Source organism: Aquarana catesbeiana, linkage group LG07 (genome assembly GCF_042186555.1).
Source record: "Aquarana catesbeiana isolate 2022-GZ linkage group LG07, ASM4218655v1, whole genome shotgun sequence".
Taxonomy (NCBI): Eukaryota; Metazoa; Chordata; class Amphibia; order Anura; family Ranidae; genus Aquarana; species Aquarana catesbeiana.
Window position 1 is genome coordinate 231,836,487 of NC_133330.1, and position 72,089 is coordinate 231,908,575.

The 72,089-nt window shown below is 43.9% G+C and overlaps 1 pseudogene; it reads left to right on the top strand.

Moving 5' to 3' along the window:
• Positions 1-25,734: 25,734 nt before the first annotated feature.
• On the top strand, positions 25,735-26,174 carry LOC141102533 (large ribosomal subunit protein uL29 pseudogene; annotated as a pseudogene).
• The last annotated feature ends 45,915 nt before the right edge of the window (positions 26,175-72,089 follow it).

A 72,089-nucleotide genomic window follows, 5' to 3' on the forward strand; every position in this document is an offset into this window, starting at 1 on the left:
CAGTTGGGAGAGCTAGAGGAGACTAAAACAAAACCTGTCAGGGCAGTAGATAAGGTCAAGGCCAGACAGGAAGAATACAAACAGAAAAGAACAGAGAAGAAAGGGAATGGGGTAGAGAAGACAAGAGGTGAAGAGAAAACCAGGCTAGTTATTTCTAGGAAAGAAATGTGGGTGGACCTATTAAAGGCAGGAGTACCTGAAGATGAAATAGATGGGATTTCTACTGCAGAAATGCTGAAGAGGTAGAAACATTTAGTAGGCAAAACTGTCAGGGATAGAAACACTACTCCTAGTGAGGATAACATCAGCCTGGACTGAAAAACAGAACAGACCCCTCCTGTTACCCTCAAACCAATTCCCCAAACTGAACATGAACCCAAACCCAAATCCCTTTATCCTGGCGAGTAATTAGAGAGAATCAGAAAAGGGGATTGGGAGGTTCTTTATCCTTTATGAAGGGAAGGTGAGTCTCCTATAATAGCAATGAGGGCAGTGACAGCAGGAGACCGACGCACATATGCACCTGTCACTGTATGGTGGGGGAAGTCATCTTCTCCTACACATGCAATGGCTATAGTTGATAGGGGTGCCGAAGTTAAACTTTTGCAAGATAATGCTTCAAATCACAAAGGAGAATTGATTTATGTAGAAGGTTTGGGAGGGCAAACTACACCAGCAGTTAGGATACGGATGAAATTGGCTATTGGCAAGGGATCAGGAATTATGACAAATGGTATCAGAGTTACCAGAAAATATTCTTAGGATGGATGTACTTTAAGGTCAGTCAATTCAGACTGAAAGAGGTACATTCACATTCGGGTATCCTGATAAAGCGTATATGGTTAGGGCGGTGAAGGCTGTGGTCAGAGGTCATGCGAAATGGACCCCTGTCTACATTCCTCCACCAGAGAAGCCAGACTTCCTGGAGGCCACAAAGAAATTGGGGAGACTATTCAAGAACTGTTGAGTAGGGATCCTTAGACCTGCTGTAAGTCCTTTCTCGTCTCCGGTGTTCCCAGTAAAAAAAAAACTGATGGGACATATAGAATGACTGTGGATTACAGAGGTCTAAACAAAGTGGCACCTCCATTGAAGTCAGCTGTACCAGATATGATCTCAATTGTTTAGAAAATTGCTAAAAATACAGCAGAATATCATGCTGTGATAGATGCGCATATCAGCAGAGAGATCCGCCTCCCTACTAGAGCTTTGAGACGCAGAAATACTCGCATTCCTGTTGCCCATAGGAATCGGGCCTTGGCACATAGAAGTGCGCATGCGCGAACTGGCATGCAAACAGAAGCCGTTGTGCACCTGTGTGTGCATCGACACACGTGAGCAACGCTGGCACCAATGAGTCTATTTAGGCACAGCCAGTACTCAGCCCCAGTGCTGCTTCGTCTTCAGCTCTGTGCATCCTGTTTCCTGAGAACCTGTATCTTGATCCCTGTTACCTAACCGGCTTGTCTTGACCATCCCTTGATCTCCACCTGCACCGACCCCGGCTTGTCCTGTGACCATCCTCTTGTCTTCTCCTTGGCTCCTGCTTGCTGATCCGGCTTTTGACCTCGGCTTGCCTCCTGACTACGAACCTGCCTGCACCCTGCATCCGATTGTCCTGCCGTGTATGACCCAGCCTGCCTGACCTTGCTTCTTCTTACTGCCATCCGCACCAGCTGCCTGCCTGTCGGTCTTCCTGCTGAAGTCTGCCTCTGTCTTCTCCAGCCCTTCCAGGACTGTCGTCCAGCTACAAGCTAAAGACTCTTGGCACTCGTGCGACTCTACCTTGGCACCTTCTGTTCCCACTATCAGAGGTCCCAAGTCAGAGGTGTAAGGGAGGCCTTGCTTGTCCATTCAGGCTCTTCTACCAGGTATGTGATAGTACGAAGCAGCCATGTCCGAGCCTGAACGGGCAACCTCCCCGGTGGATCAGCTGTGCCACCACCTCTCTGCACTCACTCAAACAGTCAAGACTCTGCAGGAAGGTTACAGTCAGCTTGAGAAACGGATCCATGGACTCTCTTCTCCCATACCATCCTCCGCCTCATCTGCTTCAATGGAACTTCTCACTGCACCTGCTGTAATAATGCAGCCATCTGAACCCCGAGTACCCACTCCGGAAAGGTGGGTTCAGGACTTTCCATAACGGCTGTGTACTTTACTTTCCGTTACAACCCCAGACTTTTTCTCTCGAGGCTACTAAAGTAGGGTATGTAATCTCCCTCCTGCAAGGTGAACCTCAGTCCTGGGCTCATCGCCTGCTGGAACAGGGCAACCCCTGTCTGTCAAGTCTATCTTCATTTTTTGTAACTATGGCTCGGCTTTATGAGGATTCCCTGCGAACGGCCACGGCTGAGGCTGCCCTACATGCGCTCCAGCAGGGCCACAGGGCCGCTGAGGACTATGTAACAGACTTTAGACGCTGGAGCATAGATGTTGAATGGAATAATGCTGCTCTCCATTTCCAATTTCGGCTAGGGTTATCTGAATCCCTAAAGGATGAGCTTGCCCGTGTCGGAGTACCTGATTCCTTAGAGACTTTGATCAGTTTAACCATCCAGATTGACAGACGTCTGAGAGAACGCAGGGCCGAAAGGTCAGCAGTCCAGTCTTCAGAGATGTTGCCACAAGCACCTAGTCCACGAAATTCAGCACAACTCAGCATACCTCGCCCCTCTCTCTCTTCAGAAGAACGCCAGCACTGCCAAATAAATCACCTGTGTCTGTACTGTGGGAAGGGTGGCCACTAGGGTTGTCCCGATACCGATACTAGTATCGGTATCGGCACCGATACCGAGCATTTGCCCGAGTACTTGTACTCGGGCAAATGCTCCCGATGTTTCCACCGATACCTAGAAGTCAGCTGTGATCAGCGCGTGGGGGAGTTACAAGATTCTCCCCCAGCGGCTTTCACCAGCTTTAGTGACATACAGCGGTGATCGGTCACCGCTGACTGTCGCTGCATCCTCCTCCATGCCCCCTCCGTTCTTCTGTGCCTCTCCGCTGTCCCCCTCTGTTCCTCTCTCCTTATCTGTCCCCCTCCGCTGTCCCCTCCGTTCCTCTCTCCTTATCTGTCCCCCTCCGCTGTCCCCTCCGTTCCTCTCTCCTTATCTGTGCCTCTCCGTTCTCCCCCTCCGTTCCTCTCTCCTTTTCTGTCCCCCTCCGCTGTCCCCTCCGTTCTGCTGTGTCTCTCCGCTGTCCCCTCCGTTCCTCTCTCCTTATCTGTCCCTCTCAGCTGTCCCCTCCGTTCCTCTCTCCTTATCTGTCCCTCTCAGCTGTCCCCTCAGTTCCTCTCTCCTTATCTGTCCCTCTCAGCTGTCCCCTCCGTTCCTCTCTCCTTATCTGTCCCTCTCAGCTGTCCCCTCAGTTCCTCTCTCCTTATCTGTTCCCTCCGTTCTCCCCCTCCGTTCCTCCGTCCCCCTCCTCCTTCCTTTGTGTATGGACAGAGTCAGCTGACTCTGTCCATTCACATAACTGAAACATTGTAATCTCCCGTGATTACAATGTGTCAGTTTATGAATGGAGAGGAGCCGCTGTCTTCTCTCCATTCATTCTCAGTGCAGCTGAGGCTGCAGAGAAAGGGACTGGGGAATCTCTATCCTCTGTCTCCTTCTCTGTCTCAAGGGGGAGATATCAGAGGTCTGTTAAGACCCCTGATATCTCACCAAAGCCCTCCAAAAGGGCTGATTAAAAAAAAAAAAAAAAAAACAATAAAGAATAAAAAAAATTATTGTAAAAAATAAAAATTGTAAAAAAAAAAAAAATAACACACACATACAACGTTCACCCCCCCCCCAAAAAAAGCAAGCACTGTTAAAAAAAAAAAAAAAAAACTGTCACGTGACATTAAAAAAAAAGTATCGGTAATCGGTATCGGCGAGTACTTGAAAGAAAGTATCGGTACTTGTACTCGGTCCTAAAAAAGTGGTATCGGGACAACCCTAGTGGCCACTATGTAAGATCCTGTCCAGCCAAAGTTTGCAGATGCCCAACCTTCTCTTCTGCCAGTTTGTCCTTGTTACCCCGCAGATCTGCTCATCTGGCTATCCAGCTTTCACTGCAACGTCCGGAGAGAGTCATTCACGTACCCGCTATTGTGGATTCAGGGGCCTGCAGTGTGCTTTATTGACTTGACTTTTGCTCTTTAACATAAGGTCCCTTTGCAACCTAAATCCCTTGGACTTACAGTTCATCTGGCGGATGGGTCATGCATTAAATCTGGTCCTGTGACCCAAGAGACTGTGCCGTTACCTGCCACCATTTCTGGTACTCACAAAGAACTGCTGCGTCTGGATGCCATAGCCTCACCTCACCTTTGTTCCCTATCATTTTGGGCATGCCTTGGAACCAGGCGCATAATCCCAGTATTCATTGGGATTCAGGGAAGACTGAGTTCCTCTCCTGCTACTGTCTGCAACACTGCTTTGCCAAACCACCTTCTCCTCTACTGTGTATGGACTTGGATGCTGAAATCTGTTCTGCTATCCCTGCACCTTACCAAGACTTTGCTGATGTATTTAGTAAGAAGGGTGCAGAAACTCTCCCGCCACACAGGCCTTATGATTGCCCCATCGAGCTCCTCCCAGGGGCTGAAATTCCATTCGGGCGAATCTTCGCTTTAACTGAACCTGAACTTGCCGTCCTGAAAGACTACATCGATGACAGTCTAAGAAAGGGCTTTATCCGTCCCTCCACGTCCCCAGCCAGGGTGGGGATTTTCTTTGTTGAGAAGAAAGACCATTCCCTTCGCCCATGTGTGGATTACCGGGATCTCAACAAAATAACGATTAAGAATAGCTACCCTTTACCTCTGGTGGCAGAGTTGTTTTAGAGACTCCGTTCTGCCGTCATGTTCACGAAACTGAACTTACGTGGGGCATATAACTTAGTACGCATTTGTGAAGGTGATGAATGGAAGACGGCTTTCCATACTCGATTTGGACATTTTGAATGTTTAGTAATGCCTTTCGGACTTTGCAACGCCCCAGCAACGTTCCAGCATTTTATTAACGATGTCTATTTAGATTTATTTGTTATAGTATAACTAGATGACATTTTGATTTTTTCTTCTTCCTTAGAGGCTCATCGGGGACATGTCAGAAATGTTCTGGTCCAACTCAGGCAGCACGGGCTATACGCTAAACTCGAAAAGTGTGAGTTCGAGTGCCAAAGTATCCAGTTCCTGGGCCTCATTCTATCCCCAGACGGCATCAAAATGGACCCCCAGAAGGTCTCTGCCATTCTGGACTGGCCAGCTCCTACAGACAAAAAAGGGGTGCAACGCTTTATCGGATTTGCAAATTTCTATAGGAAATGTATCAAGGGGTTTTCCGCAATAATTTCCCCCATCAACCAATTGACAAGACAAGCCCAACGATTCCAGTGGTCTCCTGAGGCACAATCTGCGTTCGAGGCCTTGAAGGGACTGTTTACAGCCGCACCTATACTCCGGCATCCGGACCCTGCCCTACCCTTTGTCTTGGAGGTGGACGCCTCGGAGACGGCAGTAGGAGCAATTCTGTCTCAACGTCAAGGGACCAAGGCCTTACTACATCCTGTAGCATTCTTCTCCCGCAAGTTGTCCCCGGCTGAGAAAAATTACAACGTGGGAGACCGTGAGCTTCTTGCGATTAAGGCTGCTCTTGAAGAGTGGAGATATTTGCTGGAAGGGGCAGCCCACCCAATCTTAATATATACAGACCATCGGAATTTGGAGTACTTACGAGCCACAAGACATCTGAAACCACGGCAGGCCAGGTGGGAGCTATTTTTCATGAGATTTGTTTTTCACATAACCTACAGGCCAGGATCAAAGAATGTAAAACCGGATGCTCTATCTCGCATGTTTGGAGTGTCGGAACATCCTGCTCCCCCTGACACCATCCTGTCCTCTGGGAATTTCCTCTTGTTGCAAGAAGATTTCATGTCTCAAATTAAGCAAGCCTCTGTTGGTATCTCGTCTTCTTCTGGAATGAGGTTACAAGCAAAGGATGGCTTGTTATGGCACAATAATAAGATCTTTGTACCAGACGATTTGCGAGTTACTGCCTTGGGTCTCTGCCATGACCATGCCCTTGCAGGCCACTTTGGGTTCCATAAGATGACTGAACTTTTACAATGGACCTTTTGGTGGCCCTGCCTAAGAGAGGACTGCAAAAAATACATTGAAACTTGCACTACCTGTGTCAGAAATAAAACCAGCAGGACTAAAGCCTGGGGTCTGCTGCGACCCTTGCCAATCCCGGATAGACCTTGGCAAATGATTTCAATGGATTTTATCGTTGAACTTCCCCCTTCAGAAGGTTACTCTACCATCTTTGTGGTCATAGACCATTTGTCAAAAATGGCAGACTTTCTGCCCATGAAGGGTACCCCTTCAGCCTCAGAGACAGCACGGATCTTTATTAAAGAAATTGTAAGACTGCATGGACTACCTGTCAATATCGTGTCAGACCGCGGGGTCCAGTTCACGTCCAGATGTTGGAGAGCCTTGTGTGAGTCCTTGAAGATTGAACTGTCCTTCTCCTCAGCGTATCACCCACAGACCAATGGTCAAACTGAGAGGACTAATCAAACACTGGAACAGTATTTACAATGTTTTACTTCCTTCTCACAGGATGATTGGGTGGCGCTATTACCATTAGCGGAGTTTGCATACAACAATTCGGAACACTCCGCTATCAAGCAATCCCCATTCCTGACAAACTACGGCTTCCACCCTTCATTTCTGACTACCACAGCTCCTGAATGTCCTGTTCCTGCAGTTCAAAACACAATGAACTTTTTCAATTCCAACAATCAGCTGTTGCAAAGGACAATGGCCAAGGCTCAGGAAGACTATAAGAAGTCTTTTGACAAAAAGAGACAGGGAGATCTGATCCTTGAACCCAGCGAACAGGTATGGCTAGCCACCCACAACTAATATTAAATTAATTTGCCCCTCTAAAAAATTAGGTCCTAAATTTTTGGGGCCATTCCAGGTGAAGAAGAGTATCAACGATGTGGCCTATGAGTTGGCACTTCCAGACTCTTTTAGAATCCACCCAGTCTTCCATATCTCTCGTCTGAAACCTGCATGTCCGGATCCATTTCCTGAACTAAATAGTGGTACTCGTAAATATGTAATGGTGAATGGCGAAGAAGAATATGAGGTAAAAGCGATCGTGGACTGTAGGAAGAGACGGAATCAGGTCCAGTACCTGGTCAAATGGAGGGGGTACGGACCTGAGGAGAATTCCTGGGTGCCAGAGGTCAATATTCATGCCGAGAGACTTGTCCAAACCTTCTGTCAAAACCATCCCGAGAAACTTGCTCAGTTGGGCATACGGAGGCTGCCCGTTGGAGGGGGGCAATGTCAGGATGCGCATACCAGCAGAGAGATCCGCCTCCCTACTAGAGCTTTAAGACGCAGAAATACTCACATTCCTGTTGCCCCTAGGAATCGGGCCTTGGCACATAGAAGTGCGCATGCGCAAACTGACGCGCAAACAGAAGCCGTCGCGCACCCGTGTGTGCATCGGCGCTCGCTCGCACACGTGAGCAATGCTGGCGCCAATGAGTCTATTTAGGCACAGCCAGTACTCAGCCCCAATGCTGCTTCATCTTCAGCTCTGTGGATCCTGTTTCCTGAGAACCTGTATTTTGATCCCTGTTACCTAACCGGCTTGTCTTGACCATCCCTTGATCTCCACCTGCACCGACCACGGCTTGTCCTGTGACCATCCTCTTGTCTTCTCCTTGGCTCCTGTTTGCTGATCCGGCTTTTGACCTCGGCTTGCCTCCTGACTATGAACCTGCCTGCACCCTGCATCCGATTGTCCTGCCGTGTATGACCCAGCCTGCCTGACCTTGCTTCTTACTGCCATCCACCCCAGCTGCCTGCCAGTCGGTCTTCCTGCTGAAGTCTGCTTCTGTCTTCTCCAGCCCTTCCAGGACTGTCGTCCAGCTACCAGCTAAAGGCTCTTGGCACTTGTGCGACTCTGTACCTTGGCACCTTCTGTTCCCACTATCAGAGGTCCCAAGTCAGAGGTGTAAGGGAGACCTTGCTCGTCCATTCAGGCTCTTCTACCAGGTACGTGATAACCTGGCTAATGCTTTCTTTTCAATTTTGATAGACCCAGAGTGTCAAGACCAGTTTGCTATGGTGTGGGACGGCCGCCAGTACACTTTCACTGTCCTTCCACAAGGCTATCTTCATTCTCCAACGATTTGTCATGGACTGATTGCCCGAGATTTAAGTACCCTGAATTTGAAAGTCGCTGTATTTCACTACATTGATGACATCATGATCTCTGGGACATAAGAAGATGTAACTGAAGCACTGCACCAGCTGATAGAGCACTTGGAGAACAGAGGGTGGGCTATCAACAGAGACAAAGTCCAAGCACCTGCTACGGAAGTGAAATTCCTGGGAATGATGTGGACTGGGCTGCAGAGGAAAATTCCAGAGACAGTTGTGCAAACTATCCAGGCGCTGTCGCCCCCTACTACCAAAAAGGAGGCACAGAAGTTCATTGGAGTTGTGGGGTTCTGGAGGTCGTTTATCCCACATCTTGGACTGATTCTGAGGCCTATATATAATGTCACCAGAAAAAAGACTGAGTTCTCATGGGGTTCAGAGCAGCGGACTGCATTCCTGGCTGCTAAAGAAGCTATTTTGCAGCATCAGGGATTAGGACCCGTGAGACAAGGAGTACCATTTCATCTGGATGTAGTGGAGCAGAATGGTACCATATCTTGGAGTCTATGGCAGCCAAACGAAAAGAAAGGACTGAGAGCAATACCCATTGGATTTTGGTCCAAACAATTGACAGGGGCACAGAAGAGATACACGCCCTAGAGAAGTACCTGTTTGGGGCCTACACAGCACTTCAACATGTAGAGACCATTACAGGAAAGGACACAGTCACCATCCATACTGCATTGCCAATAGCAGGATGGGTGAGAGATAATGGACTGACCACTAGGGCAGCTGTAGCCCAGAACCAGACACTGATGAAATGGAAGTGGTACCTTCAAGAAAGAGGGGGTATTGCAGCTGGGGATGTTAGAGACATTTCAAAACAGTTGGCAGGGCTTGTTACTTTTACCAGCCCCCGGCCAGAAGAAGAAAATCCTGTGCAGCAGTCATCCCCCATTCAAGAGGCTCCACACTTTGAGTCTCTGTCAGAAGACATGAAGGAGTCAGCGTGGATCACTGATGGTTCAGCCATAGTCGCCTCGTCTGGGCGTAAATGGACAGCAGCAGCCTACAACCCAAGTACAGACACAGTCCTACAGGAGACCGGAATTGGAGGGTCCAGTCAGTATGCAGAGTTGCTGTAGTGATGGCTCTTCAGGAGGATCCTTCTTCCCATGTCACTATCTACACTGACAGCTGGGCGGTTTTTGACAACTTGGATGCCCACATGGAAGTCCAATGAATGGATAATTCATGGAAAGGTGGTGTGGGGAGGCAAGGAAGCCTGGGACTACATCTGGAAGGAAGCTCACTCCCACACCATAAAAGTGGGGCATGTTGATGCACATGTGCCCCTAGTCCCAGACTTTGAGAACTATAACAGTGTTGCAGATGAAATTGCCAAAGTGAAGGCAGTTGTGCCAATTGATCCTGTCTTGATGAACTTGGCCAACTGGGCCCACAAGCAATCTGGACATTTGGGGCAGAAAGCAACATATGAATGGGCAAAGCAGAGAAGATTGCCTATATCCATGGACATGATAAAGACTGTAATAGGGAACTGTACAGTGTGTGGAGAAGTGCGACAATGGCCATTGCAAAAAAGTACTCCACCAATTTAGAGGGGTGAGAGGCCTGCAGATATCTGGCAGATTGACTTCATCATTCCCCTGCCCCGGGGAAACAATTGACTGAGATATTATTGCACTGCAGTGGGCACCTATTCAGGACTTATGCTTGTTCATCCTTGCAAACGTGCAGATCAAGCTGCAATGCTTCAACTGCTCCAGAAACTTGTCGTTGCTTATGGTTGTCCCAAACGAGTCCAAAGTGATAACGGCTCACACTTCACCGGATCAACAGTACAGCAGTGGGCCAAAGATTCGGGAGTGTACTGTTTGTGCCACATCCCATACCATCCACAGGCAGCTGGTTTGATTGAAAGATACAATTGAAGGACCAGATATGCAAACTTACACCCATACACTAAGGGGGTGGGATCGGGTCCTCACACAGGCAGTCATGTTGTTAAATTCTAGGCCAATAGCCAAAAGCACACCATATGAGAGGATGTTAGGGGCTGGGGCACAGATTCCACAGCTGTAGTGCAGAGTTCAGTATTTATGTAAGGTTCCTGAAAGAACAGGGCTTAACAGATACCAAAAGACAAAGCAAAAAATACTCTTGCGCACAGGTGTGTTGGCCAAAAAGTCCCAAGGGTTCAAGAAGGACTATGGATTTCGGCTTTGCTGCTCTCAAAGGATGGGATTGTCCTAGTGTTAAAAGAAAAGAAGAAAAAAGAGAGCGCACCAGCCTAGTGCATTATCCTTGACAGATTTATTTGATTAAAAACAAGATAAAAACTACTCACAAAAGTTGAAGAAAAAATCGCATAGTGATCGCACAGAGGCAATTATTCCAGTGGTAGCAGTTTTCCAGGTCCCAGGAAGGAGGCATACAGACTACTGCTGGCTAACGCGTTTCGAAGGTTACCCTTCTTCATCAGAGCCTTCAGTCCGTATGCCTCCTTCCTGGGACCTGGAAAACTGCTACCACTGGAATAATTGCCTCTGTGTGATCACTATGCGATTTTTTTCTTCAACTTAACAGATACCATGTTACTGCTTCCCATGACATAGAAACCAAGAGTGACGTATCTGAAGCTGAAGCCTATCTAAGAATGAGAGGGAATCTGGCAGGAAGGTTTGAAGTTATATTTGCATTGGCAGATGAGCTTGAAGATAGTGGCTGGGACTCTGCCTGGTTAGTGGACAACTTCTCAGCAAGAGTGGAAAGTGAGGCTACATAACATCAAACCTTCCAAAATAAACAGCAGTGATCTTCTGGGAAATATCAGTATATTTCCTCTCCTCCCTATTGATGTTCTTTGGGAGGGTCAGAAGTGGGTACAGGCAGGGGGCAAAGTGTTAGTCAGATATCCAGGCAAGAAGCCATTTAGAGGAGAGATTTAGCTGAAGGGCTTGGATCTACTGTTTATGTATTATTAGAAGGAATAGATAATCTGCTTTGTTTTCCACTCCACCTGCTGTCTCCAATTTGATCCATAGGACATGATGGAAAGAATGACGGAAGATTGCAAGAACTGTGGAAAGCAAGGCCTTGTATTTATTGTATTACAAGCCTGGACTTGTTTCTAAAGAACTTTAGAATGGACTTTCTAATGAACTTTTTAGTTAAAGACCGAAACGCCTTCTCAATGACAGAAATAACAGAAATTACAGAAATATGGGAGGTGTTGCATTCAAGGAAAATTAATGTTTAAAATGAGTTTTCACAGAAATGAAGTGATTTTCTGTATGGAGTCTGAAAGGAAAAAAAATCTAGGGTGGAATGTGTTGCGTTTGTTATAATATGAATTTTTTTATATATTGTATGATTTACAATATGATTTTTGTATATATTCAGACATAAGATACATGGGACATAACATTACACAATAGTAGTTGGTCATAGAGATACTGTCAGGTTCTGGCTTGAGTAGACAATGGGTATGTTGTATTGTTGTATTCAATTGACAGTTTTCAACAGGCTATTGTCTCTATAGCTAAAGTACACAAGTAAGAGATTTACCTGTTTGAGGTTCTTTCAGCTCTCAAACTGAAAGAATGACTGTTAGATTACTGTTAGGTTTTGGTTTGATTAGACAATGGGTACGTAGATACCATTGTTGTATTCAATTGACAGTTTTCAACAGTCCATTGTTTCTACAGCTACAGTAAACAGGTATGTTTTCTGTTGTTTGGTAACTATGGTAAACAGCCTGATACATAAAAGGGGTGAGTAGAGACTGGAACACACACACACACCATCATGCTGTAAGATCCAAAGCTACTCATGATACAAGAAAGGTGCTTGATGCTCCTTGAGAATCGTTGCCATTGCATATATTTCTGGTTATTTGCTGGTTATCTATACTATATGTACATATTCTTTTCATGTCACTCTGGGGGTCTATATCTGTCATAAGTTTGAGCTATCTATACTTCACATTCGCATTCCTGTGCCTTCTTTATTGTGCTGTATATTGTAGGCATTATTTGGTACTGTATAAATCGGTTTAGTCCATTGTGCATTTATGAATGAGTGGTGATGTAGTAGCATTTATAAATGAGTGTGCATATAGGGATTGCTTTATGTTTATTTATCTATATTATATTTAAATATGTTTCTCTCCCTTTTTGTAATTTTTCATTTGGACAGCTTTTTAGTGCACCGCAGTGTGTATGTGTTAAGTTAACTTATGCATAAGTTCAGCATTTTTTACAATAATTTTTGTTCCACCAGAGAACCTTTTTGCACAGTTTCCAATAAGGTTTTTAATATATTTTAATCCACTTATGTATTTATTGGATATGTACTAACTATATACATGCATATATATATATTCATCTGTGTGGGCATGTTGTAATCTTTCTTAGGTATTGTACGAACAATTGCGATTGTCCAGAATTTTATGTTTAGATGCAAGTTTTTAACTCAATTGATTTCCTATCAGTATTTTGCATTTTCTGGGCTTGTGAAGGTAAAATGTGCAATGGGGGTGGTGTTTTTCTCCCTTTTTTTCTTTCTTCACTTATTGCCAGGTGTTTCACATGGTTTTTAATCACCTACCTACTATATGTACATGTTATGACTACTTTCAATTTAGCTATCAGTAAGCATCAGTTGATGTGAAACGCGTTAGCGGTTGTCCTGTATCATCCACTTTTTTATGTGACCTGTTTGTCAATTTTTGTTACAATAAAGGTGCTTTTTTTCTTCACGGAAGTGCGGCCGTCCAGGCTTTTTTCCTTGTTGAGAATCGTTGCCAATGGAGATCATGAGCATACAGTAACAGAAGATAAGTAACCTTTAAGTGTATTTGTACTGGTATAGACCATAGGCTGTTCATTTGCTAGGCTTTTGCTTGTTATAGATATCTGTCAGTTTTGTATTGTATTCCTAATATTGTAATAGCTTTGTATGTACAGCATCTTTGTATAGTAAAAGCACATTTACACACTGCAGAAATCTCAGCTTCCTTGCTTATACCACAGAGTAACCTTGCTAGATAGACGCATGCAATAGAGCAGGTCAGGAAAGGGGGGGCCCTCCTGAACCATACTAGGCCACATGCCCCCAACATGGGGAGGTGCTTTGGTACTGAGGGGGTTCTACCCGGGGTTGTAGAGGTCTGCGAGCGGGGGGGCTTATCAGAATCTGGAAGCCCCCTTTAAAAACAGGGCACAAAATGCACTATGCAGTGTGCAGCGCATTGCAGAGCATTCAGCGAGGCAAACGCCCTGCAAATTCAGGTATTGGACAAATGGGGCGAACAGCCAATATTCAGCCCGAACTCATGATCGGGCCAAACCGTTCACCCAACACTACTCCTGAGTGGACTGGGAACCCAAACACAGCAAGATAGAAAAAGGGATGGGGAGAGAGGCACCAAGCCACCAATAGTGTAGCAACTTATTAGTAGAAAAAGTTAAAATACAAATCTTAAGCAGTCACAGACATCACTGGTGTTAAGCATTGAAACAAGCACCATGTAAAAGTCATCAGTTCCGAATCCAGAGTTGCTGACAGTGGCACTGTGAAGCTGGGGCAGGATTCCAAGCAAGCCGCCTGGAGCCGTCGCTGGAGACTCGATTTGTCAAGGAGCTGTCAGGAAGCTGTCAACCATACAGGGTTCTGTGACCAATCAGAACATGTTTCGGAGGCCAAACCTCACCTCCCTCATCAGCTAGGTGCTCCTGTCAGCGGCTCTGGTATGGACTGAATTCGGAACCAAAGACTTTTACATGGAGCTTGCTTCAATGCTTAGCACCAGCAATGTCTGTGAGTGCATAAGGTTTGTATTTTACATTTTTCTACTAATAAAACTTGCTACACTATTGGCGGCTTGATGCCTCACCCCCCCCCCCCATCCCTTTTTTCTCTTGCATGTTTGGGTTCCCAGTCCACTCAGGATTAGTGTTGGGCAAACAGTTCGGCCCGATCATGAGTTTTCTCTCTTAAAACCAATTTGCACAAGAAGCACATCATTAATTAAACAAGACCTTAATTTCTGCTATTTTGCAACACCTAATCAGCTTGACCAACTTCTAGACTCCCAAATATTTCACTGTAGAATAGAGAGACTTTCTCTATGTTCCACAACAAAGCATTCCAAGAACACAGAGAACAACAATTTGGTCTAATTTGTTGGCTTTCAGCAAAGTCATTCTAGTAAGAGAACCAATTTCTATCTAAGGAACATATTAGAATATAAGCACTCAGTAATGCCATTTAGTCATTATTAAAATGTATATATGATAATTATTTTTCTTCATCACTTTGAAAGAAGGAAGGGGGTAAATTGGTAAAAAAATGAATTTTCCTGGCATTTTTTCCCAAAGTTGCCTCATATATGTTCATCAAAATATAACTGGCGAAGCCTTCTGACTGCAAGAAGGTAACATAGCAATATGGTAAGATGACTCCATAGTCAATCACAGGTTGTAGCAAATATTTGTAGATCGATCTATTTATAGCAGCTAGCAAATAAGAACATTTGTCATTGGACACAAGAGAAACTTCAAAGACATGTTTTGTATAATTCTGAGGGGTAAGAAGAAGAGGGGGGGGTTTATTGGTTGGTTATTGATGATAACTGCTAGTGAAAACAAAGGGACCACTAGCTCATTTATTCTCTTATGACACTATCGCTATAGCAGCCACCGTTTTTTATTATATACATAACTTTTACTTTACTACTACATAACCATCACTGAGTGCTCTCAGTATTTAAATATGGGGTGAAAATTAATCAATATTATAACCCAAGACAGTTAAATATATTGTTTCAATAACAACATGTTTTTGAACAATTTTGCTCTCCAGAAAGTTATGCAGATTTGCATGAATATTTAATCATCTGTTCATTTACAAAAGTGATTTTAATACACACAGTATGCACATTTGCTGCTCGTAGATTATTCATGATAAAACACAGAAGCTGAGAGACATCAAGTCTATGGTAAGAAATTACTGAAAGCCGTGAGTGATGTAATCAGTGATAAAAAACAAAAACAATTTGTAAGAGCTTTTCATGAAAATGAGCAATGCTGAGGTCAAGCTACAGTCTGCTTAAAGGGACACTGTCACCTTGCCCATACAATACAAAAGGCCACTGATCCCCTTATACTCCAGCACTTCCCCACTGCTCCCTTCTCTTTCTATGCCAGCAAGTCTACCTGTTATGCCCCGTACACACGGTCGGATTTTCCGATGGACATTGTCCGATCGGAGCGTGTTGTCGGAAATTCCGACCGTGTGTGGGCGCCATCGGACATTTTCCATCGGATTTTCCGACACACAAAGTTGGACAGCAGGAGATAAAATTTTCCGACAACAAAATCCGATCGCGTCAATTCCGACCGTGTGTGGCCTGTTCCGACGCACAAAGTGCCACGCATGCTCAGAAGAAATTCCGAAACGGGACAGCTCGTTCTGGTAAACTTAGCGTTCGCAATGGATACAGCACTTTCGTCACGCTGCAATGTAAAAAATGGTTTAATACAGCGCACTCTCTTCTTCTTTATAATGTGACAAGAATTAAGTAGTTTTGCTGCTCATATTCACACACACTTCTCACAAAGTTTTATTTGTGTTTTTTTAGTGGGATTCCCTCAATATATTGTTATTAGTTGTCACATCTGACAGTTTTATATTTTTTATGTTTTTTTTTTTTGTTTTTAAGCCTTTTTTTTTCTTTAATGTTTGGATTTTTTCCAAGGCTGATCTTTGTTCAATGTTATTTTTATTTTTACTCCAGAATATTTTTGTGTGTATTTTGTGTGGCAAGTTACCCCAACACCATTGATATCTTTTATTATTTAATCTCCATGAGATTTTTTGTTGTTGGTGTCCCTTGTTCATTTCACATTGTATATTAGAAATGCACCTGAATCCTCACAAACAAACCATCATTTTTGAAGTAAAACACATAGGAGAGTATAATTCAAAACAAAAATCCTTTATTAAGGGCTCAGAACCAAACAAAGAGGAAGGCAACACTGGATCAACAGGAGAAATTAGTGAAGCCTGGGACCCCCACGGCAGACATCAATTCTTAAACCTCAAAATTGGTGGCCTGAGGAGTCCATATGTAAGGGAGGGCAGTCTGGTCCGGGATTCACAGAGATCCGGATAGCAGCAGATGACATCAGTGTCCCCAGGCTGTGGTACCACAAGAGGCTGCATCTTTTGGCCGACCAGACTGGATCCAGGGTCCTCACTGTCTGGTCTTCCTTTCACACTTCCTTCCGGGCTGTGGCTGTGCAGTTGGAGATGTGGCAGGAGGAGGAGTAGGACCTGGAGGAGGAGTAGGACCTGCAGGAGGAGGAGGAGGACCATCGCGAAGGTGTGTTTGAGGTGTAATTTGGCCCCTCATACCTTTCGCCAGAGCCTCTGATATGAGGGCCTCACACATGGCTTTTTGGCCCTCCTCCATCCTCTGCATTTTATAGGCTATGAATGCAGCAATGTTCACCTCCTGGCTGAGACTTCCCTGTGTATGAAAAAGGGACATGGTTTTAGTTTTTGCATCATCAATCACAATCATAAATTAATACTCCCAACTAACATTTAGTTAACATCATTGATTGGACAAGCAGAAATATTTAGAGGAATGCTATACCTGGCTCAATCTGGGCTCCTCCACATGTTGCTGCCTGGAAGGCCCAGGTTGGGCGTCAGAAGCCTCAGCCGGGGGGGAAGGAAGCGTGGAAGGAAGACTGGAGAGTGATGACCTGGGTTCAGTCTGGCCTGCCAGAAAGTGCAGCCTGTCGTAGTACAACATCCTGGGGACATAGATGTCATCTGCTGCTCCGGATCTATGTGAATCCAGGACTTTCTTGCGCTCCCTCAGATATGTGCTCCTCAGGCCACCAATGAAAATCTTTAAAAAAGTGATGTCTGCCGTGGGGATCACCTGCTTCACAATTTCACACAATTGCTCCAGTGCTGCCTTCCTCTTTGCTTGGTTCTTGTAATGGGGGTGTTTAATCTCCCACAGACAGGGCAGCTCCCTTAGCATCTCTATGAAGACTGAAATGAAGTCCTGATCTTTCAGTACCATATCCATGTTCACTGCAAGACACAACACAAGACAAAGCCTACTGTCACACCAAACTCTCCTAATCTTGTTACAATATAGGCCTCAATCTATAGAAGCAGTATAGGCCCAAGTTTGTCTCTTACCTTCGTTCTTACGATCGCCGCGTTCAATGCTCCTTCCTCCGCTCACAGATCAAACGTAATACGCACGCGTGTTACGCTTTATATACACTGCGCATGCGTGTAACTCCGCCCGCCCCTGACGTTCTTTCTAGTGTATTCCCCGCCCCTTTTCGTTCGGCGCAGTGGGGGAAGAGCATGATGGCGGACATACAGCAGGTGCGGGCTAATTGTAGCAACGAGGAGGAGGAGGAGGAGGAAAGGGCGGATCCAGGCACGTCCCGATCCAGAAGGAGACGTTTTAAGGCCACAAATATGTCGTTTGGGGAGATGTTGGAGATGGTCGACATCATGAGGAAGTCCGACTATGACGGAAAATATGGGCCTTACCCCAACCCCAATATCCGAAAGGCCAAAATCATGGCGAAAGTGGTCAGGAGTCTAGAGCGGAATTTCGGGGTACGAAGGTCTAAAGATCAGCTCAGGAAGCGGTGGTCGGACCTGAAGTTGAGAGAGCCAGAGCAGTACCGAAAGATCCGGAGAGTGCTGCAAAAAAGTAAGTAGTTGTGCTGTGTTCCTATTCTTTCTGTCTTTATTACGTTCGTTCTGCTCCATATGCTTTGATTAGTTGTAACGTTTCCAAAGGTCAACTTTAATGTTCATGGGCACATTATTCGTTCGTATCAAACATTTTTCTTTCGGCCTCTAGAACACCATTGTTTAGGCCATATGCATTTTCACACATTTTTGGGGGCCTACTTGGATGCCAAATATTTGTTTGTGTAGATGGGTTTGTTACTAGAATGAAATGCAAACTAGATTGTGTGTAAGGAGAGGACACTGAGCAGCTGTTTTCACATCTGGACACTGGAGCACTAGTGTGGGACACAAGAACACCATTTTTATTAGGGGGCCACACAGGTGCTCCAGTGTATACTATAGGGGGGTCTCCATCTGTGAAGCTTGTACCAAACAGGTAAAGTATTGCAGCTTGACAAAGGGCAATAAAAAATATACATCTTGGAACTCGGCTAAAATAGACAATTGTACCCCACTTCCAAGCAATGTTTCCTATTTCTATAGTTCTGCCATCAAATATCTGTGTGCTAAGTATACCATTTTTGTTTTACATAGGGGAGAAAAGACTCGGACACCCCTCATCCCAGGAGACCAGAGACCCCCCTCTCTGGAAGAAGGGGAAATACCAACCCAAGAAGCTGAGCAGGAGGAAGAAGAAGACGTGGTGGAGATTGGCACCACAACAGGTGAGTGTCTGCGACCACAGACTCAGGTAAAAGAGATGGCTGGTGGCAGATTTTTGAGACCTTTTTTTTTTGTTCTTTATCTCTTTTTAGGTGATCGTGATGTGAGGGATCCAGAACGCTTTACATCTGAAAGTGCCCAGATACTCATCGGGGAGATCATGGGGTGTAATCTCCAATTGCAAAACATACATCAACAAATCAGTGATGTTATTAAAAAAAATAATAACATCATTGATGTTTTGGGGCGAATTTAAACCCCACAAAATCACCTGTTTTATCGTACCAAACTTTTTTCAATGTTTAGAAAAGCCAAATTTGGAGGATGCACACAGTGTGCCAACATGTGCTATCTGCCATCACGGGAGATCAATGGACGCGTTTTGAGGGGGCAACCCCTTCCTCAATTATAAAGTAGCGTTGAGGAAGGGCTTGCTCCCCCCAAACACGTCCCTTGATCCCCCATGATGGCAGATAGCACATGTGGACATTTGTAAATTGGTGTGCATCTTCCAAATTTGGCTTTTCCAGGGGTGATTTCCCCCCATCTGAACGCTATATCAAACCCAGTTCCTAAATACTGATGTCTGATATAGCCTTCAGGTTTTACCTAATGTGAACTTTGTAAGTTCAAGTTTTTTGGCTTTCTTATTGGTTTTACACAGGCCTGTTTTATCTGAAATGGATATTTTGATTTTTCATAATGCTACTGCAAACATTGTTATACAACAAACATGTTGGTTTGTTTTAAAAACCTTTGGTAAATGCGCATGTGATTGTGCAGGTATAAAAAAGTGCCTTACTCAAGAATGTGTGGATTATTGTCTCAACACTACAACACTTTTGGGGTGATGTAATTGTTGTTTTATGCACAAATGGGGGTTATTTCCTAAGGGCAAATCCTCTTTGCACTACAAGTGCAGGTTCAGTGCAGTTGCAAGTGCACTTGTAGTGAAATGTGTTTTTGCATTTAGGAAGTACCAGCCAACACTGTTTTTTATAAGGTTACCCAATCACGACATTTTCTGCACTCAACACATTTCTGTCAGGGTCAGCTAAAACAAACACAAGCAGTAAATGTCCACCAAGAATTTCTTTTGGTTGTTTTTTATTTGAAAAAGGTGTCACATATTGTCTGGCATATTGATAGCCCCCCTACCCGCAAAGAACTCCAGGTATCGTAACCGGACATCACGGGCATTCAGGGAGGGCAAGCCAGGACGGCCGCTTTCAAGTGCCATCATTGTTGATGTATTTGGGATTCCGGCCTCAGGCCCAACTGAGCCAGCATAGTTGGCTGAATGTTTTCGTAGAAAATTATGGAGAACACAGCAGGCAAGTATTATATGGTTCAGTTTATACTCCGCCATATGGATGGGTGTCATAAATAATCGGAACCGGCTGGCCAGGATTCCAAATGTGTTCTCCACCACTCTTCGGGCTCTGGCCAGCCGGTAATTAAAAACCCTCTGTTCCGGGGTGAGGGTCCTCATCGGGAATGGCCGCATCAGGTGGTCCCCCAGCGCAAATGCTTCATCAGCAACGAACACAAATGGGAGACCTTCAACATTGTCCTCTGGAGGTGGCAAGTCCAAGCTGCCATTCTGGAGACGCCTGTAGAACTCCGTCTGGGCGATCACTCCACCATCGGACATCCGGCCATTCTTCCCCACGTCCACATACAAGAAGTCGTAATTAGCCGACACCACCGCCAACATCACTATACTATTAAACCCCTTGTAATTATAATAGTACGACCCCGAGTTGGGTGGTGGGACGATGTGGACGTGTTTCCCATCAATTGCCCCTCCGCAGTTAGGAAAGTCCCACCGCTGGGCAAAGTGGGAGGCCACAGTCTGCCATTCCTGTGGCGTGGAAGGAAACTGTTGAGGAAAAAACAATAAACATTACTATTTTTTCACAGAAACCTGGCAAGCAGATTAGACACAAACATTATGGGTCAACCTCCAGATAGCATTTATTAAGGGGAATTTAACAACAACAAAGTATAAGGTACACCTATCATATTCCCCCCCCCCTCTCATGGGCCATTTCTAACATTATAGGGGGGGGAACTCTTGGACAGGTAACCCTCTTCACTTCATTGAGAGATGAATGCCTAAATACAGGGTATTACTTGGAACAGCCCCTCCTTAGTTACACTATTGGCAGCCCACTGGACAGGTAAGAAGTGTCATAATACAAAGATATAAATACACACTGTACACATTTGAGCACATTTGGACATTCTGCTATTACCTATCAAGATCATAATAGGATACAAGAACTTTAAACAGTACCATTGGAAAGTATACAGGCAGGCCCTTGCACTACATGCTTTGGGGAATTCATCCATAAATCTAAGCACTAAAGAGATGGGTATAGTGTGTATGGGTTTGGCAAAGTCAGCAGATAGATGATTGAGGATAGAGAATTGGGATCAGCTGACTTAGCAGTTGGGGGAGGGAGGGTTACAAAAAATTTGGGGACACCACAAAAAAAAGCCTCTGGCCCTCTGCCTGAATTTAAATCAAAAATAACATTTCAAAACATTTTAGGGGGTGTTTGGGGTAAAGCACTACTATGGAGCTGATAAAATACATTGTTAAGTAACTACATGAGGTGAATATAGGGCAGGAGACACCATGCTGGGGAGGTTATTGAAGGGCAAATATGTATGAAGGACCTAAAATAATAATTACATAAAAATCCAGCATGCATGAGGACAAAGGGGACATTCACAGCATAATACAATCATGGTAATTAGGGAATGAGGAAAGAAATACAATATATTATCAAACATTCAATACAATAAAATGTGATATTAAAGGATAAAAATCTTACCTTCATATACTCCTTCTGCAGGACCTGGATGATGGCAGAACAGGTCTCTGGGATAATGATCCCCAGAGCCTGGGGGGAGATGCCTGTCGAGAACTTGAGGTCCTGCAGGCTTCTCCCTGTGGCCAAATACCGCAAGGTAGCGACCAACCTCTGCTCCGGAGTGATGGCTTGCCTCATGCAGGTATCCTGCCTGCTGATATAGGGGGTCAGCAAAGCCAACAAACGGTGAAATACGGGGTCCGTCATCCTGAGAAAGTTCCTGAAATCATCAGGATTATTCTCACGGATCTCACGGAGCAAAGGCATATGACAGAACTGGTCACGCTGAAGCAACCAATTCTTGGTCCATGAACTCCTCCCCACCCTGTTCATGGACTGGACTTGTGTCAAGGTCAGGACCCCAACACCAAGCCCCTGCACAGCACGAACTCTACGAGGAGTACGCATACGCAACATGGCTAGAAAACGGTCGGCTGCTCAGAACGAAGTAACAGAACGCACTGAAGAACAGCAAGGCCTGTGAAGAGCGACCTGAAAAACAGCAACGAGCGGACAAGATCGCACAGAAAACTCCAATACGAACTGACTGCACGCACTGAAGAGCAGATACAAACCCACAAGCACAAACTGAACGGCAGAAAACGATCTGAAAGCCACGAGTCTGAAAAAGCGCCAATCGTCTCTCACCAAACTTTTACTAACACGAGATTAGCAAAAGGAGCCCAAAGGGTGCCTCGCTTGGTTCTGAACTGGCCTTTTCTAGTCTCGTCGTACGTGCTTGACGTCACCGCGTTCTTGGCGATCGGAAATTCCGACAACTTTGTGCGACCGTGTGTAGGCAAAACAAGTTTGAGCCAACATCCGTCGGAAAAAATCCGAGGATTTTGTTGTCGGAATGTCCGAACAAAGTCCGACCGTGTGTACGGGGCATTAGACTCTCTGTTATGGGGGAGCACGTGGCCTTCTCCTCTCTGATAGTGCTCAAGCCTAGCAGGCAATCCTTAGGCCCAAGCACTGTCATATGATCAAGGGAGTGATGTCATACTTTCCTCCAACACCGTTTATTTCAATGTCAGCTGCAAGAGAAAAGAGCGGTGATGAAGGGCATGCAAGCTGACTATAAGGCAGTATATGCAGTATATATGTGCGCTGTCAATAAATTTGTTTCGTTTCGTTCCGTTCCATTTTGTACAAAAATTAATTCGTATTTCGGAATTCCCGTCCGAAATTCAATTTAGATTCGTACGAAATACAAATTTTCGTTGTATTCATAAACTTTTCGCAAAATAACGAAAGTTCATTCTAAAGAATTTATCATTATGAGGGGCTCCCACCATCCCTGTGCTGACTTCCTGGGTGTTTAACCTTTAGGTTTGTTAATTTTTTGTAAAAATAACAAATGTTCGTTATGATGAATTTATCATTATGAGGGGTTCCCACCATCCCTGTGCTGTGCTGACTTCCTCTGATTGGTGAACAAAATACCAGTCACGTTATTGTTGTAACGGAATTTGGATCCGAAATTCCGAAATTCGTTACCGAAATTTCGTATTTCATATAAAATTCGTAAGCATAGAAATTCCCATAGGGTTCCCACCATCCCTGTGCTGAGTTCCCAGGTCTGTACACCTGCTGTGTCCATTATGAGGGGTTCCCACCATCCCTGTGTTGAGTTCCCAGGTCTGTACACCTGCTGTGTCCATTATGAGGGGTTCCCACCATCCCTGTGCTGTGCTGACTTCCTGGGGTTTTAACTTTTAGGTTTGTTAACTTTTCATAACAATTACGAATTTTCGTTATGATGAATTTATCATTATGGGGGGCTCCCACCATCCCTGTGCTGTGCTCACTTCCTGGGTTTTAAAACTTTTAGGTTTGTTAACTTTTCGTAACAATTACGAATGTTTGTTATAAATTTGGATCCGAAATTTGTAAACGAAACTTCGTATTTCGTACAGAATTCGTATGCATGAAAATTCGTATTTCGGATTCGTATGAAACTGATCGCACATGTCTAAAAATATGTAGAAGAATACATATTGGCCTAAACTGATGACAATTTTTTTCTTTTTTGGGGGATATTTATTATTTTTATAGCAAAAAGTAAAAAATATAGTTTTTTTTTTCAAAATTGTCACAATTTTTTTGTTTATAGTGCAAAAAAAAAAAAACGTAGAGGAGATCAAATACCACCAAAAGAAAGCTCTATTTGTGGGGAAAAAAGGACAACAATTTTGTATGGGTACAGCGTCGCATGACCGCGCAATTGTCAGTTAAAATGACACAGTGCCGTATCGCTAAAAATTACCTGGTCATTAAGGGGGAAAATCTTCTGGTCTGTAAGTGGTTAACTGCGTGTCTAACAAGTGTAATGTGTGCTGCTTTTAGTTTCTGATCTGGCTATTTTTTCACCCTGCAAGAAACAGCCAGATCGCTGTTCCTATGTTCCTATTCCTGACATAAAATCACACACATAGGTTGGACTTGATGGACTTGTGTCTTTTTTCAACCTCACCTATAATGTAACTATGTAACTATGCACACAGAGTTCTGTGTTTTTGTAAACACAGAACTCTATCTGCGATTGGACACAGCTCATGAGCTGATTTCAGCCAAAACTATTGGTTGAAATATGCTGCCAAACTTGTGCTGTGTCCAAACCTGCAATCCAGAAGACAGGCAGTCATGTACAGGTGCGTTGCCTGGCCTGCCTGTACCACTCACCTGCAGTCAAACTACTGTGGGCGGGTGGCAAGCAGTTTTTTTTTCCTTAAAGCGGAGCTAAACTCTGATACTTACCTATCCTTCAATGGTCTGAGGTTCCACCCCTGCGCCGGTATCTTGCCGGCTGTTCCTGAGTCCCAGGCAGTCTTCACTGGCTGACACAAAATGATGTCACTCCTGTGTATGCGCAGGAGTATAATTAATCCCAGCATACATGTTCTGTGTCAGAATGTAAACTGAGCTGCTCTTGTGCAGCTAAGAGTACATTCCAAATAAGACAGCAAGCAACCAGGTAAGTATCTTTTATTGCAGAAGCCTGCCTGCTTGTAGTTTTTTAAAGAGGGACTATAGTTAAGCTTTAAGAGCCAGGTTCACTCAAAGCTGGTATTTTAGCATTCCAAGTGTGCTGACTTAATGTATTACATGTTGACTTCTTACATGTTTCTGGGAGTTATTGACAAGATATCCCCACCTGAATACCCAGTTTCCCATCTTTGGTCATTAAAAGGCACAGTAATAAGGATGCCATGCTCCCCATTTTATTAGAGTAACCAAGCCACTGGGGATTACAGCTGGAAGAGTGATACCTTTGTCATGGTCTCATGAGAAGTGGAGGAGACACAAACTACTGCTGGGAAATCATTCTATACCATAACCCATGGGATATAGAAATCTACATGATGATCTAACTCATTAATTGACCTTTGAGGGCCTGGGAAAATAATTATCTTCCAATGGTGACCTTTTATAGTTTACAAACCCAGTAAATATGCGTTTTGTTTGCCAAACATATTTTTTCATAATGCCAGTTTTATAAAGCAATGTATATTCTGAACACACGCTCACTGCTCTGCAAAATTATTGAGCCATATAAATAACACCAATAGAACATTAATGTGAACCTGTTTGTGCAAAAATGGCAATATCCCTTTTAGTTGTCTTTTAAATCTTTCCCACTCCCCCTGAGTGGCAAGTGAGCTCAGGCAAGTTACCTTTAATGGGAATCATTGGCTCTGAAGATACACTGTCACTTTTGTCCTGCATGGGAAAGATGACAGTGTTTCTATAAGATTTTTTTTTTCTTAAGGGTTAAATTTACTCAAAACTAGTATTTCAGTTTCCTGTGTGCACTGAAACATTGAGGTCAATTTACTAAAGGCAAATAGATTATTCACTTTGCAAGGGAAGTTGCATTTTGCTAGGAAATTTTCACCAGAAATTAGCTGCACTGACTTCCATCATATAATGAATGGCAAGCAAAAATACATTTCCAGGCATCAACATGACTGCATACATGTGGTAATAGTCCCACCTACTTCTGTTCACAGGACCAGTGCAATGCTTTAAAGTGTTGACAGCCACACACCAGCCAATTCCCTTTTTTGACCTTACGGTATTCACAGCCAGTGTGAGGAGAAGAAACCCTTACCTGCCACCGATTACAAATCCAGACAAATTCTTGGCTATTCGGAGATTCGGATGTATCCCAAATTCTGAATTAAATACTTTCCTGTTGCAGCTGGCGACGACAATGGCGAAAATTAAGGCTCAAGACCTGTGTGGTAAGAAGAAGGAAGAGCTATTGAAACAGTTGGATGACCTCAAGGTTGAACTGTCACAACTCAGAGTTGCTAAGGTGACGGGAGGAGCTGCTTCTAAGCTGTCCAAAATTCGTGTTGTTCGCAAGTCCATCGCCAGAGTTCTAACTGTGATCAACCAGACACAAAAAGAAAACTTGAGAAAATTTTACAAAGGTAAGAAGTACAAGCCTTTGGATTTGAGGCCAAAGAAGACCAGGGCTCTAAGGCGCAGGCTGAACAAACATGAGGAGTCTTTGAGGACTAAAAAGCAGCAACGAAAAGAACGACTGTACTCAGTGCGCAAATTTGCTTTCAAGGCATAAGTCTCATGTGTTAATAAAATGTCTTCAGTTGTAAAAATAGTAATGAATACTAACGAGTTTAGTTGAAATCCATTAAAATTAATTTAGTTTATCCTTTTTCCAACTTTTCAGAACAATTAGAATTCGGATCGGTCGAAAAAGTTTGACCGATTCGAATTCTGTGTGAAAAAATAGCTGTTTGTTAAGCAGCAGGCCGAGAAGCCGGCCACCCGTGTCCTTTATCAGCCATGAGTCTTCATCTGTCAGTGAGCTTCCCCACTGACAGATAAATACAAAGATAAAGAATGCCGGCATTGCCCGGCAATAGAAAAATGTTTAAAAAATGGCGTAGGGTCCCCCCAGTCCATACCAGGGCCTTCGGGTCTGGTATGGATTTTAAGGGGAATCCCACACCAACAGTTTTTTAAAAATGGTGTGGGTCCCCCCAAAAATCCATACCAGACCCTTATCTGAGCATGCAGCCTGGCAGGTCAGGAAAGGGGGGGGCGAGTAAGCGCCCCCCCCTCCTGAACCATACCAGACCCCATGCCCTTAACATGGGGGGGTGGGTGCTTTGAAGAAGGAGGTCTGTGGTTGTCGGGGTCTGTGGGTGGGGGGCTCATCAGAATCCGGAAGTCCCCTTTAACAAGCCCCCTTTGATCCTGACCCCCCTCCCCTATGTGAATTGGTATTGGGTAAAAACTAAAAGTAAGAGACACAGGAAACAGTTTTTGACAAGTCCTATACTAAAAGAAAAGAAAAAAAATAGTGTTCCTCGATGTCCATCTTGACCCCCACAAACCCGAAAAAAAAAATGCTAAAAACGCTTCGCCTCCTAAGAGGCTACCCACTGACTGCCCTCTCTTCGATATGACAGCTCTTATGTAGGCAAGGGGCAGGGCCACACAGTTACATCACCCGGTGGTATCACCCTCTTCTGACATCATGTGACGTCAGCAGGGAGCTGATAGCCTCTTAGGAGGCAAAGCATCTTTTGCCATTTTTCTATTTTTCGGGTCAGCGGGCGTCATGATGGACATTTTTTTTCTTTTAATAAATGACTTGTCAAAAAATGTTTCTCCTGTTTCTTACTTTTTGACACTTTTTTTTGGTGAATGGGTATGGGTACGATGTGCCCATACTCATTCACATAGGGGGGAGTTGGGATCTGGGGGCCCCCTTGTCAAAGGGGGCTTCCAGATTCCGATAAGCCCCCCGTCCACTGACCCCGACAACCACAGGCCAGGGTTGTCGGGAAGAGGCCCTTGTCCCCATCAACATGGGGACAAGGTGCTTTGGGGTGGGGGGGGCTCAAAGCCGGCGCCTGGTATGGGACCTTACGCCATTTTATTAAACATTTTTCTATTGCCGGGCAATTGCCGGCATTCTTTATCTTTACATTCATCTGTCAGTGGGGAAGCCCTCTGACAGATGATGACTCATGGTTGTTAAGGACGTGGGCGGCTGGCTTCCCAGCCCACTGCTTTTTTTTTTTTTTTTATAAAGTCTTTTTATTTGAAAAAAAATTTCCATTACAACAAACATATAATAAGGGAACAAGGGATGTTATCATAAGTAAAAAACACATTAATACCTATCCCTATATTATTATCATTCTAATGTGCGTCAGTTCAACTCGCCCTTATGCTATAGGCTTCGAGAATAGTTTTCTTCCTTTTTCCCCCCATTCACTCTCCCACCCCCTATCCACTCCCCATCATACACTTTGCCAAACATTTTATTATTCATTCAACCATCCCCCCCTCCCCAGATCATCCACAACCCACCCCTCCTACCAATCCAACCCCTTCCAGGTCCAGCCATGCTTTCCATATTTTTTCAAATTTCTTAAAGTTACCCCTCTTCTTGTATATATATTTCTCTCTGCAAATCACCTCTCTAACTGCATTCACCCATTCTGAAACCGTCGGTGCTTCCTTTCTCTGCCAATACTGTGCGATAAGCTTTTTACCCTGAAACAGGCATCTGATCCTTGCTGTCTGTATATCCCTCAAGGCCACCTTATCCCCCGTTAATCCCAACAGGCACTCTCTCGCCTCTACTCTCAACGACGTCCCAAACACCAGATTTATCCTTTCCACGACCCCTTTCCAATATATATGTAGTTTGGGGCATCGCCAAAACATGTGGATCAGGTCTCCATACCCTCCCCCACATCTCTGGCACTTTGGGTCGGGCCTCTTACCCCACTTAAATAATTTCAATGGTGTGTAATATGCCCTATAGGAAAGATAAAAATGAGACATCACCTGTGAAGGAGAGAGAGTGACCCTAGGCCCCAGCGACAAAACCTGCTTCCATTGATCATCGGACAGTGCTCCCACATCTCCCTCCCATTTGATCCTATTTTTATTTTCCACCATGCCCCCCTGGGCTGATACCTTCAGGCATCCGTAAATGTCAGAAATCAACCCCTTCATAGTATGTGCATCAATAAGCTTTCTCAGAGAGGTCATTTCGCACCACACTGGCGCATCCTTCCCAAATTGTGCCTCTAGGGCATGCCTGAGTTGCAAATACCTGTAAAAAGAACTATTAGAAATTGCATACTCCTCTACCAACTCCTTAAAAGATTTTAACCTCCCCTCTCTATATACCTGTGCCAGACAATGGATACCCTGGCGGTCCCACTCCTCAAAGTGTCCCATTTTTTTAAGCTCATTGAGGTTGTTATTATCCCAGAGTGGGGAAAATTCCGTAAAGCCAGTATATCCCAGAGTTCTTTTAGCTTGTACCCAAGCCTTAACCATCAGTTGGGTTGTGGGGCATTTAGTACCATATGAGTCTGCCTCTAATGCCTCTGCGATCCTGTCATGGCCGGTGTCGTTCCACAAGACGCTACCGCCCACTCCTTCCTCCCATGGCCTATTACTACCTCCCATTTGCTGCAGTTGGGAGACCAGAAAGTATCCGTATGGGTCCAGTACTGCCAGGCCGCCCTTCGCCTCCGGCTGTCGCAACATCCGCAAACTGATCCTGGCCGTCCCAGCCCACTGCTTAACAACCAGCTATTTCTTCACACAGAATTCGAATTGGTCAATTGTTTTTTGACCAATCCGAATTCTAATCATTCTGAAAAGTTGGAATTTGTTAGAAAATTAATAAATTAAACTAATTTTTACGAAAATGAAATGAAACTAAACAAATTCCGAAACCAAATTAAATGAATTCCATAACGTAACAAAGTTTGTAACATAACGAATCTCTCCGAAACTAAGCGAAACACATTTTCCGTTTAGTTTTTGCATGCCAGCACACCCATTGCCATAAACCCTGCATCAAGGGCATTTCCTTTTAACCAGAAGGTAGATATGCTCTTGCTCATGTCTCTGTGCTACTTTATTATTATACTTGACTAAATGTCACTATTGCACCTCCCCTACACTGTGAGATCACTGCATAACAAAGATCTATATGATTCCTATAGGGCAGTGATGGCGATCCTTGGCACCCCAGATGTTTTGGAATTACATTTCCCATGATGCTCAACTACCCTGCAGAGTGCATGAGCATCATGAGAAATGTAGTTCCAAAACATCTGGGGTGCCAAGGTTCACCATCACTGCTATAGGGTCATCAGACCGGGTAGGTATTTTGCTACTAAAAGAGTGCATTTAGCCGCTAACAGGCTTCTCCCTTGGCTAAGGAGCCCAGCCTGTCTTACTGATGGGAATATACATGAGAGGACTGCCAGAAATCCATTCTGTATAGAAAATCCTCTTCCAGACTGCAAACCCCACCACTATGGCCTGAAGAGTGTGTCAGAATAGCCTTGAAGAGGTACACAGAAGCTCTTCTGCCCACTATTCATGGCTGCTAGGGATGAGCTTCGCGTTCGAGTCAAACCCATGTTCGACTCAAACATTGGCTGTTTGGTCGTTCGCCGAATTCCGAACGTTATGGGCTGTTTGCGCCAAATTCGTGTGGCGCGTCACGGCCCATAATTCACTGCGGCATCGCAGTGCATTGCTGGCTGATGATTGGCCAAGCATGCACTATGACCCGCATGCTTGGCCAATCACAGCGCCGTCGGTAGAGAGAGCTGTAATTGGCCAAAGCCAGGATGGCTTTGGCCAATTATGGTTCAGGGGGTTTAGAACACGCCCCACACTATATAAGGCCGCCTACACGGCGGCCCTGTGTAGTGTGTGTTCCGGCGTTGAAAGAGAGATAGATAGAGAGAGAGACAGTGTCATTTCATTTGAGTTAGATAGATTAGGCAGGACAATCAGTGAGTTAGCTGCACTTACAGTGTATTGTGTATATATATGCATCCCAGGTGTTGCATATATATACATACACTGTATTCAGTTTAGCTAGATCTGTTCCTGTTATCTTCTTACTGACAGGCAGGCTTGTCTTGTTACAGTATTTACAGCTACCTGAAGAAAATTGCTGGTGTTCTTTTGATCCTATTAGTACCACAGTCAGGCAGCTAGACTATTTACCGTTAGTGCAGTGCGTCCTGCTCACAGCGTTCAGCTAAAACTACAAGTTAGTGCAGTGCATCCTGCTCACAGTGTTCAGCTAAAACTACAAGTTAGTGTAGTGAGACCTCTGCACAGTGTTCATCTAAAGCTACAAGTTAGTGCAGTGCGTCCTGCTCACAGTGTTCAGCTAAAACTACAAGTTAGTGCAGTGCGTCCTCCTCACAGTGTTCAGCTAAACCTACAAGTTATTTTTTTGCGAGCTCTGCACAGTGTTCATCTAAAGCTACAAGTTAGTGCAGTGCGTCCTGCTCACAGTGTTCAGCTAAAACTACAAGTTAGTGTGGTGTGTCCTCCTCACAGTGTTCAGCTAAAACTACAAGTTAGTGCAGTGCGTCCTGCTCACAGTGTTCAGCTAAAACTACAAGTTAATGTAGTGAGACCTCTGCACAGTGTTCATCTAAAGCTACAAGTTAGTGCAGTGCATCCTCCTCACAGTGTTCAGCTAAACCTACAAGTTATTTTTTTGCGAGCTCTGCACAGTGTTCATCTAAAGCTACAAGTTAGTGCAGTGCGTCCTGCTCACAGTGTTCAGCTAAAACTACAAGTTAGTGTAGTGCGGCCTGCTCACATTGTTCAGCTAAAACTACAAGTTAGTGTGGTGCGTCCTCCTCACAGTGTTCAGCTAAAACTACAAGTTAGTGCAGTACGTCCTGCTCACAGTGTTCAGCTAAAACTACAAGTTAGTGTAGTGAGACCTCTGCACAGTGTTCATCTAAAGCTACAAGTTAGTGCAGTGCGTCCTGCTCACAGTGTTCAGCTAAACCTACAAGTTAGTGTAGTGAGAACTCTGCACAGTGTTCATCTAAAGCTACAAGTTAGTGCAGTGCGTCCTGCTCACAGTGTTCAGCTAAAACTACAAGTTAGTGTGGTGCGTCCTCCTCACAGTGTTCAGCTAAAACTACAAGTTAGTGTAGTGCGTCCTGCTCACAGTGTTCAGCTAAAACTACAAGTTAGTGTAGTGAGACCTCTGCACAGTGTTCATCTAAAGCTACAAATTAGTGCAGTGCGTCCTCCTCACGGTGTTCAGCTAAAACTACAAGTTAGCACAGTGCGTCCTCCTCACAGTGTTCAGCTAAACCTACAAGTTATTTTTTTGCGAGCTCTGCACAGTGTTCATCTAAAGATACAAGTTAGTGCAGTGCGTCCTGTTCACAGTGTTCAGCTAAAACTACAAGCTAGTGTGGTGCGTCCTCCTCACAGTGTTCAGCTAAAACTACAAGTTAGTGCAGTCGTCCTGCTCACAGTGTTCATCTAAAACTACAAGTTAGTGTGGTGCGTCCTCCTCACAGTGTTCAGCTAAAACTACAAGTTAGTGCAGTCGTCCTGCTCACAGTGTTCATCTAAAACTACAAGTTAGTGTGGTACGTCCTCCTCACAGTGTTCAGCTAAAACTACAAGTTAGTGTGGTGCGTCCTCCTCACAGTGTTCAGCTAAAACTACAAGTTAGTGCAGTGCGTCCTGCTCACAGTGTTCAGCTATAACTACAAGTTAGTGTGGTGCGTCCTCCTCACAGTTTTCAGCTAAAGCTACAAGTTAGTGCAGTGCGTCCTGCTCACAGTGTTCAGCTAAAACTACAAGTTAGTGTAGTGAGAACTCTGCACAGTGTTCATCTAAAGCTACAAGTTAGTGCAGTGCGTCCTCCTCACAGTGTTCAGCTAAACCTACAAGTTATTTTTTTGCGAGCTCTGCACAGTGTTCATCTAAAGCTACAAGTTAGTGCAGTGCGTCCTGCTCACAGTGTTCAGCTAAAACTACAAGTTAGTGTAGTGAGAACTCTGCACAGTGTTCATCTAAAGCTACAAGTTAGTGCAGTGTGTCCTCCTCACAGTGTTCAGCTAAACCTACAAGTTATTTTTTTGCGAGCTCTGCACAGTGTTCATCTAAAGCTACAAGTTAGTGCAGTGCGTCCTGCTCACAGTGTTCAGCTAAAACTACAAGTTAGTGTGGTGCGTCCTCCTCACAGTGTTCAGCTAAACCTACAAGTTATTTTTTTGTGAGCTCTGCACAGTGTTCAGCTAAAGCTACCTGTAGAAGGTTGGTGGTGTTCTCATACTACAGGCAGGCAGTTGATTTTGCTAGCTGCAGTATCAGTACATATATATATATATATATATAACCCAGCTTAGTGCAGCTACAGGCCATTAGTATGTCTGGAAGGCCAAGAAGGAGAGGCAGACAGTCACAAGCCAATAAGAGAGGGCAAGCAGGCTCTGTGTCTAGTGCTGGTCGTGGAGACGGTGCATCCTCATCAGCACGTAGCCGTGGGACACGCTTGGCCTTTTTTTCGGCAGCTGGCCGTGTTGAGCTGCAACATGCCGTCCTCATCCTCCTCATCCTCTCTCACCCATGCTCAGGGTACTTTGTCTGGCAAAGCAGCGGCCTCTTCCCTCAGCTCAATGTCATCAGTGACTCCTTCCCTAGCCCCACCAAGTCCTCCCGAGGAGTCCCTCGAACTGTTTGACCACAGTGTTGGGTACATGCTCCAGGAGGATGCCCAGCGTTTGGAAGGCTCTGATGATGATACTGAGCTCGATGAAGGCAGTAACATGAGCACGGACAGAGGGGGTGCCCATGAAGGACAGCAATCTGGCAGTCATGCTCCCCCTGCTGCAGCATACTGCCAGGTTTGCTCCAGTGATGAGGAGGGAGGGGATGATGAGGTCACTGACTCAACGTGGGTGCCTGATAGGAGAGAGGAGGAGGAGGAGGTGGCACATCACCAACGAGGCAGGATGCCCTCAGGGGCCAGCCTAAGGGCAGCACATCGACTGCATCACACCCCAAAGCTCCACATGTGCAGGGCGCTGCAGTCTCTGCGCGTTATTCAAAAAGTTCTTTGGTGTGGGCCTTTTTTGAGACGAGTGCATCAGATCGCACCACTGCTATTTGCAACATATGTCTCAAGCGTATCTCACATGGTCAAAACATCTCCCGCTTGGGTACCACATGCTTGACCAGACATATGTTGACCTGCCATGCAGTTCGTTGGCAAGCGTATCTAAAAGACCCACACCAAAGAACAAAGAGGACCTCTCCTTGCTCCTCATCAGCTGAGATCTCCAACCCCACTATACCTTCAGTCCTCTCTGAGACCTGCACTGAGAGGAATGAAGGTGTAGAATTAGGTGTGTCACAGCCAAGTACTTGTGGGCAATCTGCTTTCGGTACACCGATGTCAGATTGTACCAGGCAAATTTCCCTGCCCCAGCTGCTGCACCGCCGAAAGAAGTTCGCTCCCAGCCATCCACATGCCCAGCGGTTGAATACTAGCTTGGCAAAATTGCTAGCACTTCAACTGCTGCCTTTTCAGTTGGTAGACTCTGCCCTCTTCCGTGAGTTTGTGGAATGTGCGGTTCCTCAGTGGCAGGTACCCAAATGCCACTTTTTTTTCACGGAAGGCGATTCCGGCTCTCTACCGGCATGTGGAAGGCAATGTCCATGCCTCGCTGGACAGGGCGGTCAGCGGTAAGGTGCATATTACCGCTGACTCATGGTCAAGCAGGCATGGACAGGGACGTTACCTAAGTTTCACCGCGCATTGGGTGACTCTGCTGGCAGCTGGGAAGGATGCAGGACAAGGTGCAGTAGTGTTGGAGGTTGTTCCGCCACCACGCCTCCAAAATGCCACTACTAATGATTCTGACACACCTCTCTCCTCCACCCCCTCCTCTTCTTCTTCCTCCATGGCCTCTTCCTGTGCTTTGTCCTCGGAACCAGCGGTGCTCCGTAGCCGTTCAAGGGGCTACGCAAGTACGCAGGCCAAAAGATGCCATGCGGTGCTTGAGCTGGTGTGCTTGGGGGACAGGAGCCACACTGGGGCAGAGGTTCTGTCAGCTCTGCAGGGGCAGGTTCAGAGGTGGTTGACGCCACGCCAACTTAAGGCAGGAATGGTGGTTTGCGACAATGGCACCAACCTCCTCTCTGACCTCCGACAGGGACAAATGACCCATGTGCCCTGTTTGGCTCACGTCCTTAACTTGGTGGTGCAGCGGTTCTTGGGCAGGTACCGGGGCTTACAGGATGTCCTGAGGCAGGCCAGGAAAGTCTGTGTGCATCTCCGCCGGTCATATAATGCCAGTGCTCGGCTGGCAGACCTCCAAAAGGAGTTTAACCTGCCCAAGAACCGCCTAATCTGTGACATGCCCACCAGGTGGAACTCAACGTTGGCCATGCTTCAGCGGCTGCACACACAGCAGAGGGCCATCAATGAGTACCTGTGCGACTATGGCACCAGGACAGGGTCAGGGGAGCTTGTTTTTTTTTCCCCACGCCAGTGGGCCATGATCAGGGATGCATGCACTGTCCTGTCACCATTTGTGGAGGCCACGAGGATGGTGAGCAGTGACAGTGCATGCATCAGTGACACTGTCCCCCTTGTCCACCTGTTGGAGCACACGCTGCGTGGAATAATGGACAGGGCACTTGAGGCAGAACAGAGGCAGGAAGAGGAGGACTTCCTTAGCTCTCAAGGCCCCCTTTATCCAGACAGTGTTCCTGCATGCCCGCCGATCACACAGGAAGAGGACGAGGAGGAGGAGGAAGATTGTGTCAGTATGGAGGTGGAGCCTGGCACTCAGCATCAGCAGCAGTCTTTAAGGGATCAGTCCCAAGAAACACATGGACTTGTACGTGGCTGGGAAGAGGTGGCTGCGGACCATGTCGTCCTTAGAGACCCAGAGGACTCCGGACCGAATGCCTCAGCAAACCTACGCTGCATGGCCTCCCTGATCCTGCAAAGCCTGCGTAAGGATCCCCGTATTCGTGGTATCAAGGAAAAGGACCAATACTGGCTGGCAACCCTCCTTGATCCACGTTACAAGGGTAAGGTTGCGGACCTTATCTTGCCATCGCAGAGGGAGCAGAGGATGAAACATCTTCGGGAGGCCTTGCAGAAAGGTCTGTGCAACGCGTTCCCAGAGACTGGGAGGTTACAAACTCCTGTTTCTGGACAACGTGTTGCTGAGGCTTCAGTCAGTCAAAGAAGGAGCGGTGGAGAAGGTGGCCGTCTGACCGATGCGTTCAGACAATTTTTTGGTCCGCAGCCCCAAGGTATGATCGGTTCCAGCAACCATCGCCAGCGTCTGTTTTACATGGTGCAGGAATACCTAGGGGCAAGATCTGACTTGGACACCTTTCCCATCGAAAATCCTCTGGGTTACTGGGTCTTGAGGATGGATCACTGGCCAGAGCTTGCACAGTATGCAATTGAGCTACTGGCCTGTCCTGCATCCAGCGTTCTTTTGGAACGCACATTCAGTGCTGCTGGAGGCTTTGTAACCGATCACAGGGTGCGTCTGTCCACCAACTCGGTCAATCGACTGACCTTCATAAAAATGAATCAGTCTTGGATCACCACCAGCTACCAAGCACCTGATGCTGATGTAACCGAATAATTTTTTTCAGATCACTTAAAAGACTGCCTATGCTGATGCTGAGTGACTATCCTTGAGTAATTATCCTCTTCCTCCTCAATGATCACGCTGATAGCTTGTAAGAACATTTTTGGTTCTGGGCGCCACCACCAGTGTCTAAGGCCCAATTTTTCAGCCCCTGTTTAACAGGAGCGTGTAATTACAATTTTTGATGCAATACTTTGCAGCAGGGCTCGTTTCTGCGTTCCAACTAGAGTATCTGTGAGGGGTTGCAGTGTTGTGACACCAGCACCAGTGCTTAAGGCCCAATTTTTCAGCCCCTGTTTAACAGGGGCATGTAATTACAATTTTTGATGCAATACTTTGCAGCAGGGCTCGTTTCTGCATTCCAACTAGAGTATCTGTGAGGGGTTGCAGTGTTGTGGCACCAGCACCAGTGCCTAAGGCCCAATTTTTCAGCCCCTGTTTAACAGGGGCGTGTAATTACAATTTTTGATGCAATACTTTGCAGCAGGGCTCGTTTCTGCGTTCCAACTAGAGTATCTGTGAGGGGTTGCAGTGTTGTGGCACCAGCACCAGTGCCTAAGACCCAATTTTTCAGCCCCTGTTTAACAGGGGCGTGTAATTACAATTTTTGATGCAATACTTTGCAGCAGGGCTCGTTCCTGTGTTCCAACTAGAGTGTCTGTGAGGACTTACAGTGTTGTGGCACCAGCACCACCACCAAAGGCCCAATTTTTCTGCCCTTGTTCAACAGGGGCATGTAATTACAATTCTTGATCTAATATTTCACAGCAGGGCCCATTTCTGCGCCCACCAAGAGCGAGTGAGGACTTACAGTGTTGTGGCACCAGCACCACCACCAGCACCAAAGGCCCAATTTTTCTGCCCCTGCTCAACAGGGGCATGTAATTACAATTCTTGATCTAATATTTCACAGCAGGGCCCTGTGAGGGCTTACAGTGTTGTGGCCACAACAACACCTAAGGCCCAAATTTCTGCTGAGTATATAGGGCAGGCCCCTACTTTCAAACATCTAACTTACAAACGACTCCTACTTGCAAACAGAAGGAGACAACAGGAAGTGAGATGAAATCTACCCCTAGGAAGGGAAATTCTCTGCTGTAAGAGTTAATATGGGAAAAACATTTCTCCTTTCCACTGATGCTTTCCAATCCTTGTTCCACAAAAAACCCAAAATTTTCAAAAAACGTTTGTCATTGGGACGAAAAGTGAGGTGAAATCTTCTGAAGAGGAGGACAGACAGCAAAACAAATGTCACAGGGGTGATAACCCTTCCCTATGTTTTCCAAAAAGCTTAAAAAAGATTTTTTGGCTGGAGCTAAACACGTTAAAAATGTACCAGTTCAAAATTACAAACAGATTCTACTTAACAACAAACCTACAGTCCCTGTCTTGTTTGCACCGCCTGTATACTGCTGTTCAGAGTATATAGGGCCTGGTGGCCCCACACCTTTCCTTATTTTAATTTGGGTGCGGGGTTCCCCTTAATATCCATACAAGACCCAAAGGGCCTGGTAATGGACTGGGGGGTACCCATGCCGTTTGTCTCCCTGATTTTCATCCATATTGCCAGGACCCGACATTACATTAAACCCGCAAGCAGTTTTAAATGAGATTTTTTCCTTTAAAAATGACATTTTGTGCAGGGACTGTTCTAAACACGGGAAACACGTGCCACTTTAAAGGCATACTATAGACACACCCCAGGTACGATATTTAAAGGAATATTTCACTTTTTTTTTTTTTTACTTTAAGCATCATTAAAATCACTGCTCCCGAAAAAACGGCCGTTTTTAAAAGTTTTTTTTGCATTGATACATGTCCCCTGGGGCAGGACCCGGGACCCAAAACCCTTTTTAGGACAATACCATGCAAATTAGCCTTTAAAATGAGCACTTTTGATTTCGAACGTTCGAGTCCCATAGACGTCAATGGGGTTCTAACGTTCGTGCGAATTTTCGGTCCGTTCGCAGGTTCTGGTGCAAACCGAACCGGGGGTGTTCGGCTCATCCCTAATGGCTGCAAAGAATTGCTGTGAACCCTGAGTAAAGCCACCTTTCAAAGAAAAAAAGTGTATCAAGATGGCCTTACAGAGGTAGACAGAAGTTCTTCTGCCCACTGTTCATGGCTGCAAAGAATTGTTGTGAGCCCTAGGTGAAGTTTCCTTTACAGTACAAGATAGAGTGCATCAAGACCTTAAAGGTGTAGACAGAAGCTCTTCTGTTCATTATTTAAAGGCACAAAGGATTGCCGGGAGCCCTGGGTGACGTTACTATAGCCAGGTTATTGTGAATGAATCAAAACTCAAGCTGCATTACAATACTCTTGCTACCAACTGCATAAAGCCTCACACAGCAGAGAGTGGGCCAGTTTCTGCTGGCAAAGAAAAGCAGAAAGGATAAGTTGGTACTTGATGTTCAGCCTGAGGCTTCACTCCTGCTAGACCATTTCTTTCTGGTGTTTAAGTGTACCATGAGTAGGAAAGAACCAGAGGAGCCAGGGGGCTCTAGTTAAGAAAATTGTTACAGCATTTCCTTAGTCGGAGGAGGTAGCCTGCATGGCTTTCTGGAGCAATGTTTCTTTGGGAAGCCCAGGACTACAGCATCAGAGATGTTACTGAGGTTGAACACCTATCATTCCCGATGGAAGGAGACTAGAGTACTGTTTGCAAATGCTATTCTCCCTCTAATAGTTAGGAAACATATTTTCAACACTTTTGGCCTCCACATATCCTCTGATGGTTTCTGGGTTAAGGTGGTTTGTTCCAGTTCTGGTTGCAAAACAGTTCACCATTTCAAAGCCCATGGTAGGCATCACCCATTCTACATCTTGCAGCTCTAGAGGCATCAAAGATAACTAAAGTTTCCATCTCTTCAGCAATTTCTATGCCTTGCTAAAGGCCCATGCACTACCAGTCTTGGGTCATGCCCCTCATCCTCTCATCAGCTCCTTGGGTACTAGGATTCCTTATTGCCTTCCTGATTCATTCTCATGCTGGGATCTTTAGATGGCCTCCTGTTGAGGGAACAATTGGTGCGGGCTGTATCGAGCAACCTAACATGATCCTCTAGATTTTCCAGTAATTTGGATGGGTCCAGAACCTTTAGAGACTGTCACTGGAGCAGACTTGCCTTGAGAATATTGGAATGGTCCTGCACATAGCTCAGGTTAGAGTGCTTTCCTCATTGATAACTTTAGACACTCTGATCTCAGATTCAAGCTCTCCAGACCAGGAGCCTTTCGGCTTTTCATGTTTGTTTGAGAGGCCTAGAACTGAGGGTAGCCTCATGTGAGGCAATTCCTTTGGCCTAGTTTCACCCCAGGCCTTTTTCTTCAGAGGACAGTTTGATTTGGGCTTTGCTCAGATGATTTGCCTATTGCTAAGACTCAGGGGTTTGGCTCTAGAGAGAGGAGGAGGAGTCCTCAATTCCTCCTCTGTGATCGCTTTGTCACCACGTGATCAGCTGTGTCCAATCACAGCTGATCATGATGTAAACATAAACCGGTTATTGGCATTCCTTTCCTCATGCTGACAGAGAGCTGATAACCGGCTTGTGTAAAAGGGACATCTAATCAGTCCAGTCCAATCAGTGCAGTCCCAGCAGTGCCCACCAGTGCTGCCTATCAGTGCCCACCAGTGCTGCCAATCAGTGCTCATTAGTGCTGCCAATCAGTGCCAATCAGTGCCTCCTCATCAGTTTCACCTATCAGTGCCTATCAGTGCCCATCAGTGCACCTATCAGTGCCATTCAGCACCACCTATCAATGCCCATCAGTGTCACCTATCAGTGCCTATCAGTGCCACCTATCAGTGCAGCCTCATCAGTGCCACCAAATCAGTGCCACCTCATCAGTGCCACCTCATCAGTGCAGCATATCATTGCCCATCAGTGCAGCCTCATCAGCGCACATCAGTGAAAGAGAAAAATTACCTGTTTGCAAAATTTTATAACAAACTATGAAAAGTGTTTTATTTTTTTCAGGCATTTTTTATTTATTTAGCAAAAACCAGTGGTGATTAAATACCACTAAAATAAAGCTCTGTGTGCAAAAAAATGATTAAAATGTATTTGGGTACACTGTTACATAACCACGCAATTGTCATTCAAAGTGTGACAGCGCTGAAAGGTGAAAATTGGCATGGGCAGGAAGGGGGTAAAAATTCTTAGTAGACAAAAATCCCAACAGTGGATACCGGTCAGTCGGTCCGGGGAAGAGACCTGGACATCCGTCTGTTGTGTTTCATTTCCCAAAATAACATCCAGAAGTTTGGGGCAATTTGACTGTCAATGAAGTATTAGACCTCTTTGGTTGAAGGTTATACAATCCAGACTTAAGCAGGCAATACCATGAAGGTGGAATACATCAATTGTCTGATGGATCCATAGTATTGCTGTAGCAAAATATAGATTGCTATCCTTGGCAATGCATCAGGCTCCACCCTTATCAGTCATGATGAGCATTCCAGGTATACACAGTGTCAGGCAGATTACATCAGACAGCAGCACCTAAATCTGTGAGAGTGATTCCTACCCCTGGAAATTTTCCTGGAGTTATGTCACAGGTAGGCAACTTCAGAGGTTGACTACCGGGCTCTTATGACAAACTAAAGGCTAAGAAGTTTTGTCTCAGGCGCAGTGGACCTCTGGAGGATGCAGGTAATGCTCTGGTTACTTTGTGGGATCAGAACTTACTGACCTATTCCTTCCCTAATTTTTCTCGCATGTTCAGGGTGGAATGCATTTTGGTGTTCCTCATTGTTCCAGGCTGATCCAGGCAGATGTGATATGCTAACCTAAAGGATGGTTGCTCTGAGGGCTCTATTGGATCAGGATTATCTGTTCCCAAGGATTATTTTTGCCATCCAGCTTTAAAGGGGTTGTAAAGGCAGAAGTTTTTTTATCTTAATGCATTCTATGCATTAAGATAAAAAACCTGTGTGCAGCAGCCTCCCCAGCACCCCCCTAATACTTACTTACTTAGCCAATCAGGAGAGAGAAGGGCTGAATTTGATTTCCTTGTCTGAGTGGACACATTAAGCTGTGACTCAGCTCGGGTGTCCCCATAGCAAGCTGCTTGCTGTGGGGGCACTTGACAGGAGGGAGGGGCCAGGAGAGCCGAAGATGGACATGAGAAGAGGAGGTTCTGGGCCACTCTGTGCAAAACTAGTGCAGGAAAGTACAACATGTTTTGCATTTTTAGAGAAAAAAAAATGTGACTTTACAGTCACTTTAAGATGCATTTGACAGCTTGATGATTAAGGCTGGGTTCACATATGTGCAGCTGCGGTTTGTAGTCCAGGGTCAGGTGCCTTCCTGTTCACTGGTTCAGGTGTGATTCAGGTGCAAATTTTTGCCTGAATTTGCACCTGTACCAGACCCAAAAATGCACAGGAGCCTGAAACTCAAGTTCTGAGAGACAGGGCATCATGGAGTCAAGGAATCCCTAATACTAATGCAGCTCAGACCCCTGACCGGTCCCACTGATTTGCCCTTGTTCTCTTCTCAAACGGGTGTACTCACAGCCAGGCACACAACCACTCAAACAGTTTTACTACTGAATGACCTGTCAAGGGGTGTCTTTTTATGCTTTAATGCTGGTTAAACTTGACTAGGGTGCAAGGAAGCTTTGGGATACTCTTAATGTAGTACACAAAGTAACCAGAGGTCACTCTCTGTCCAGTCTGCTCTCCTCAGGGTAACCTCTCTCTTGGCAGAGACTAGAATCACAAGTGATTCTGGGGATTCCAGCAGTGCTAGTCCCACTTTAGCCACACTGAAGCAGTCAAACAAAGGGTAAAACAGCAGACAGTCACTAGGATTCTGCTTCCAGGCCTCTACTCACTGTGTTTCCAGATATTTGGATACCTCCAGTCCAATATTGTCTGGACACATCTCCTGTGAATCTCCAGGCCAGATCCTCAATGCACCCCCTTGACTTGGTTCCAACTGCTTCCAGGAAAATAGGCCTCTAGCTCCCACTGAGCTTGGACCTCGGTTAATTCTCTGCAATAGGTCCCCTAGCTCCCACTGAGCTGGGGCCTCGGTAAACTCTCTGCAAGTTTCAGCTAGCCCTGCTGTTCCAGGCCTCAAACTATTTATCTCCTCAGCCACCTACTGGTCTTTTTTCCCCAGGGATTAGCTGAGACCACATAAAAATTCAGGCCCAGGGTCAGCCTCTTCCAGCCCACTACATTCTATAACCTACTAGAAGGCAGGGAGAAGTAGTTGAGCCTGCAGCCTGTGAGACCCAGAACAGACAGAAATAATCACACACTGCTCTAATGTTTACAGAGGAGCCAAAAAGACTAAAATTACTTGGACCTCTCTAGCAACCTATTCTAGGATGGTGCTACACTAAGATTGGAGGTCTACTTCTTATTAAATCTATAGCTGTATTTACGATGCATGCTTATTTTGGTGTAAGCCTCATCATTTTCTGCCCAAGAGTATCTTTTTTGGACAAATCCTCTCCTGCAGCTGGGCCTAGATCAGTGTTTGGCTCTCAGCACTATTTTGGCCCTCAATGTTGCTGCCCATGTGACTTCATGGGATCTGAAGTAGTTCACTTGTAGCCTTCTCTGGGTGAAGAGAGTGTTCAAACTGGTGGTTTTATCTGGCATGGAAACCTTTACAGGGTTTGCATAAGACTGCTCAGACCCAGTTGTTTGTCTTGCTTGGGGTAGGTTCTATCTATCTCCCCAAACAGTACATCATTATCCAGTTTCATTCCACTTCTTCTTATCTACTCCATCTCTTGGTTGTCAGTGGTTGGGATGGAGAGTCTACCTCTCAGCTTCTACTTTCCTATTGTTTTTTAAGATGGACCCTGTGCTAATGCTCCAATTTCTAGCTCCATGTTGAGCCGACTCAGCATACCAGCATAAACCCCATGGTCAAGGGTTTAGGTCAGGGTTGCCAACAGTGGCGGCCGATGCTCGATAATTTGGGGGGGGGGTGCAAATCAGTGCCACCCCCTCAGCGGGAGACTAGGCCCCCCCGCCAGGGAGAAATTAATGCAGGAAATGCGCCCCCCCTGCGAGACAGACTCCTTACCTGCCCAGGATGACACTTTGAACTCCCCTCCCTCCCCTGTCTGAGCCAGGGAGTGCTGGATGAGCCACTGCGGGTGAGCCATCCATGGTCACAGCGGTGGCTGGTGGGTCGGTCGGTCTTCTCCTCCGGCCATGCTCTCCTCTCTCCTAGGCATCCAATAGGATCGCAAAAAAGGCCAGAAGGCCAGAAGGCCAAACGCTGCACTAGAAATAAATGTGTTAAGCTTGAAATGAATCAAGTAAAAAGAGCTGCCAGCACCAAAAGTCTGCAATACAAAACCCAAAATCATAAAATGAAATACAGGTGCAGCGCTACTATCATACAAATGATTTTCCAAAAAAATGACACAAAAGAAAAAGGATTGTATCAACAACCTGAAATGGTGAAAACAGTCTAAAAATAAAAACTTCCTGATTGGCGGGGAGGCCATTCAGTGTGAAAATAGCAAATATTAATTCGCTATTGTCACACAACTGGGTGGGCTCAGAGCGCAGTGCTCTGCGCCCCAAGCCCGCCCTTTTTTAAGCCTATTAGAGCCTCTGGCTCTAATCATGTGCTTAAAAAAAAACACTCCCCCCCATTGGAATCCATGCATCTGGCACCCTGTATGTAGATTAAGGGGCCGGACGCATGGATAGGTGAGTGGCCCCTGGTTGCCAACCATCTGTAAATGAATCTATGATTTTTACAACTGTCTGTAAATGTCTGATATTTTTTGTCTGTAAAAATCAGGGCCTTTGGGAGTACTGGCAGGCACCTCCACCAATACACACTAGGAGCACTGGGCAGGCGCAGGCTAATACTGCTCCTCTATTCCCAGCTGCAAACCTGTCACGTGGAAAGATCAGTCCTCTGCCTCCCCCACCGACACAGCCCACATCCACTCCTGTATCAGTGCATGCTGGAAGTCTGGAGCCCGGGCCTTCACCTCCGAGCCCCACTGTGTCTGTTACCTCCTTTGCCCTGTGCCCACACTGCCAGGCTGTTACCGACACATGGCTATCTTCAGGTGCCACCCCTTCCTGACAGAACACACTCTACTAAATCTATGGGTGCTTCCTGAGCTTTTGGCTGCAGATGACTGTTTCTCAGATCAGCAAAGCAGCTGCCTAGGCTTCTGTCCTCACTTTACCATGTTCTATTAGGTGCTTGAGGTGATTGTAGTCATATTGGTGCATTTGCAACAGGATCAGTTGGGTGCTGTCCATGGTGCTGATGGTACTCAATTGTGTGGTTTAAGAACCTTCTGAGGTTTCTTAGGGTTAGGCTCTTTGAGCTACAACCTCTTCACAGTTTTGCCTATTGTCATTAAATTAAGGGCCCGTGGGCATTTGTTTGCCTATCCCACAGTGGGATTGCTTTGACCAACCTTAGGTGAAGTACTTCCTCAATACATCCAGAATTAAAATATCACACTTGCAAACAGACTTAGCCAGATCTAGCTTACTATACCTAGTTCCTTAGAATAGTAAAAGACTCCAGTGTACGATTAGTAGTTTATAAGAAGGAGAAATTAGAATGGTCAGCACTTACAAACAAAAAAAAAAAAAACATGACTTTCTTTAGTTTGAAAAAAAAGGGTAATTTTAGCTTCATTTAATTACATAGTGACTTGTATAGTAATATTATATGTTATCAATTTGGAACGAAACTACAGTTTTCCTTCAGACACTAAAGCTATTTACAATTGAATGGCTTACAAGACGACAAAAGGCCAAGACGATCAAATGTTTTATATGTGTTGTGAGATGAAGAGGCGCAAATCTGTTTTGATGCCCACACTTGAGACGTAAAGAAAAAAAAGATGAATCGTCGCATTTCGCTTTCTTGACTACACATATAATGGCTGTAGTGTGTTTTAATACAATCTTGACAAACAAATGACATTTTACAAGCTGAGTGTTTTCTGTCCATGGTTTCGTAAGACACATTGTGTACATCACGGTGAATGTACCAGCCATTTCCATTTTTTATTTCCTCGTTAGTTTGTTCTCTTCAATTTCCAGCTGTTTCGTTTAAATCTCCAAAAACTCCATCACAAGGGAGTTCTGTGTAATTGCCCATAATATGCAGTGCATTATCCATTTCAGGAACCATACTAAAAGACAGCCGTAATAAAGGGTTTTCTGAAGGCAGTCTGGTTTACACTAATGGTTCTAACAGGAAGGAAATGCAATTTGAAAAAAGCCAATGCATATGTTTTATTGTTGAATATACTGTTTGATTTAATTATTAACTGTCAGTGATGGAAAGGCAGAGCCTGCTCACTTCATACTGAAAAGGGTGCTCTTTGCTCTGAATAAGAGAATGTCAATAGGAAAAAATAAACATTTAATAATTTGTATTGATTCATTTTTGTACTTTTTTTCCAAATATTTTAGCTCCTATAGCAATATTTTCCCTGAAGCCCATTGGTTTTCCTGATGCAAATATATGTAGGATTAAGTGTAAGCATTTAAAATTAAATATTTAAATGCAAATAGGAGATATATCTTACTTGCCTGGGGTTCTGTTATTTATCTAGCCATAGCTGTAGTGCTCAGGGCTGCAAATCTCATAACTGTCTGGTTGGTAATTTAGTGTTCTATGAAAGTCAGTTACTGGGTCTCAGAATGTACAGGTCAGGTGTTCTTAACTCCACCCACTATGGACTTCTTGCAGACAAAGAGAGAGGAAGATTGCAAAAGAATATGTGACAACAGGCTGCATGCATCTCCAAAAGTACATAAGAGAATCTTACTGATGTTTAACAGGCATATTTGGTTCTTTCAGTAATGTTCAGGGATGACAATTTTATCATTTCTAGTGTCATGTCCCTATGCTGTTTATACTCCATCATGTTTGACTGTAAGCTACATCAGTTTCTTACTGGAATACCCAGCGAGCTCTGGAAACACTCTGTCGTGAGAGCGCTAATTTATTTGAAAATTAAAATTTTATAGAAATAATGAAAAAAAATTATATTAAAAAATTAGTTTATAATTTTGTCATAAAATGACCATTGTAGATTACCTTTAGGCTCATTCACACCTGGGCGATCTGGAGCAATTCCAGAATCGCGGCAAAACACGGAACGTGTTTGGGATGCCGTTATTTCTTAATGGCACCCCAAACGCAGTGTGATTTTGCCACGATTGTCGAGCGACAAAACGCACTACAATCGCGGCAGACGCAAACACTCCTACCTCTGTGCCAAGATTTGGTACATGAGCTTCTTTGGAGTGTTTTTGAGTGGATGGAGGCCCATTTAAATGAATGGTGCCGCTACAAAAATGCTCCACCAAAAACAAAAGAAAGCTTAAAAAGACATGCTGCAGCAGCTGTCACTGCGCTATGCTCAGGTGTGAATGGAGCCTTAAACCCTATCTCCTATATTTTTTTTACCTACAAAAAAAACCTAATAAATGCTCTAACCAAGGGCATGCAACCCTGCCCCTGGTCAGAGCCCTTGTTTAGGAGTTAGCAGAGGTCAGGAGTAAGACATGCAGAGTGTGGGGTTCAGAAGAAAGTAAGACATAATTCCAAGGTTGGTAGTATGTAAATCAGATTCCAAGAGTAAGTACTGGAGTCAGGAGTAACTAACACACAGGTTTTCCCCCCAAAAAGCAAAAATACTTTTATCCTCCATCTACAAATCTAAAATTTCCCCATAGCACAAATTTCCCCATCCCTCACTGGACCTTAGATGCAGCAGAGCCCCCCCCCCCCCCCACACCCCCAGGTCCCCCTTGGATTGTGTCATAGGACACATCAGACCCTCAGCTCTGCAATGCCCAATGCTGCCCTAATCTGAGATTTAAAAGGCAGTGGGCAGGGTTAGGAGCTGGTGGCTAACATGATGGGTTTATGTCCTACTGGCCATATGGTGGAAATTAGTGGATAGATTGCGATTGGCCTCTTGCTGATCCCCACTTACACTTTTATTTAATTGAAAATGACAATTGTGCTTACTAGTAAAAAATATGCATATCATTTTCTTTTTTTAGTATTGCAGTTGTATGAGACATTTATATACAAATATCCTAAAAAATATATATCATTGGAAACCGACACTTGTCAAAAATCCTGCTCCTGCCCCTGTGCAAACAAACACTGCACTAATATTCTGACCTAGTACTAAGAGAGTGTTCCCAGAAGCTCCACGCTCATACGGTCCTTGTTTTATTCAAGCCAATGTAATATTTAGGTTAAGGGTTGCTCTCCATGATTCCCTAACCTTCACAATTCATGATATCTTGGTGTCTATTTAGAATGCAAATGAACAAATGAATTATTATGCTGCCTCTCACCTAAACGTGAATCTCCATATTCATAAATGTGTGTCCTGCTCTCCTGCATGTCGAGTGTTCTGTCCCATGAGCGCCCTGTGCTCTGACAATAGCTCAATCCACTCTATAAAATGAAACAATGTATTTGGGAGAGCAGGGAGACAATATTTGTTATTTTAATTAGTGGAGAGGAGGGGTATGGAAGAAATCCGTAAAATTGCTATATGGCTCCATAAATGACGGTCCCTATAGTACAGCTGAAATACGTAAAGTGTGAAAGAAATGTTTTGCTGCCTGTTGTTTGAATTACACTTCATTAACCAATTAGATGTATTTCAAATATTTATCTGGCTTTTCAGATATAAAGTACAATGGATAGGATGTTGCAGTAACTTAAGCTAACGCATGCCTTGCCAATGCAGGTCAAAGCAATAGGTAAGCTGTGATGTCTCTTCTGCAGTAGCACATATTCACCTTTTGCAGTCCTGCCACTCTGTGCAGCAGCTTTGAGCAAATAAGTTATCTGGAACTTCTCGGCTTCGGTTTCAGGTAAGTGACATATAATGAGCTACTATGTGATGCTTTATTATTATACTTTACCTTTGCAGGGAAATAAAGAGGAAGTAAAGCCCACCAGGGTTTACTTCCTCTTTAACTGTACTATGTCATTTCAGGAAACTATATTTTGTCTTTACAGGATGTAACTCTAATGGGAGCTCAATGAGTCCTTTGCTGCTTGCCTCGCCTTCATCATATTGGCCTGCAAAGTGAACATGAAATGTAATTTTTCCATACTAATGCTGCCGTTTATTTTTGTAAAATGGGTTTTCAGGCCAAGAAGAAAACCTGCTTTAGCCCCCTTTGTTGCGATGGCTGTCAGACATCTCTGTGCAGGTTAGCATGGGCATATTGTTGCCACATGGGCTCATTCGCAATATGTCAATGCTATTAGAAGGAGGGATGGGGGGTTGAGGGGAAGAATGGTAAAAGTCCTGTATTTACTTCCTACTTTAAGTTGTCATCTGTCCCCAGTACCCAGTCTCTATTTTGAGGGGTCTGTCCCGAGAAAACATACATTCCTGGCGATCGTCCCTCCTAACTATGCATGCCTCTAATCTGCCTCTCATATGAAATCTGCCTATTTTGTCTTTATATCTTGAATGTCTGCCATTAGTTCCAAAAGAGTTTGACCAATTGTTTGAGGGCATGGTAAAAATGGGGGCGTGAATGTATGGGTGTGGTTACAAGTGGGCATAGTCAGTTGGGGTGTCCCCAGATTTCAATATAAAAATCTGGTAACTTTATCCTATTGGCACTACGTGGGGTGCTGGCAACACACATACAATAATCCCGAGCCTATCAGAAGTTAACAGTTGACAAGATTTGTAAGGCTGTCAATATTCACACTATTGCAGGGCTAGCCCCACAGGAGCCGCTGGTTACTGGTTCCTCCTATTCTCGCACAGCCAGGCAACATACATTTCCAACTTGGATCCAGACACAGAAATCAGTAAATGGGCTTGTTTTTGTTGTTTTATTGGGAAAAACAATTTGGGTACTGTGTAGGGATTATGGGATGCCCAACTTGATTTGAAGAACCACAGATGATGACAACTTCCTTCCTATGTACAGAGAAAATATCCTGGACTGCTCTGCTTGCTAGAAACAACCATGGGGTTATTTACTAAAACTGAAGAGTGCACGATCTAGTGCAACTCTGCATAGTAACCAATCCACTTCCAGGTTTTATTGTCAAAGCTCAATTAAACAACCTGCAATTAGAAGCTGATTGGCTACCATGCACAGCTGCACCAGTTTCTGAGTGCACCAGTTTTAGTAAATCTACCCCCTGTCTCTTGGATCAGTGGCAAAGTCCCTTATGGACCAGGAACTCTCAGCCCCCTTTGGAAAATAGCACAAAATGTTGCAAAACTGCATGCTAGAGTATCTCCTCTCCTCTTGTAGAACTGCTCCTAGCTCCACGGCCTGCAGCGATTACCAGCCCTCCTGGTGGCTTGTCTACCAGCCCACCTGGCTGCTCCAAAGATCTCCCAGGACAAGGGATAAAAGGGTTAAAGTGTTACTAAATCCAGTAATATGAAAATAGCTCATCTGCCCCCCCCCCCACAGTGCCCACAGCTTCTAAATCTTCTTTTTACATTAAAATGATGCCACTATATACTAGACATGTGCACACTGAAATATTTTGTTTCGGAATTTCGGTTTCGTCCGAAAAATACATTTATTTAGTTGATGAGAGTTCACCGCTCTAAGATAATCAGATAGTATCAGCTGTCTACATAAAGGGCTGGGTGCCGGCTCTGGTTGCAACAGGAACATGGAAACGCCGGATAGCCGCACTCCAAATGTTCACCTTTTATTTCATAAAAACAGAATCCAAATACATCCACGGATAAGTACAGACCAACACACACCACTAACGCGTTTCACATCAATCACGATGCTTAGCTATTTAGTTACTTCCAAAATTCATTTTTATCTATTTTGTTTAGTTAAAAAATGCATTTGTACGAAAATCCAAATTAATTAAGGTCGAATCTGTCAATGGAAGGCTTATGGTGTCTGTTGGATGTTCTAAGAAGATATGACGAAGCAGCTAAACGCCGCAATCGTACATTTATGGTCAATTGCTCCGCCCACAAGCTATAGTAGAATTCTAATGTTGTATGACTAGTAATAATTATAATTATTAATTATTATTACTAGTCAAACAACAATAAAATTCTTCTATAGCCTATGGGCGGAGCAATTCACCATAAATGTCCGCTCGAGGCGATCGTATATTTTTAGCTGATTAGTCAAATCTTTGTGTCTCTATAATGTCAAATTTTTTCTATGTCGAATAATCTTGGACCAATAGAGTTAGGTTAGGCACGTTCGACCCCAGGATCGATAAACACAGATTGCTATTGTCACCGTCATGTCGAATCTTGTATCTATCTATATCGAACTGTTGTCACAACTATATGAAAATATAATGTAAACAAAAATAAAGCATTTTTTTATTTCGGATCTTTCGGATTTCAGATTCTGCGCGTTCATTATAGTTTTGTTAAAACGAACATGAAAGATCAGAAATTCGAATGAAAATGCATTCGGACGATAACAAATGCACATGTCTACTATATACATTTTTGGCTGATGTGTATACCACTGTCAGTCATAAACTGTACAGTTTCTCCAGTGCTGAGAGTTCAGGTAGGAGGAGATTTCCACTACAGCCTGTATACACTCCCACATGTGTGATGTCAATATCATGTGACCTTACTAGCTTGGGGAACAAGTAAATGTTCTCTCCAGCATAAAAGACACAACTGAGCATGTGCAGGTTGGCTACCCTGTGTCATGATCACTTAGTGCCCCTGTTCCTCATTCCAGCACCTGGGTGTTGGCTGTTGCCTTTCCCCTGTCTGTGTTCACCTGCAAAGTGATTGATCTGATCAGTCACCTGATATAAGCAAACCGAACACTCTATCCCTTGCTTGTGATAGAGCCAGTTACCTGTATTGTTCCTGTTCAAGCCTCCCGTTTGTCTGCCTTGCTTTACTGTTGTATTTCCCTGTGTATGACCTGTATCAGATATTGGACTATTCCCTGAACTCAGCCTGCCTTATTACCTAGACTGTAATTGGATGGGATATTGGACTATTCCCTGAACTCAGCCTTCCTTATTACCTACACTGTCATTGGATCGGATATTGGACTATTCCCTGAACTCAGCCTGCCTTATTACCTAGACTGTCGTTGGATCAAATATTGGACTATTCCCCGAACTCAGCCTGCCTTATTACCTGGATCGTCTTGGAACAACGCTATCTGTCTGCTAAACCACAAGTAGTCTGTTGTTTGATCTGTTCGCGTCTGCCCTAGTGTGGTGGCCAGGCACTATAGCATTGTGTATAAGTCCTGGGGGCAACCAAGTACCGGCAGGCCTGCTTGTCTTAAGGGAAAGGGGGCTGCTATAGGTGAAGCACGCAGTAGCTAGCTATAGAGTCTGACCACCTGCATTGAGGTAGACGTGACATTTGTGACACCCTGCCTGTGTAAGCTGGCCTTCCCCAGATAGACAGTGCAGGAGGGAAGGATCTGTGCATACAGGATAAAACAGCCTTTTTACACAATGCAGAGGATTAACCCCACATTAAGTTCCACAGTGAGTATAATAAGCATGCTATGGTGCATATACAGACAGATTTTACTGTTGTGGGTTTAGTAACACTTTAAGCACAGCACTGTCCTTTGAAAGCTTGCTACATTTGGCGGTCTCTCCCCTTGTAAATCCCTGGGTGTGCTGATGTACTCACTCTGTCCTGCTTGCTCCCTGCTGCCCTTTGGCAAGATTCCTTCTCAAACTAAATTCTGAAAGGATTCTTCCAAGCCAGCCTGAGCCGCAGCCTGGAGGCAGAGCCCACTCTAGACCTGGGGGACCCCTCCTAGGAAACCGACAGCCTCCTCAGCACTCCATCTTCCACTGGACTCCTCTGGGGGCCAGGCTCCACCATAATTAAGGGCTGACCAAGCCACACTGCCAAGCCCTCTGCTTGGGGATTGGCCATTTTCCTTCAAGTATGCAAATCAGGACCTCCCAGCCTCCTCCCACTAAATTCCAAAAGCTTCTCCAAACCCCTAGGTCCAGGGGGAGGTACCAGTGACCTGCACTGTAGAGCCATCCAGCCTGACCTGCAGTAACCAGACCCAATTTCAGACTCACATAACTCACCATGAGTAAATTTGCCTACACTAACTCTAGTAGCACACTAGAGGGTCTAGAGAGTCTGTGATACAGTTATATAGTTACAATGGTTAAAGCCCAAGCAAAACTCAAAATTCAGTAATAAATTTGCAACCAAGAATTCAGTAACAGTATTTTGCTTTCAATAAACTGCTTTGGGAAAATATATTTTCCATAAATCTTTCAGCCTGTAACAGGCAGGGAATGTAGCCTGTTTTAGATAACACCCTGCAGCTGTAGATTCTGGGCAGCGCCTTTGCGATTGGCTACCATGCACTTTGATTCAGCAATAAATCTTCCCCATCCCCCTACATTTTTTGGAGGAAGTTGTTTTCACTCACTGTGAACAGACTTGCAGCATTCATCAATCAGGTATTGCTTTGACACACAATTAGTAAAAGAAGCACTCAGCCTGATATTTTGTAAAATTATTTATTGTGACCTGCGTTCTCCTCTTTTTCAAAGATGAGCTTTATCTGCAACCTCTAACTTTATCAGCTGGAAATTTTTAATGATTTTGAGTTTAATTGAGTGATACAGAGCCGTGCTATTCCAGCGGAAACTTTTTGTTGGAGATGGGTGCTGGTAGTTTTCTTTCAGAGCACCCAAACTTTAACAATCACAATAACGCTATAAGCCTAACATGAATGCACTAATTCGTCCTGCAATTCTAACTTACACTAACCCTTCCTGTAACCCTAACAGTAATGCTCATACTAACCTTCCCTATAACCCTAACATCCACCCTCAGGCTAACCTTCCCTCAGACATTAATACTCACACTAATCATCCTTGTAACACTAATAATCACACTAACCCCTTCTCTAACCCTAACTCGACCTGTAAACCTAACATCAACCTTCACACCAACCCTTTCTTTGTTCCTCATACTAACACTAACTGTTCATGTAACCCTAGCACTAATACTCATACTAACCTTCCCTCTAATCCTAACTTATCCTTTACCCAAACCCTTACAATAACCCCTCCTCTAATCATAACACTAATACACTATCAATGTCTGTAACCCTAACACAAATACACCAACCTCCCTGTAGCTCTAACATCAACCCTCACACTAGCTTCTTCTGTAACCCGAATACTAATGGATAAAGCCTTCTTTTAACTTACCCTCCCTGTAACCCTAAATGTAAACCTCACACTAACCCTTTTAATAACCCTAATAATACACTATCCTTCCCTGCGATACCTAATATTACCCTTCCTGTAACCTTAAAGTGATACTAAACACACTGTTTATTTTACATTAGCCCTTCTCATTTTGTTTATGGATGATGACACTGTATTTATTATAATTTTAAACAAATTAAAGTACCTTTTTTTCATAATCAATATACAGCTGTCATGTGACCCAGCTCTTTCTCAGCCTGTCTGCAGGGAAAAATCAGTGGAAGGATCTTCTAGTCACATGTAAAAAAAAACAGCCTTCGGAGTACAAAGGAAAAATACATAATTAATATTTAATAAATGTTTTAAATTATCATACAAATATGTATTTTTAACTGTATTTCTGCCAACCACTGTCTGTCCCCCCTCCCCCTTTAGACTGTGTCTATTGTTTGTATGTGTTTAGAATTACAGGAAGGTAATGCCTTCATCAATCAACATATAATATTCTACCCCAATAGTGTAGAGCTGTTTAGTGGGCATGGAGGAGGAGGGAGGGAGTGGGCTGTCATTTATCTGAAGTGTATACTCCCACATATGTGACTGTAAAGTCATGTGGGCTGCACAGATTAAAAAAAGGAGAAAATGAACAGGTTAGAAAAGAACTGAAAATGGAACATGCTCAGTTGGTCTAAACAGTCTTATGCCGCGTACACACGATCGGACCTTACGGCATACTTGGTGTGGCGTACTGGATTTCGTTGGACAATTCGATCATGTGTGGGCTCCAGCGGACTTTGTTTTCTCAAAAGTTTGACGTACTTAGATTTGAAACATGTTTCAAATCTATCCGACGGACTCGAGTCCAGTCGAAAAGTCCGCTTGCCTGTATGCTAGTCCGACGGACAAAAACCGACGCTAGGGCAGCTATTGGCTACTGGCTATGAACTTCCTTGTTTTAGTCCGGTCGTACGTCATCACGTACGAATCCGTCGGACTTTGGTTGATCGTGTGTAGGCAAGTCCGTTCATTCGGAAAGTCCGTCGTAAGGTCCGTCGAAAAGTCCGCCGGGCAAAGTATGCCGTAAAGTCCGGTCGTGTGTACGCGGCATTAGGCTGCAGTGGGGGACACAGAAAAGGAGGGAGGGACAGTGAACAGCTGTATCAACCAGGTTTTTTGCAGAATATAGAAAATTGATTCGTTAGTGACTGTGAGAGTATGAACACACAGCAATACACAGGAATACAGCACGTAATGACAGTTTTTGATGATGTGGGTTTAATGACACTTTAACATCAACTCTTACACTAACCCTACCTGCAAACCTAACTCTCCTACACTAACAATCCCTAGAACCCTAACACGAACCCTCACACAAAAAGCGCATTAAGTAAACCTAAACTCTTGTTTGCATATTCCATTATACTCCAATAAGTATGTGAGTAAATTACTGCGCCACCAATGTGAAAGTAAGCTGCTAACACAACAATAAGACTAATTGTATGCAAATGTGAGTGAAAATGTGTAGCGTTAAAAGCATATAAATAATAGAAATAAACCCAGGAAACGGTGCATACACATCGTATTGTATAATATCCACAAATCGGTCACCAATTAATGGTGGAAGCAGTGATCATAAAGGGAAAAAAGAGTGAAGGCTTGCTAAAGCTCTACACACTGCGCATTTCTATATTTATTTCATGTGATCGCCTTTTTATTGTACTATGATGTTTGTACCCTTTTATATTAAAACCCTATATTTTTGACCTATGACATGTGAAAGCCTTCTCTCTTTTTTCCCTTTATGGTCACTGCTCCCACCATTGATTGGTGAGCGATTTGTGATATTATACAATACGAGGAGATCTTGGTGGTATTCCTGGTTCCAGTACCCATTGACTGCTGCAAAAGTGCTGCAAAGTGCTGGAGTGTGTCTTCATCGCAGCCATCTGAGGAGATCGTAATCTGCAACCCATGTTTGCATCCCTGCCTGTATGACTCACCACCACTGGTGTGTAGGTCCACAACTCATGGTAAGAGTACCTATCCCTCCCCTGGGTAGTGGTAGCACAGTCCCGGTTGCCGTCTAATTTTAAATATTTGAATATCATCATCTGCAACCTTTTGGGATACATTAATATCTTTCACTCTATCAAACATTCCCTTTGTGGATTATCTCCTGAAATTCCATTTATGTGGACTTATCACTTTAGAACATTGTGTTTCTGTTTATTTGAACATTAATGTGTATACACGTGCACTTTGGATATTACTTCATATGCCTGCATTCAGCTGAGTCGGCTGTTATAGTGATATCTTATTCAGGTTGTTTGGTTTTGATTTGAACCTATATTTGGAATTTGTTTGAATTCCCTTTTTTGTATATACTTTGATTATTTTTGTTTTATCACCTTGATAACGTTTACACAATTCTAGGGGTTTGTATGCCCCTTTTCCTGGGTTTATTTCCAGGACTTTAATGCTTTTAGAGTTACAGATTTTCACTCACATTATACTCCAATGGTGTAATTTGAGCTAAAGACAAACCTTACAGCATCCAATGTAACTGGTTCCAAAGTCCCATTGCAGTGAAGGATCATGAAGGATCATCTGAAAGCTCCTCCCAAATGAGTGCGCTCTGTTCTGAATGTGTTTGTACAGCCTGTTACTAGTAAGGGTTAGGGGTCTACCCTTAGGTGGGAAGGTAGAAGTGGAGTCAGTGCATACTGTTTGGAGACAGGTGTAGTGCAAAGGGAGTTTAGCCTAGATTGGAGAGCAAATAGTGTGCCTGGCTCTGCCCATGTAGGATTATTAGGAGCTCAGCAGGGACTCTATGAAGTTCCTGTTAGGTGGATGTTCCTTTCAAGAGAATGCTATCTCCCAAGTGGGCATCATCGGGATAGCTGGAAGTTATTGCTATTAATGCATTTCCCTTAAGTGGGCAATGAGTCTGGTTTTGGCCAGCCATGTACTATAGAACCAGACTCTTTATGAACTGTTTTTCAAGGTTATGCACAGTAAATAAGAGTTAAGGGAGGGTGTGGACTGATTGTTCTTATTGCTATGGGACTATGGGTAAGCCTATATTTGGGAAGCAAAGACAGAGATCTGGTTCGGTTGTAAAAATGGTGGTGGGCTGGTAAAGGTAGTAGTAAAATGTGTCTCCATTTCAGACCACGTGCCACGTATACCACAACCCTGTGACTTCTGGGCCGGGTTTCAGTAATATCAACCAGGCCAGGCCTGGTAATCTGATGATGCCCCCTGCAAGTAGGTTTGTGTATGTTTCCTGATGTGGCCCTATAAACCCAGAACAGTGGAACTTGGGACTTTGCATACTCCATCACTGGAAATAATTTACAGTAGGCCCCAACAAGAAAACTGGCTAACATAAGAAAATATAGCTTGAAAGTAGAAAAATTTACTTTATAGGCACCACTGATAAAATTTTTTTTTTTATAATAATTTACACATAACTTCTAAAATGACATATAAAAACAATACTGTAGCAATCTTGGTATTGTTTTTATATATGATTTTAGAAGTTATGTGTAAATTGTTATAAATAAAATTTGTTTTTTATCAGTGGCGCCTATAAAGTAACTTTTTCCACTTTCAATCTATATCGTTCTATGATTGAAATGTGGCACTGTATTAGCTTATACACCCACAGTGCCATCCTGTGGTGGTGTATGTAGCTCCTTGATTTATAACATAAGAAATTTTTCCTTGACGACTGCACTTCCAATAATCCTTTTTATTGAAGCCTCATTAGACAAGTGGTTGACAGATGGATCAGAGATGCAAATGTTAGAGCTTAATCATTACCTGAGAACTGGCTAAACAGGAGGTGCTACCGTTTGGTGCAGGAACAGAGGTTGAGTGAAAAGGGGAGATGCTCAGGAAGCTGAGAGGGCCTATACACAAAATTTGCAGTGCAATATTTATATATATATATATATATATATATATATATATATATATATATATATATATATATATATATATATATATTTATTTATATACAGTGGGGACAGAAAGTATTCAGACCCCCTTAAATTTTCCACTCTTTGTTATATTGCAGCCATTTGCTAAAATAATTTTAGTTCATTTTTTTCCCTTATTAATGTACACACAGCACCCCATATTGACAGAAAAACACAGAATTGTTGACATTTTTGCAGATTTATTAAAAAAGAAAAACTGAAATATCACATGGTCCTAAGTATTCAGACCCTTTGCTGTGACACTCATATATTTAACTCAGGTGCTGTCCATTTCTTCTGATCATCCTTGAGATGGTTCTATACCTTCATTTGAGTACAGCTGTGTTTGATTATACTGATTGGACTTGATTAGGAAAGCCACACACCTGTCTATATAAGACCTTACAGCCCACAGTGCATGTCAGAGCAAATGAGAATCATGAGGTCAAAGGAACTGCCTGAAGAGCTCAGAGACAGAATTGTGGAAAGGCACAGATCTGGCCAAGGTTACAAAAACATTTCTGCTGCACTTAAGGTTCCTAAGAACACAGTGGCCTCCATAATCCTTAACCCCCCTGGCGGTATTCCCGAGTCTGGCTCTGGGTGGATTTTCAATACCAAAAGCGGTATCCCCGAGCCAGACTCGGGATCGCATCGCAGGATCCATGTAGAGGATACTTACCTTGTCCCCTGGATCCTGCGATGTCTCCCCGCTGACTGTGATCGGCGAGCCGCCGTGTCTCGCTCGATTCACAGTGCCGAGCCCCGTTCCCTGCGAGAGTTGCGACACACAGAGACGGAGTTCGCCGCCAAATTCAAAAAGTGAAACACACAGTACAGATACAGTATACTGTAATCTAACAGATTACAGTACTGTAGCAAATAATTACACATCCCCTTTGTCCCTAGTGGTCTGCCCAGTGTCCTGCATGCAGTTTTATATTATAAAAACTGTTCTTTCTGCCTGGAAACTGGAGATTGTCCCTAGCAACCAAAACTATCTCTTTACATCAAAAGTGGCTTTAGACCAGCTAGAAAACAGTGATAATAAATTAGAATCACTTGCAGAATTGAGTGATAGTGATTTGTGGGGAAATTCGTCACCAAACACTAAAAGTAACGAAAGCGACAATTCTGCAACTGAGCAAATTTCAGTGTTTTTGATTTGATTACATTATTGAATAATTTTTATTATTATTATTATATTATTATTTGGTAAAATTATTTATAGTTATGTATTATATTATAATTTTTGATTTTGTTTTTCCAAACTTTATCATACCCGGGATGTCTACTAGACTCTTGTTTGGACAGATTGAAGTGAATTATTCCTAAGAATTACAGGCTTATAATATAAAATGCCATTTTTCTTTGCAAAATAATTGTACCGCTTTCAGTACCTAAAATCTGAAATAATCATACCGCCAGGGAGGTTAATTGGAAGACGTTTGGGACTACCAGAATCCTTCCTAGAGCTGGCCGCCTGGCCAAACTGAGCTATTGGGGGAGAAGAGCCTTGGTGAGAGAGGTAAAGAAGAACCCAAAGATCACTGTGGCTGAGCTCCAGAGATGCAGTTGGGAGATGGGAGAAAGTTGTAGAAAGTCAACCATCACTGCAGCCCTCCACCAGTTTAGGCTTTATGGCAGAGTGGCCCAACGAAAGCCTCTCCTCAGTGCAAGACACATGAAAGCCTGCATGGAGTTTGCTAAAAAACACCTGAAGGACTCCAAGATGATGAGCAATAAGATTCTTTGGTCTGATGAGACCAAGATAGAACTTTTTGGCCTTAATTCTAAGCGGTATGTGTGGAGAAAACCAGGCACTGCTCATCACCTGTCCAATACACTCCCAACAGTGAAATATGGTGGTGGCAGCATCATGCTGTGGGGGAGTTTTTCAGCTGCAGGGACAGGACGACTGGTTGCAATCAAGGGAAAGATGAATGCGGCCAAGTTCAGGGATATCCTGGATGAAAACATTCTCCAGAGTGCTCAGAACCTTCCAACAAGACAATGACCCTAAGCACACAGCTAAAATAATGAAGGAGTGGCTTCACAACAACTCCGTGACTGTTCTTGAATGGCCCAGCCAGAGCCCTGACTTAAACCCAATTCAGCATCTCTGGAGAGACCTAAAAATGGCTGTCCACCAAAGTTTACCATCCAACCTGACAGGACAGGAGAGTATCTGCAAGGAGGAATGGCAGAGGATCCCCAAATCCAGGTGTGAAAAACTTGTTGCATTTTTCCCAAAAAGACTCATGGCTGTATTAGATCAAAAGGGTGCTTCTACTAAATACTGAGCAAAGGGTCTGAATACTTAGGACCATGTGATATTTCAGTTTTTCTTTTTTAATAAATCTGCAAAAATGTCAACAATTCTGTGTTTTTCTGTCAATATGGGGTGCTGTGTGTACATTAATGAGGAAAAAAAATGAACTAAAATGATTTTAGCAAATGGCTGCAATATAACAAAGAGTGAAAAATTTAAGGGGGTCTGAATACTTTCCGTCCCCACTGTATATATATATATATATATATGTGTGTGTGTGTGTGTGTGTGTGTGTGTGTGTTTCTCTCATTGTAACAGAAATGACACATAGGATAAAAGTTTTATTAGAAAAGTAGATTTTGCTTTTCGCTGAAAGATTCACATTCCCGTTAGTTCTGTTGACTCTAGTGAAACCTACTTTGAGACATTAAACTGTCTAAATTACATTGACAGGCCCTGTATCATTTATGCAGGTGGAATGTCATCAGATCTTCGGGTTTTGACCTTATCCGTGATTTTCCGTAGTTTCCTGTCTGTTTCTGCTAGGCCATTGATATTCCACTGTTCACTCTGAATGTATATCATGCTAAAACTCTGTATTCTGGGGGAGAATTGTATTCATTTGTTTTAACTGAAGGACTTTACTGCCTCTTGCTGGACTCTTCTATTATCACACCTTTCTACAGCAACTAATTTGGGTTATATTTTCATATTTTCCAGGCAATGACAGAAATCAGACAGACATTACAAGTAGACATATACATAAATCTGTCATGATTAAATATTTACAGGTCTGCATTCAACACAAACAGACTTTCTCTGGATTACGAAATGTCCATGTGGTTTCACTTAATGGAATAGCATCAGCGTGTTTTGTTTTGGTATATCGTCAGTACAGTGGCTTAGTGATTAGCAGTGTAGCCTTGCAGTGCTGGGGCTATAGATTCAATACCCACCAGAGTCATGATTCTGTGTTTGGGCGAGCTCTGTCTGTATGGGTTTTCTCCCACAAACTAGTATATGCTGGTAGATTAATCAGCTTTCATTTAGACTGGTACTTGTATGTACGTATGTATAATCTTCTTCGAGGAGCAGGGACTGAGTTCTATGCTCTCCATAAGCCAGGGGTGCTCAACCTGTGGCCCGTGGACCACATGTGGTCCTCAGAGTCTTCTGATGTGGCCCTCAACCTCAAACCAGGAAAGCGCATGCCCGGGGTTGGCAACCTTTCAATCAATATCTGGGCTTGCCGACCTGCCATCTCAGAGCATCAGAGTGCATAGAGCCAGCGCCGGCAGCAGAGGAAGCAGGTGGTTGTGGAGAGAGCAGGCTGCTAGAAAGGTCAAACACAAAGTGCATTTGGTATCAATCCACCTGGAATAGAATCTGGCACTACAGAGGAAGCAACGGTTTATGCGGCTCCTGTCGTAGGTGGAGTGATACCAAATGCACTTCATGTGGGACCCCTCTAGCAGCCTGGAGATGAAGAGCGATGCCAGCAGAAGCGGGAAGAGGAAAAAAAGGTCAGGGTATTAAACAACATATATACTGCACTTTTGCAATGTGCATATAAACATCTATAAAAGGGTTAACAGCTATTAGGCTGCTTTCACACTGATCCGCAAGTGCAGAGCAGTGCTCCAGAGGGTTAGCTGCACTGAGCCATAAACTTCTTAAAAATCCTGTGGGTTTGGTGCGCTTTCTGAAAGTGCATCAAATCTCCTGAATGCAAAAGGTTTGCCGCAGGTGCACTCATGCGGTCTCCCTGTCACATTCTGTTTTACACTTGGACAGGAGGGGCAGCATATACAGGAACCAATCCTCTCCACCTATCTCCTGCAGCTGCTGAAAACCTGCTTTCTCTCCTTTCCTCCTGCCGGCATTCAGCGGCTGCAGGAGGAAAATGTTCATTATGCTTTTTATTTGAAATTCTGAACCATTTCATTCTGGCCTGCAACCGGTTGTTAAAACACTTAAGTGGCCCTCGCTCTTCAAAAGGTTGAGCACCTCTGCTTTAAGCCTGTCAGAAACCATGAATCAGACTGAGACAGAAGTACAGTTAAATCACACTTGTTTAATAATAGTAAAAAAAGGTAAACAGAGTAAATGTAGTCAAAACATAGCCAGAGTTCAGCAACCGGAATGGAAAGTCAGACAAGCCAAAACGTCAGGGAGCCAGAGATGAGCGTAGTAGAACAGCAAGCAGGATCTGGAGCCAGAAGGAATGTCAGCTAAGCAAGTCTTTAACAGGAACACAGGAGAGCGTCTCTAGAGATGTGACCAAGGCGAAGGCAGAGATCATCGGGACTGGACGGCTAAGTAGGCAGGACTGACGAGCAGGATATCATCAAGAGGTGAGTCACTGTGGAGAGATAGGAGCTGGCAAATAGCGGACAGCTGAACGGCCAGCTTTGAGAAGGAAGGGCCGAGCCCACACAAAGCCCTGACAAAGCCATTGTGGAATATGTTGAGTGTGCTATATGAGGCTTCTGAGCCTGTGCAACGTAAATTCCAATGTATATCCCCTGCCTGGAAAGCCCAGGTGCTGCATACAGCTGTCTATAGACTTGAATGGCTGTGCGTAGGTGAAATCAGGTGTATGCCAGTTCTCTCACTAACACTTAATTAGCATACGAATATATTTAAAAAAATCTATTTTGCATAAGTCTGTACTCTTTACGTAAGCACTGGTATAACGCTATACCCGATTACAGCAGCACAATGGGAAAATAGATGGGGAAATATGCTGGATTTTTTGCTGCACATGCTCAGGTGCCAGAGACCTAAATGCATAGAATATACACCACAATGTAATTATACACCGTTTTTTCACTTTATTCTTAATGATTCATTAATCCATCTCTCCCTCTATCCCTACATCCACTGACTTTCATTGATTATAAAACAGATAATAAATGTCCATAGTTCATATCAAAGTATGCCTATACCATCAGAACAATGATTTTCCCATTATGTTTCCTTATACTTTTAGGGGAACTGCCAAAAGGTTGGATCCTGGAGGGTCACCATTGTAATTATCCTTCCAGGTGACTATGCTTGGTCATCACTGATTTTAAGACTCAGGGCTCCATTCAGCAAAGCATACAACATGCGGTATTTGGGTCGCATGACACATTTATTCCCATATATTGCATGCAATACTCAAAATGTCAATTCATTGATATTGAATACCATAAGATGAAGACAGAATGGATGCAATATAAACTTGCTTAATTGCTCCAGCAGATTAAAGGCTGGCCCTGGGGGTGTCTGCATGGGCTGGAGGTAGCCATTAGACATGCGAAATTTGTTTCGTAACAAATCGAAATTCGGACGAATTTTGCAACTTTTGGACACATCCAAATGTCCGAAGAAAAAAATAACAAATTTCAAATGATATGAAAGAAATGATTCGTCCATTCGTTAAAGGTCTAGTGAAACAAAAGGTCAACTCAGAGTAAATCTTAGTGCGGATTCACACAGGGGCGACCTGTCAGGCGACTTAGCCACCTGACAAGTCGCGCTCCATGCATTGCAATGGAACCGTTCTAATAGGAGCGACCCAAGTCACTCCGACTTAGAAAAAGGTTCCTCTACTACTTTGGGGCAACTTCGGAGCAGCTTGCATTGACTGCTATACAGAGGCCGTTTTGCAAGCCGCGCTGTACTGTGCGGCTTCAGAGTCGGACGACTTTGAAGCTGCCCCTGTGAGAACCGGCACAGTCCAATCAGCTGATTCATTTTGGATTAATGGAAAAGTGCATTCCAGAGAACTGAGTGAGAAGGGTGTTGTATTGTATTTGAGCAGGGGAGAAGAGATATTGTCATTGCGTGTGTTATTGGATTCAATAAACAAACGACTTTCCAAACTACAAATCGTTATCACAAATATATATATATGTACATAAATATCGAATCGATATACTTACAAAACGATTCAATTCGGTATAACGAATATCGACACTCTACAGAAATAACTAATTATCCAAAAACAAATTAACGTAATATAACGAATATAACAGAACTAAATTATGTATTTTAGCCATAGATATACTGTATGATTGTTTCCTAGCCTGACCATTATACTTTTATGTCTTCTGGCCAGTGTCTGCTTTGTTTCCTAGTGTTGAAGAAAGTAGCAGCTGCCTCCACTAATGATACTGGGGTTGATTTACTAAAATTGGAGAGTGCAGAGACTGAAAAATTTGGAAGCTGGTTTCTGTGCAGCGCTGCACCAGATTTTGCACAAACAGAACCCACTAACAGAGATAGCAGGTGGATAGCCAGATAAGGCACAGATAAACAGGAGTTGGTTTACTAAAGGCAAATAGGCTGTTCACTTTGCAAGGAAATTTGTGCTGTGAAAAAAAATCCCTTAGCTTAGTTAATGTGGTGAAAATTCACTTCGCAAAGAATACTCAATCACAAGCAAGGATTTTTTTTTTTTAAACTGTATTTTTGCTTGCACACAATTGGATGAGGGAAATCAACAGAGCCTCACCTCATTTACTAAGTTAAGGGAAATTCCCCAAAGTAAATAGCCTAGTTGCCTTTTTGTAAACCAACCCCACAGAGTTCAGGTCTCAGACAGGTAAAATGAGAAATGATTGGCAACAGCAGAGATACAGGCCGTGGATCAGTAATATCACAGAAAAGCTGAGTACAAACACCGTTCACAGGAATACTGCAAGGCATAAACAGCCAGACAGATGTTAATGTTCTCTGTACAGGGCATGAGCCAACAGACTAATCTATTAATCAGGCACAGGCAGTATGTTCAGCAATCTATTTAACTGTTCTTGTTTAGTGTACATGTGTGTACTGCAAGGACTTGAGCTGCAGTGCTCAGTAGATGGCAGCAGATGGCTAAGGCTAAAGGCACATTGTTGCACTGCTCACCCATGCAATTAACCTCCAAAATAAACTTTATTTCCTAATGACTTGACACTCAGGATATGGGAGGAGTGTTCTGCTTGTAGGTGGGGTGCAGTGTGGTGCAGCAGCAATAGGTCAGGTGCAAAAGAAAATGTACATTGAAGTAATGCAGAAACAATTCACAACAAGCCCGGTGGGAAGGCTGCCCAAAAGGGTACACTCACGGCTTCAGCAGCGTGAAGAAAGCAGTTTTCAGTCAGACTGCTTGCATCTCTTGAGAGGGGCAGAATGCAGCCTGGCCATCTTGTGCCTAAGCGGGAAGTTGCTCAGAAGAGTTGCGACCCTAAGCTTTCCCTCCTCATCAGGAACCTCCCCCTACTGCTAGTACTGTCCCTAAAGGCCTTTCCCTACACTACCCACTCACAGAAAGCACAATAAGCCCAGGAGCCAGGGCCTTAAAAAGGCTCTGCGTGACCCAAGATGGTCACCAGAGTCACATTGGGTGACAGAATACAACCAGATTGCTTTCCCAGGGACCCAGGAAACCATAGAGAAACCATGTTCCTCATGACTTCCTCTCCAGCTGCAGGGCTGCTGCAGTTGAGTGCCCCCTGCAGTGAAGAAAGTAAACTGCACCCTCCTACATGCATATGTGAATACTGGTTAGGAAAGCAAAAGATGGAGCTTGTTGTCCAGCAGCTCTTGGAGACCCAGATAGCAAGCAATCGTGCTGCAAGTTTGAGAATGACTTGCTAAGCTATTGCTAGACTTGCCAGGCTTCACACGTTTTTTGCACAATTGCAACAAGTTTGTATTTCATGACAGATCAACTTTCTTTGCAAACATTCTGCAAGTCTGCTGTGATATGCAATAGTCATCCCACCACAGGGGTCACTGTGGCTGAATTTATGCTGTAGACTTGCAGAGCTCTTGCTGTAGACTCACCACTGCAACTTTGCTCTTGCTAGAGACTTACCATGCAAATTCGCTACAAATTGGTAAAGTGTCAACTAGAACTTGTGCTTCAAGTGTTCTGCAAGTGTACAACTTTCCAGTGAAAATGTGCAACAAGTTAACAAGACTTACAATACAACTCTGCCACAAAATTGTGGCAAACTATCCTTGCTATCTGGGGATTACTGCAAAACATTGTGAAAGGTGCCCCCCATATTCCTTTCCCCCAGATGCAAGAAGTGGATGAGCTGTGTGACAGCTGAGACAAAAGCAAAGCACCCCCACCTGGACCATAGAGGGGGCCCTATATTATCAAGTCCACTTTTTTGCCTGGGACGTATAGCCACTGCATAGTTACTCCGTTGCATCAAGTTATTATAACACGCCACAGATACACAATATAAAATATGCTCCCTAATGGTATGTTTAATGTAAATATGATTATACACGTTAATACCACATTTACGTTTCCATGTAATGTTTAAACCAGTACTTTCTAGCATCCAGAAACAATTATAACGCTATTTAAGACATAACAAACCCACACAGGTATTCTACCACAGGAGACCAAGGCAGCTGACAACACTTTGCTTTAAATATAAAACCAGGCAACATTTACAATGCTTAAGTATGAAGATTATTTCATATTAAATACAATTAAAGCAGATGATGTCAGCAGGAAGCTTTTATTCAGTTTTAATTAGAAATAAAATATGCGCCATACCTAGCACCGGCTCTGGTGACAATAATATCAAGTAAACAGATTAGGCTGTGATGCTAGTTATTAATAATTTATCATTGTTTGTACCAGTTTCACATTGCATATGAAGGCACCTCATATAAACTATAATGATCTGCATTACTTGCCTAATTGCAAAGGTTCGTTATTAGCAATTTAACACAATTTACTAATGAATATCTGCACAGTGATATACAAATATACCAATAACAGACCAGATCTCTATTTGTTGCAGTGCTCTATGTATATTACACTCATAAATAGGTTTATTGCACAGGCTGTAATTAGTAGAGGTGAACAAATGCTGCAAGGGTTAGTTCACCAAAAACTGATATTTTAATTCTATGTAGATGGTAGTCAGTTTAGTAGATTATCAGCTTCGTATTCCTTTGTATTCTTAGGGACATTGAGATGTTGTTAGCCAAGGTCTGACCACCAGCCATAGCCCTTATGACTAGGTATCCATCTACATATAACATACAGAAAATCTGTGTCTATTATTTCCTTCTCTATTGTATTAAGAAAAAAGAATAAATCTGTTACCCTATATGCTCCACATTTAATTATTAATGGTTATGAAAAGTACTGTATACTCGGGCATTGTTGGGATGGGGCTCTAAGGATTATTTCAGACAGGTGGCCATTGGGGCGGTAAAAACAGATGACTGAACCATGACTGAACCATGGAAACCCTACCAGAATTGTAACAACAGTAAAGATGTAAACATCCCTTGTAATAGAAAAAAGCATGACAGGACCTCTTAAATATGAGATCTGGGGTCAAAAAGACCTCATATCTCATATTTACACTAAAATGCAATAAAAAAAAAAAATTGAATGTCATTTGAAAAAAAAAGAAAAAAATGTCTCTGTAAGAGCTATGGGCGGAAGTGACGTTTTGACGTCGCTTCCACCCTGCAATGGTATGGAGACAGGTGGGGGCCATCTTCCCCTCACTCATCTCCATATCACACAGGAGACAGGATGCGATTGCCTCTGCCTCTACCGAAGGCTCTGGTAGGCGGCGGAGGGCACCGCAGCTCAGCGGGAGGGGTGGCCCTCTCCCGCCGCCGATAAAAGTGATCTTGCGGCAATTCCGTTGCAGAGGCCACTTTTATCTGAAAGTGGACCGCCCGCTGAAGAAGAGAATACCAGGGTTATGGTAGCTAGCTGCTGCCATAACAACGATATCCCTCTTCAAAGTACCGACGTATAAGCGGTTAAACAAAAAGAGACTGACAATTTTGGAAAAAAACAATACTTTTTACTTCATGCTATGAAACATACCTAATAAAAAAAAATTGAAAAAAATCTAATTTCTTCATCAAGTTAGGCCAATATGTATTCTGCTACATATTTTTTGTCAAAAAAAAATCCCAATAAGCTTATATTGATTGGTTTGCGCAAAAAGTTATAGCATCTACAAACTATGGGATATTTTTGTTTATTTTTTATTTATTTCACTAGTAATGGTGGTGATCAGCGACTTATAGCAGGACTACGATATTACGGCGGACAAATTAAACACCTGACGCTTTTTGGGGACCAGTGACACTAATACAGTGATCAGTACTAAAAAAATATGCACTGTCACTGTACTAATGACACTGGCTGGGAAGGAGTTAACATCAGGGGCAATCAAAGGGTTAAATGTGTGCCTAGCCTGTGCTTACTCACTGTGGGGGGAGGTGATTTGACTAGGGGAAGGCAAAGGTCCGTGTTCCTGCCTTGTTTACATAGGCAGATTGCCGTTCTGCCTGTGTCCTGTGTAATTGAAAGGTGCCGGAAGACATGGAAGCACAGCAGGAGCGGGTTGCCAGGGGCGTGCGCACGCGCCCCAGACCCGGGAGTGTCATATCACATACCAGGTATGTGATCTGGCACAGAGCTGCCTCCCTGCCGCAGTAAATGGATAGTGGGTGGTCCGCAAGTGGTTAACTGTGGTGGCAGATTTTGACAGGCAGCACCATCTATCAAACTCACCTATTGAGTTCAATGGGGCTGTGCTGAAACCATGAGCTTGACTCACAGTTGCAGCATGGCCCTGCAATTTAAAATTACTACTCACCAATTTAAAAATAAAAGTAACGAGAGGAAAAAAAAAAAAAAACTGACAGTGGCCCCTCCTAAACACCTGTCAATCACTGCTATACAGCCCTCTGGAAAACAATCCACCACAGATCGCTTTTCAGAGGGTGGTGAGCCTACTGTAAACGTGAAAGAAGACTAAGGGCTCATTCACACAGGCGGTGAAAATAAGCAGTCAGGTTGCATTTTTTTATCACCTCCCAACAGCTAACACCACTTACAATTGTTAAAATAAGGAGGGGATGGAGGTGTACACACTGCAGTGTTAGCATTGTCATTCATAACAGCAATGCAAAAATTAATGCCTGCCAAGTTCATCAGGCACTGACGCTTTGCATCCTCCTCTATTTACTTCTATTAAAACACGCCACAAGAGGACCATAAAATGCACTAGAAATGACCATATGGAGTCTACAACATGGAACAGTTTCAAAAAGTCAAAAATGATAATTTCCCATTTTAGCTTTGTAAGCAATATAAAACAAATCTCACAGGGAATTTGAGGAGTGTCATCTGATACGACTTAAATGACTTATCCAAAGTGCTTGTTACATTATAGGTGCGACAATGTATGTTAAAGGCCGCTTTAAAATTCAGCATCTGTATGAAAGAGTTCTAATGCCGCGTACACACGAGCGGACTTTCTATCCTACTTGGTCCGGCACACTTTCCGACGGACTTTGTCCGCCAGGTGCGCCGGACTTTAAAACGAACGGACTTGCCCACACACGCCGGGATTTTCCGGCGGGCTAAGTCGCTCGTCCCCACCCCCTTTCCTGACCGGCCAGGCTGCGTGCTCGGATCGGGGTCTGGTATGGATTTTAGGGGGACCCCACGCCGTTTTTTCGGCGTAGCGGGGTTCCCCTTTATAATCCATACCAGACCTAAGGGCCTGGTATGCCCCGCGCTCGCCGCAATAGGAAGATTTGTTTTTCCTATTGCAGCGAGCGCGAGATGCAATACCATCCCCTCGTGTCGTATTTGGTCTGTCGGACCAGCCTACACACGAGCGGGCTTTCCGTCGGACCAGCACACACACGAGCGGACTTTCCGCCCGAAACTGAGTCCGACGGAAAGATTTCAAACATGTTTAAAATCTAGGTCCGGCGGGCTTTTGGGAAGAAGTCCGCCGGAAAAGTCCGCCGCCGCCCACACACGGGCGGATTGTCCGGCACACTCTGGTCCGCCGGACCAAGTATGCCGGAAAGTCCGACCGTGTGTACGCGGCATAAGGCTTGATCCACACCTATGCATTTTTAATGCTTTTCGCATTTTGCAGATTTGCTCTACATGTTCCATAGGAAACCATGTTAAATGGGCTGTAGTGCAAAGCTGCAAAATGCAAAAAGCACTAAAAATGCATAGGTGTGAATCAAGCCTAAGAACTCATTCATACATGCGGCCAGAGGGCGGTAAGCCAGGTAGTTGAGCTGTGGTTTTACTGCCCGCCTGCCTGTCTAAACGCTGACATGCAGCAAAAATTAGACAGCCAGTTGCTTTCGGCGGACACTACTGCAACGCACGGGATTGTGGCATGGTAGTGCGCCATTTAAAGGGATACATGGTATAATGGGGAAGTGACATATTGCCTCCTCACAGCCTTTTAAATGCCCTCTGAAAAGCGACCCAATGAGTATCACTCTTCAGAGGGCACCCCACATCTGAACTAGCCCTAAAAGCAAAATCTCTACCCTTGGCTATTTATCACAGTTCTGACTACCTACCATTGCTATTATGGGGAGGCTTCACCAATTCTGCTAATTTTTTTTCACTTGTTTTGCATTATATAGAAGGCAAAATATCATATTGTATATTTTATTGATTTCAGATATTTATATAGTGCCGACAATTTATTCAGCTCTTTACATACTGTGCTTTCACATCCCCTGTCCCCAAGAAGCCTATAATCTAAGGTCTCTATCTTACATACATATACATACTAGGGCCAATTTAAACAGGAGCCAATTAACCTTCCAGCATGTCTTTGGAGTGTGGGAGGAAACCTACACAAGCCCAGAGAGACCATGCAAACTCCATGCAGATAATGTCCTGACCGGAATTTGAACCCCAAGGCGCTGCAAGACACAAGTGCTAACTATGTACTGAGCCATATGCTCTGCAGCTTGTAAATTTATTGCAGGGATGTTAGCTGGGGGAAAATTTACTTTTTTTCTATCTAACCTCCAGTGTAAAGCACCAGTATACTCAGAAGACAATTTAAGTTATATTTTAAAAAAATTATAATATTGTTTATTTAATATATATAAAGGTTTCTGGAGCGTTTCATAATGGAAGATATCTAATGGTACTGATTTTAGAAGGCAGCCAGCCATGCATGCACAATCACATAGGCAAATTATCTTAGTAACAAAATTCCACAACTCTATAATTCTTTGTAACAGAATTCATTCTACAAACATGCACATTTACATTTAGCAAATGTGCATGTTTTGGCCTATAGGAGGGGGGTAAAGGGACATCAGAGAGGAGGAAAAAACTATAGCTATCGGCTTTGAAAACCTTGTGCCAATCACATCACCCACATGTTAATTAAGTCAGCATCAGTCAAGACAGATTAGGAAGGACCAACAGACATACAAAAGTTCCCTGATCTGATTGTTCTCTATTGTGTGTAGGTTTTTAGTGAAGTTAGCTGTGAGCTTTGGGGGAAGTTAATGTAGTGTTGAAGTCATACATATGGGTCTATTTCTAAAATATCATCAGCTCCATCTAGTGGTTATAATGTGGTATTTTTCTGAAATACCTCAATCATGAAAAATACTGCATCATGGCCACTAGAAGGAGTGGATTACTATTATATACTATACTATATATATACTATAAGTATGGCCTGAACTCTATACTAACTTCACCAAAGTTCATAGTTCGCTTCACTAAAAATCTACACACAGTAGAGAACATTCAGATCAGGGAGTCAAAGAAAGTAGATATATAACACAAATTACAGGGATTATTTTCTTGACTGTGAAAAAACTTAAAACACATATAATTAGACTCTTAGACCAGCCATACATGGATTGAGATGCAATCCATTTATGGGCAGGCTAGTTGTACCCAAGTCGATCCATCGATCGATCTGGCTACCAACAGCCTGTCAGATTTTTTAAATGCGATTTCTACCAGCGGCTATAACAGCAGTAATCGTTGTATACTGACAGCCAGAAAGGCTCCTCACATCCTCAACCGGCAGAACACAATAGTCCTGAGGAAGGCACACTAAATGTGATGACGCGGGTACCGAGCGATTTTCTTTCCTTCCACCTGTGGTGGAAGGAAGGAAAATAGAATCATCTATGGCCTGCTTTAGACTAGGGCTACACTGGCAATTTAAATCTCTTGGCTACTTGGATACAATAGATTGCTCTCAGACCTATCGTAATAATAAAACAAGTAAGTACCTCAAGGTCTTTAAAGTTGTTGTAAACCCTTACATACACCCAATGAAGTGACTGGCCTCAGGTGATAGACAGAGATGAAACAAATCCTCCTACATAAGTTGTACCTGTTTATCTGCGGTCTTCTCTTCTCTACAGTATATCTGTTCAAAGTCCAGTTTTTTTAAAGCGTGTGTGAGAGTTCAGAAATAAAGGGGCGGAGAGATGAAGTTACACTCTGCAGAGCTCAGTGAGGAGAGCTCTTAGAGCTGATTGGAGAGAAGGGACACACACCCTTTCACACAGCACAGAGGGACAGAGCTGAGGCTGCCAATCTGCAGGAGCTCCCCTCCTCTGTCACCATTTTTCAGGAAAACTTGTCAGAAGTGATTCATGCTGATAGCAGAGGAATGAGGAGGCAGACAGAAATTACACTTTGTGCTTTTAATTGCAACAAGTATACGTTATAGAGGGATATGCTTTGTTCATATTTCATGTCTGAAGTTTACAACCACTTTAAGGGCAAGGCTGAGCAAATCCTAGTCATCAGGCA